At 48.1% G+C, this 63,935-nt stretch overlaps 1 protein-coding gene across 5 annotated transcripts; it reads right to left on the minus strand.

Annotated features, from left to right (window-relative positions):
* Nucleotides 1–24,269: 24,269 nt before the first annotated feature.
* Nucleotides 24,270–57,468, minus strand: LOC132209009 (utrophin-like). Of its 5 annotated transcripts, none has more exons than XR_009445077.1 (4): nucleotides 50,651–51,020; nucleotides 40,210–40,346; nucleotides 31,631–31,899; nucleotides 29,388–31,392 (listed from the first exon to the last, which is right to left on the minus strand). XR_009445077.1 is itself a non-coding variant. In XM_059644246.1 (4 exons), the coding sequence occupies exons 2-4, from the start codon at nucleotides 40,280–40,282 to the stop codon at nucleotides 31,387–31,389; spliced, it is 348 nt and encodes a 115-aa protein (XP_059500229.1). In that variant the 5' UTR covers nucleotides 40,283–40,346; nucleotides 50,631–51,020; the 3' UTR covers nucleotides 29,388–31,386. The 5 variants fall into 5 exon arrangements, 2 of the variants coding, with proteins under 2 accessions (XP_059500228.1, XP_059500229.1); XM_059644246.1 differs by having other exon boundaries at nucleotides 50,631–51,020; XR_009445078.1 differs by lacking the exons at nucleotides 29,388–31,392; nucleotides 40,210–40,346; nucleotides 50,651–51,020 and adding exons at nucleotides 24,270–27,521; nucleotides 57,371–57,468.
* Between the last annotated feature and the right edge of the window lie 6,467 nt (nucleotides 57,469–63,935).

Here is a 63,935-nt window from a genome sequence, read left to right on the forward strand (position 1 = left end):
TTTATTTTATCAGAGTCCAAATGTAAATTTATTCACGTTAAAATTATTTGTATGTTGAAGCCATTCATCTAAGTTCTTACGACACTTACAAAACATGATGTAGCAAAGACACCCAATGTGCTGTCTCTATGATAACACGGGGTCGAGCTGAATGAGCACAGCAGGCCGAGCAGCATCAGAGGAGTCAGAAAGCTGACGTTTTTGGTCTAGATCTTTCGTCAGAAAATGGACGCTAAAGAATCTGAGATAACAGCTGTCGAGCTGGATGATGCTGCTTTGCTTGTTGTGTTCATCCAGCTCGACACTTTGTTATCTCAGATTCCCCAACATCAGCCGTTCCCGCTATCGATGTGGGCCTCCTCCTATGTGGGCGCTCCAGTTTCCTCCCACAGTCCAAAGATGCGCAGGCTAGGTGGATTGGCCGTGCTAAATTGCCCGTAGTGTTCAGGGGTGTGTGGGTTCGAGGGGGATGGGTCTGGCTGGGATGCTTCAACAGGCGGTGTGGACTTACTGGGCTGAAGGGCCTGTTTCCACACTGTAGGAAATCTCATCTCTGATCATGCGCCTCTGTCTCAGTTCTATCACGATTGCATTGAGACTTACCCTTCGTATTGGCCCTCTAATAATGGGGCACTTCCTCAAGACTGACTGCACAGAATTGAGTCGCTGCCTCAGCATTGACCACTTGACAACGAGCCACTGGTTCTGAATAGAGCTGCAATACCTCAGTACTGACCCTCCATTCATGGGGCATGCCTTGAATTCTGGCACCTGCATAATGAGGCACTGCCTCTGACAGCAATGCACTCCCTCAGTTCTGACCCACTCAGCACTGAAGATCTAACAGTGCTTCAATATATCAGTGTTGATCCTATGAGAATGAGGCAAGCAGTCAGTGCTGAGCCTCTGATAGAGCTGCATTAAGCTCATTCCTGATGAGTTAAACATGTGCATACCCTCAATTCTGACACTACTACACCGAGGCACTGCCTCAGAATGGACCATCTGGCAATGATGCAATACCTCAGTTCTGACCCTCTCACAGTTCTGCAACACCTCAATCCGCACCCTTCAATCAGGAGGCACACCCTCAATTATGAGCCCTTTGTGGGTTCATTCTGTAGCAATACCTCATTGCTGCAGTGTCAGTGCTGAGAGCGGGCCTTTTTATTCACTCATCAGTACCTAAGGCACTGGCTAATTGTCAGCAGCTCAGTTCTGAGGCAACGTCTCTTTGACAGCGTGTCAGCACCAAGGCAGACCCTCACTGTAATGGTGTCAGAATTAAAAGATTGTCATTTAGAGGGTCTAAGAAGTGGTGTTTCAGATCAGTCAGAGGGTCTATACTGAGGCATTTCAGATCAGTCAGAGGGTGCCTCATTTTAATGCAGTAAGACTTGACAGAATGCCTCATTGTCAGAGGGTCAGAACCAAGTCAGTGCCTCATTATCAGACACAGTCCAAAGAGACGGCCTTGATGTCAGTAGCTCTGTTATAAGGTGATACCTCATTGAAGGATCATTCTTGAGTGTGTGCCGCATTGTTCGTGGGTCAGTACGGAAGGAGTGCCTCAAAACTGGGGAGAGCTGCGTAATTAGAGATTTGGTGCTGAGGTCAGTGCCTCATTGTTACAGGGTTAGTTCTGAGGCAGGCTCACATTGCTAGAGGGTTAGTTCTGAGTGAGTATATTAGTTGCACACAGTAAATACTGAGTCAGTACCTCAATGCATTGGGTTCAGAGTTGATGGAGTACAGCATGATCAGAAGTTCAGTCCTGAACGATTGCAGCTCTGTCAGAGGGTCAGAACTGAGGGGGCAGTGCTTTACTGTCAGCGGATCAGTTCTGACACAGTACCTCATTGCTGGAGGGTCAGATCTGAATGAGTACCACATTGTCAGAAGGTCAGTACTCAGTCAGTGCCTCAAACAGAGAGTACCCATGCAAATAAACAGTAAATTAAATCTTAAAACACAGAGGATCCTGCAAACAAACCCTAAAACAGAGAGCCTCCTGGAAATAAACTCAAAAACACAGATGGCACGGTAAATAAGACACAGAGCTCATTGTTTAAAAAAAACCCTGAAACAAAGATCCAACTGAAATAAAACCATGAAATGAAGATCCTCCTGTAAATAAATGCTAAAACCCAGAGCTCACTGGAAATAAATCCGAAACTACACTGCTCACTGTAAATAAACCCTAAAGCAGAGAGCCTTCTGTAAATAAACCTTAGAATACAGCCTTTCTATGTAAACCTTAAATCACAGAGCTCTTTGTAAATAACCCTAAAACACAGGCCTCATTGTAAATCAACTCTAAAACAGAGACCCCCCACCCCGCCAGTGTAGAAGCACTGCAACACAGAGCCCCCTGCAAATAAGCCAGAAAGCACAGATCTACCCTGTAAATTAAGTCAAAAACATACAGGACACTGAAAAACACAGAGCCCCCTACAATTGTACACTCAAATACTCAGACCCCTTTAAAAAGAACTCTAACACACATCCTCCAGGAAGGAGAGAGGAAAAGACAGGGCTGAATAAAGCCGAAAACAGAGCGCACCTCTTCATGCACCCGAATACTGAGCCGAACTGCAAACTATCTGTAAGGCAGGGGCCTTCACAAATAAACCCTAAAAGACAGGGCTCGCGATAAATAAAGAGCGCCCTGTAAATAAACCCTAAAACACTGAGTAAAAACCCAAAAAAACTGCGGATGTTGCAAATCAGAAAACAAATACAAATTTGCTGCAAAAGCTCAGCAGGTCTGGCAGCATTTGGCAGTTGAACAACAGAGCTAACCGGTTCCGGTTCGGTGACCCTTCCACAGAACCTCTCTCAGTTCTGCTGGGCTTTTCCAGAAACTTTGTTTTTGTTCCTGATTTGCAGCATCCGTAGTTATTTCAGTTTTCAATTCACCAGGCAGTCAGTAACATCAAATGGTTGTGTATCACATATTTACCAGTCAGACTCAAACACGCCAAACTCGTTCGCTCACGTGGTCTGAGAGAACAAGGTGTTGAGCCGGATGAACACAGCAGGCCCAGCAGCAGGAAGGCTGACGGTTCGGGCCTAGACCCTTCTTCAGAAAAGTGGTCACTTGTTAATCTTGTAACCTTTGCCCCTGAATATCCTGTGGTCTGCCCTGTTTACTCATATCGGTTAGCACTTAACAAGGCTTCCGGAGGCTGGCTGGTGTGTCTTTAGTGATACAGGGCCAATCGCCTTCAAATATCCTTTTGTGTGGTTTTTCTGTGACATTATATCATAAGCCTCTTTACTGTTGCACTGAAGGTCCTCTTTACCGAAGTACCCACAGCGCTCCATGTGACCACTATCGCGCTCTCATTCATTCATAACTTTACTGACCACTCACTCGGGTCCTCTGTTTACTGTTACGCATTTCATTCATTCATTCATAAAATTGCGATCTTGCCATACTTTTCACTAATAAAGGGAGACTATAAATTAAAATGTTCCTTCCACGCATTACTGCCTTTTCACAGTTTGAACTCGTGTTGCTGACAGTGTCCAAACCTGTGTCTACATCAGAGTCAATCCCTGACTATGTTAATTTTCTAATCTATTCAGAACAATATCTTCCCATCCATCGTGTCACCCGAAACTATGAATAGTTATAATATTAATCAGCCCTCAACAAACGTCTCCCAGGACTTGAATAGCTGGCGGGACATCAAACAAGTTTCTGCTTTACCACGTCTCTGTGAGATACATATTGACTAGGGCCCGCGAACACTTTCAGAAAGTTCCCACTCTCTCGCAAAACAGCTCTTCCGTGAAATTGAGCGAGAAGAATGAGAAGGTCGGCAATAGTGAAATCTCAAGTCCCGGCCGCGGTAATCAGGCCACTGACCTTTCTGCTGTCATCAACTGATTGTCAGCCCAATCAAATCACATCGGGTTGATAATCTTTCTGGTGTCGTCTAATTTTAAAAAAATAAAAAAGGATCCACACCAGTCATTGCCCTATTTCAAATACCTCAGTCCTGTCCCTGTAATAGCCCTCAGTCCTGACCCGATTGGCAGTCAGACAACACTGCTGCACGTCTACGGTACTGACCCTCTGACCATGAGGTACTCTCACAATGAGATGTTATTGTATAACATCCCATTGATTTCTATACTTCTACAAATTAAAGTCTTTTATCTGCCTACGCACAGGGATGCAGACACTGTCTTAAGCTTCCTGACTGAATACAATTAGAATTAAACTGTGTCAAATAGGGTTCGGTGGGGAACATTTGTCAAGGTGTGAAACTTCTAAAGCATGCAATTTCTGTCGCTGACAAAGGGGCCAGGGCACTGAGTTTGTGATTTCAAGTTGCCAGTGTGTCTGGCTAGAACAATCTGTCCGGATAACAACTTGAAATCGCCTCATGCCATCAGCAGCCACTTCAAGAGCAATCGATACTATATCCTGTGAAAATGGGAACTGCAGATGCTGGAGAATCCAAGATAATAAAATGCGAGGCTGGACGAACACAGCAAGTCCAGCAGCATCCTGAGATGTGCTGTGTTCATCCAGCCTCACATTTTATTATCTTCGGGACTATATCCTGGTCTTTTATGTTCTTGATATAATAATTGTTTGGTATCCTGTCTTTGTCTGTTGTAGTAATTATTTTATGTATCATGTCATTGTAAAATGTGTAATTATTTTATGTACCATGTATTTGGTAAAGTATGAAGAGCGGGGACTGTCCGCTGCTCGGGGAGAATTACCTGCGAGACTCTGCGCTCTGGGCCGGGTTAAGTACCGTGATTCTCCACAGCTTGTACTTGCTTGGTAATAAAAGGATTCGTGTTTTTCTAAACAGGTCAGTGTCTTGTTATTGCAACAAATCCGTGAGGGTCTCCGAAAACGAACATGACAACAGTACTGATTCTCTGACAGTGAGGTACTCCATCAGTACTGACCCTCTGACAGTGAGGTACTCCCTCAGTACTGACCCTCTGACAGTAAGGTACTCCCTCAGTACTGACCCTCTGACAGTGAGGTACTCCCTCAGTACTGACCCTCTGACAGTGAGGTACTCCCTCAGTACTGATTGTCTGACAGTGAGGAACTCCCTCAATACTGACCCTCTGACAGTGAGGTACTCCCACAGTACTGACCCTCTGACAGTGAGATACTCCCACAGGACTGATTCTCTGACAGTGAGGTACTCCATCAGTACTGACCCTCTGACAATGAAGTGCTCCCTCAGTACTGACCCTCTGACAGTGAGGTTCTCCCTCAGTACTGACCCTCTGACAGTGAGGTACTCCCTCAGTACTGACCCTCTGACAGTGAGGTTCTCCCTCAATGCTGACCCTCTGACAGTGAGGTTCTCCCTCAGTAGTGACCCTCTGACAGTGAGGTTGTCCCTCAGTACTGATTCTCTGACAGTGAGGCACTGCCTCGGTACTGACCCTCTGACAGTGAGGTACTCCCTCAGTACTGATTGTCTGACAGTGAGGAACTCCCTCAATGCTGACCCTCTGACAGTGAGGTACTCCCACAGTACTGATTCTCTGACAGTGAGGTACTCCCTCAGTAGTGACCCTCTGACAGTGAGATACTCCCACAGTACTGATTCTCTGACAGTGAGGTACTGCCTCGGTACTGACCCTCTGACAGTGAGGTACTCCCTCAGTACTGATTGTCTGACAGTGAGGAACTCCCTCAATGCTGACCCTCTGACAGTGAGGTACTCCCACAGTACTGATTCTCTGACAGTGAGGTACTCCCTCAGTACTGACCCTCTGACAGTGAGGTACTCCCACAGTACTGATTCTCTGACAGTGAGGTGCTCCCTCAGTAGTGACCCTCTGACAGTGAGGTACTCCCTCGGTACTGACCCTCTGACAGTGAGGTACTCCCACAGTACTGATTCTCTGACAGTGAGGTACTCCCTCAGTAGTGACCCTCTGACAGTGAGGTACTCCCACAGGACTGATTCTCTGACAGTGAGGTTCTCGCTCAGTACTGACCCTCTGACAGTGAGGTACTCCCTCAGTACTGATTCTCTGACAGTGAGGTACTCCCTCAGTACTGACCATCTGACAGTGAGGTACTCCCTCAGTACTGATTCTCTGACAGTGAGGTACCCCCTCAGTACTGACCCTCTGACAGTGAGGTGCTCTCTCACTCCAGTACTCTCACAGTGCTGCAATAACCATCATCCAATGGTACTCCCTCAAATCTGACTCTTTGACAAAGAGGCCCTGCCTCAGAACTGACTTGCTGACTGAGGTACTAACTCAATCCGACTAATTCGCAGTGCTGCAGTGGGAGCTGTGTTTTTTCATGTTGATTTACAGTGGGCCTTCTGTTTTAGGCTTTATTAACTGGAGGTCCTGTGTTTTGGGGTTTGTTTACAGTCGCCTCTGCAAGTTTATTTGCAGGAGGCTTAGTTTAAGGGAGGATTTGCAGGGGGCACTGTGTTTCAGGATTTATTTACTTGGAGCTCTATGTTTTACACTTTATTCACAGGGACTCTGGCTTTTATGGTTTCTTTTACATTTTATTTCCTGAATGACCCTTCTTAGGATTTATTTAAAGGGGTGTCTGTGCTTGAGAGCATATTTACAGGGTTAACAAGGTGTAGAGCTGGATAAACACAGCAGGCCAAGCAGCAGCAAATGAGCAGGAAGTCTGGCGTTTTGGGCGAGACCCTTCTTCAGAAATGGTAGGGGGAGGGGGATCTGAAATAAATAGGGAGGGAGGGAGGCAGACAGAAAATGGATAGAGGAGAAGATCGGTGGAGAGGAGACAGACAAGCCAAAGAGGCAGGGATGGAGCCAGTAAAGGTGAATGTAGGTGGGAGTTAGGGAGGAGATAGGTCAGTCCAGGGAGGATGGACAGGCCAAGGGGGCAGGATGAGGTTAGTAGGTAGGAGATGGGGCTGGGTTTTGAGGTGGGAGGAATGACAGGTTAGGGACCCTGTACCCCAATGGTGTCAATGTGGACTTGACAAACTTCAAAATCTCCCCTCCCCTGACCGCATTCCAAAACCAGCCCAGCTGGTCCCTGCCTCCCTCACCTGTCCTTCCTCCCACCTATCCCGTCCTCCCACTTAATTTCTCCTCTATCCGTCTTCTATCGGCCTCTCCTCTCTCCCTATTTATTTCACAACCCCCTTCCCCTCCCCCATTTCTGAAGAAGGGTCTCGGCCCGAAACGTCAGCTTTCCTGCTCCTCTGGTGCTGCTTTTCCTGCTGCGTTCATCCATCTCTTCACCTTGTGACCACAGTCACAATGATCTTTAATTGTAAACTAATCTGTAATATTATGTGATCTGTTAAGGTTACAATGGTTCCCGTGCCTCCTATCGAATACACAGATGCTCTCCCTCAGCTCTGTCTCTGGGAATGCAAAGCTGCTTTCTTCCACGCTACCCTCAGAGATAACACCAGCTTTCAACCTAAGCCTAGCCTCAGCCCTAATGTTCACACTTGCATAAACATGAAACCTAGCCTCAGCCCTAAATCTTATTTACTGGGGGCTCTGCGTTTATGGTTATGTACTTTATGTACTTGAGCTCTGTGCTTTAGGTTTCATCTAATGTGGGTTCTGTGTTTAATAAGAACCAAAAGAACTGTGGATGCTGTAAATCAGGAACAAAAACAAAGTTGCAGGAAAAGCTCAGCAGGTCTGGCAGCATCTGTGGAGGAGAAAAACGAGTTAACTTTTCAGGTCCAGCAACCCTTCCTCAGAATGGAAGGGGACCCAGGCTCGAAAAGTTAACTCATTTTTCTCCTCCACAGATGCTGTCAGACCTGCTGAGCTTTTCCAGCAACTTTGTTTCTGTGCTTAATAGTTTATTTACAGAAGGTTCTGTGTTCTAGGTTTTATTTACAGGAGGTTCTGTGTTTTCAGGCTTTTTACAAGGGACTCTGTGTTTTAGGAAAATTTACGAGCGGCTCTTTGTTCTGAGTTTCTTTTTGACAGTGATCTCCGTGTTTTAGGGAATATTTACAGTGAGCTCTGATTTAGAGCTTGTTTACAGAGGGCACTGTGTTTTAGGGTTTATTTACAGCTAGCTTTGTGTTAGGGTTTATTTACAGGGAGCTCTCTGATTGAGGGTTTGTCGGTTGTGAGATCTGTGTTTAGGGTTTATTTACAGTGAGATCTGTGTTTTTAGAGTTTATTCACAGGGTTTTCTGTATTTCATGGTTTATTTACAGAGTTTTCTGTGTCTTTGGGTTTGTTTACAGTGATCTGTGTTTTAGGGTTTATTTAGAGTGAACTCAGCATGACAGGGCTTATCTTCAGGGCCCTCTCTTTTTTGGGCTGATTTACACGGTGCTCTGTGATTTAGGGCATATTTACCGGAAACTCTGTGTTTTAGGGTGTACATAGATATTAGAGGGCCAGTATGGAGGGAGTGCCAGGCATCAGCCCTCACCCTAACCTCAGCCCAAACCCTAACCTTCGCCATCGGCCTAACCCTAACCAGAACAGGAAAGAGCCTAAGGGACCAAATTGTGGGTACGCACCCTTAAATGGAAGGAGAGGGGCACCTTCTTCCCCCTCTCCCCCAACCCGACCTACACCCCCACTCCCACAACCACACCCTATCCCATCCCCCATCCCAAAACCCTATTCACACTCCCCCTCTACTTTTTATTCTAAACAGGAATCCAAAATTAGCGGTGTGCACCCATAATCCCTATTTCTGGGGGCGCGGGGGTGCTAGATAACCCCCAGATTAAGGTTGCGCCAAAATAAATGCAGACTCTGGCACCCTCTCGCCGTGCACCCCCCCCCCACCCCGCAACCTGACCTTTATGATAGGTGGGTGGGTGCCTTCCGCCTTTAAAGGGTTGGTTTGTAGGGAGGGCGGGGATAGGGAACTGATGCTGCCTTTCGGGGACCGAGCCGGCAGATCGCAGCAAAGATGAGCACCACCACGGGCGGGCCGCCAGGGGGCTGCAGTCACAAGAAACATCGCATGGGCCCAAGCTATGCCTGCCTTTTTGTAGGTTGCATGGAACAGTCCCTCTTCCGTAGTTACACTGGCCCGAAACCCACCTCTTCCTCAATAACATTAACGACTGTATCGGCGCCGCCTCGTGCTCCCACCAGGAGCTTGAACAGTTCATCCACTTCACCAACACCTTCCACTCCAACCATAAGTTCACCTGGACTATTTCTGATACCTGTTCACCTGGACTATTTCTAATACCTGTCTCACCTTCCTGGACCTCTCTGTTTCCATCTCCGGCAACCACCTAGAAACTGATATCTATTTCACCGACTCCCACAGCTACCTAGAATACATCTCCTCCCACCCACCTTCCTGCAAAAAAAAATCCCCTGTTCTCAATTCCTTCACCTCCGCCACACCTGCTCCCAGGATGAGGCATTCCACTCCAATACATCTCAGGTTTCCTCATATTTCAAGGACCGCAAATCCTCCCCCCGACCCCCACAGTGGTCGAGAACGCCCTTGACCACGTCTCCCACATTTCCCGTAATTCGTGCCCCCTCTCCGCAATAACAACCAAAACACAATCCACCTCATCCTCACGTACCACGCCACCAACCTCTGGATCTAATGTATCATCCTCCAACCATCATCTGCAATCCGACTCCACCAAAGACATATCTCCCTCCCCACCCTTATCTGCTTTCTGTCGGGACCACTGTCTCTGTGACTGCCTTGTCTGCTCCGCACTCCCTTCCAGCCCCAATACACCTGGCACATTTTTCCCTGCAACTGCAAGAAGTGTTACACCTGCCCCTACACCACTCCCCTCACTCCCCATCCCAGGCCCTAAGAACACTTTCCACCTCAAGCAGATGTTCACTTGCACATCTGCCAATGTGGTATACTGCATCCACTGCTCGCATTGTGGCATCCTCTACATTGGAGAAACCAAGTGGAGGCTTGGGGACCGCTTTGCAGAATACCTACACTTTCTTCGCACTGAACAACTGCGCCTCCCAGTCGCGAACTGTTTCAACACCCCCTCCCATTCCTCAGACGACATGTCCATCTTGAGCCTCCTGCAGTGCCACAATGATGTCACCCGAAGGTTGCAGGAACAGCATCTCATATTCCGCTTGGGAAACCTGTGGCCCAATGGTGTCAATGTGGGCTTCATAAGCTTCAAAATCTCTCCTCCCCCACCGCATCCCAAAACCAGCCCAGCTCGCCCTTGCCTCCCTACCCTTGTCCTTCCTCCTCCCTCAAGCCCCAACCTCCGTCTCCTACCTACTAACCTCATTCCGCTCCCTTGACCTGTCCATCCTCCCTGGACTGACCCAGCTCCTTCCTACATCCCCATCTACACTCACCTTTACTGGCTCCATCCCCACCTCTTTGACCTGTCTGTCTCCTCTCCACCTACCTTCTCCTCTGTGTATCTTCTATCCGTCTCCCCCTCTCTCTCTCGTTATCTCAGAACCTCCTTCCCCTTCCCAATTTCTGAAGAAGCATCTAGGCCTGAAACATCAATCTTCCTGCTCCTCTGATGCTTGATCTGCTGTGTTCATCCACCTCTACACCTTGTTATCTCAGATTCTCCAGCATCTGCTGTTCCTACTATCTCTGCTAATGCAGAAAACTTGTTTGATATCCTGCAAGCTATTCAAGTCCTGGGAGACGGTTGCTGAGGGCTGATTAATATTATGCTTCTTCAAACGATGACACGATGGTATTGTTCTGAATAGGTTAGAAAATTAACATGTACTCAGGGATAGACACTGATGTAGACACACGTTTTGCAGCTGTCAGCAAAATAAAGCCGTGAGGATTAAAACTGTGAAAGGGCTGTAAATGGGGTGGAAGGAGCATTTTAATTCAGTCTCCCTTTCATAGTGAAAGGTATGACTAGCTGGCAATTTTTTGAATGAAATGCGGTAATATTAAACAAGCTATGCCAGTAAGAGGTCAGTAAAGTTATGAATGAATGAGAGCGCTAATATGTAGTGCTTGTGGGTACATTGGTAAAGAGGACCTTTAGTACAACAGTATAGTAAAGAGGCTTGCACCAGTAATTATTTACCAAAATTCACTGGAATCTGGGCTGGTTCCCGCAGATTGTAAACTTCCTTTTTAAACACTGGTGTCACATTGGCTGTTTTCCAAAAAGCACATAACTATCGGCCAGTTGGCTTAATTTCGGTTGTTGGGAGAATGCGTGAATCCATCATTAAGGAAAATAATAGCAAGACAACTGGATATAAATTGTCTCATTGGGAACAGCCAGCATGGGTTCATGAAGGGGAGGTCATGTTTAATTAATTTGGTGGAATTCTTTGAGGACATACTTGCATGGTGGACAATGGGGAACCTGTGGATATCATGTATCTGGATTTCAAGAAGGCATTTGACTAGATGCCAAGGCTGCGACATGAGATAAAGTTGCATGACATGACAGGTCATGTATTGGCATGGACAGAGGATTGATTGACTAGCAGAAAACAAAGAGTAGGGGTAAATGGGTGTTTATCTGGTTGGCAGTCAGTGGCTCGTAGTGTGTCTCAGGGATCAGTGTTGGGACTGCAATTGTTTACAATTGATACAGATGATTTATAGTCGGGGATGAAGTGTGGTGTGTCAACATTGGCAGAAGACACTCAGATGAGCGGTAGAGCAAAGTGTGCAGAAGAACTGAAGGCCTGCAGATGGTTATACAGTCTAAGTGAGTGGGCAATGGTCTGGCAGATGGAGTTCAATGTCAATAAATGTGAGGTCATCCATTTTGATAGGAATAACAACAAAGTAGGCTATGGTTCAAATGGTAGAAAAATTGCAGCATGTTACTGTGCAAAGTGACTTGGGTGTCGTTGTGCAGGAATCGCTAAAAGTAACATTGCAGCAGGTAATTATAAAGGCAAATAGAATTTTGTCTGTCATTGCTCGAAGGATGGAGTTTAAAAACAGGGAGGCTATGCTGCAGCTGTATAGGGTCCTGATGAAGCTCCACCTGGACTACTGTGTGCAGTTTTGGTCTCCTGAATTGAGAAGGGATATACTCTCACTGGAGGGGGCACAGAGGAGACTGACTTGGTTGATTCTAGACTTGAGAGGGTTGGAATATGAGGAGAGACTGAGTTGGCTGGGATGATACTCATTGGAATTCAGAAGAATGAGGGGAGAGTTTGTAGAAACATACAAGATTATGAAGGGAATAGATAAGGTGGAGACAGGGAGGTTGTTTCCACTGGCAGGTGAAACGAGGAGGAGGCGGGTATAGCTCAAAATAAAAGGAAGCAGATGTCAGACTGAGGACAGGAGGAACTTCTTCACCCAAAGGGTTGTGAATCTGTGGAATACCCTGCCCAGTGAAGCAGTTGAAACTACCTCGCTGAATGTGTTTAAGGCAAGACCAGATCACGTTATGAACATGAAAAGAATTTAGGTTTATGGTGAGCGAGTGGGTGAGCGGAGCTGAGTCTCAAAAAGATCAGCCAGGATCTTATTGAACAGCGGGGCAGTCTCGAGGGGCCGGATGGCCTACTCCTGCTTAGTTCTGATGTTTTTCTATTATAATGTTATAGAGCCTCACAGAAAAAGGATATTTTGAAGCAATTGACCCTGCATGACTGAAGACGCGCCAGCCAGAGGTTCAGAGGAAGGATCACCTGACCCAAAACGTTAACTCTTTCTTTTCCCTCACAGATGCTGTCAGACTTGCTGAGCTTTTCCAGCAACTTTGGATATTTTCCCTGATTTGCAGCATCCGCAGTTCTTCCGGTTTTTACTGTGTGTTTTGGTATTTATTTACAAGGGGCTCTTTACTTACAGCCAGCTCTGTCTTTTTGGGTTTATTTGTAAGGGGCCCTGTTTTATGGATAATATACAGGCCGGCTCGATGTTGGGGTGTATTGACAGGTGCTCTGTGCCTTCGGCTTTGTTTAGAAGGAGCCCGGTATTTCACCTTTTACTTCCTGGGGGATATGTGTTCGTGTTCGTTTAAAGGGGTCTCTGTATTTAAGCGTATAATTACAGGGGGTGAAGTTGATATTGTGGAAGTTTGTTTAAACAGGACTCTGTGTTTTAGGGGTTATTTACAGTGAAGCCCGCTTTTTACGGATGATAGACAGGTGTTTGAGGGCCTCTGTGCAGGCGGCTCCGTGTGTGAGGGCGAGGAGTGCGGCTGAAGCTTGGTTTAGTTTGGGCCCGAGGCTGTGGTGAGTGTCGGATTGGGCTAGCGTGAGGGCTGAGCTTTTCCAGCAATTTTGTTTTTGTTCCTGATTTTACTGTATCCACAGTTCCTTTTAGTTTTTCCTTTTTTTTAGTGTTTATCTACAGGGGGCTCTGAATGTCAGGGTTTATACACTGGGGTTCCTGTGTTTTGGGCTTTATTTCACGGGTGCTGTTTGTTTCAGGAGGCTCTATTCTTGAGTGTTCATTTACAGGGCCATCTGTGTTTGGGGTTAATTCACTGTGAGCTTCGTGTTTTAGGGGTAATTTCGTGGGTTCTGTGTGTTCGGACTTAGATACGGGGGCTCTGTTTTCGGGTTTAGTTAAAGGGGCCTTTTTTTTCAGGAGTTATTTACAGGGCGCTCTATGTTTTAGGATTGGACATCAGCGACCATCTCACAATGATCACTCCCACAGATCTGACCCGCCGACAGTCCTACAATCTGTTAGTCCTGAGCATCTAATCATGTAGCACTCCCATCAATTCTGACCCTCTGATAAAGAGGCACTTTCTCAGACCAACACAGTGACAATGCCACAATTCCTCACGACTGACAAAGTACTAACTTCTGACAGAGGTAATTCCTCAGTATTGAGCCTCCAATAGAAATGCAATACTTCCGTACTGACCTTCTGAATGTGTTGCTCACCATTAATTCTGAACCCGTTCCAATGAAGCTCCTCCTCTGTGTTCAGTCTCTCATAATAATGCACTCTGGCTGTTCTGATCCTCTGACAATGCTGCAATTATGTATGAATTATTATCTTGTATTATCAGTACAGGACTCCCTCAATGCTTCCTCCATTACACTGAGGTCTATCGTTTACATAGGCTCCAACAAACCTGCTCTTATTTAACGGGCCAGGCATTGCTTCACTTGAACAGATTTTGTCAAGTCCTGCTGATGTTTCTGGCAGGACTTTTTCTGACACCTCAGAATTGACCCCTGACAATGTTGCACTCCCCCCTCACTTATGACCGCACCTGAGCTGCAATACCTCGGGGCTAACCTCCTAATTATGTAGCACCCATGAATTCTAAGCCCCTAAAATGAGATACTGCCTCAGTATTGACCCTCTGTTACTAATGCACTAAGTCAGAACAACCCTCCAGCAATGTGACCCTGCCTCAGAACTGACACTGAGAATGAGGCACTCCTTCAGCACTGCATCTTTAATCATACATTACATTGAGACATTCCTTGTGTACTGACCCTTTGAACAATCAGGCATTCCCTCAGTACTGACAGTCTGACGATTGTGCACTCCCTCGGTACTGGACCTCTGATAATGAGGCACTCCCGTAGTACTGACCTCTCATAGACCTGGAACACCTCAGCCCTTATGCTCTGACAGTGTTTCAATACCTCAGTGCTGATCTCCTGACAATGAGGAGCTCCATCAGATTTGACCACCTGACAGAACTGCAATACCTTAGTATTGCCCCTGTAATCAAGTGGCACTCCCTCAATTCTGACCCGATCACAATGAGGCTCTGCCTCTACGCAGTGCCTGAAAATGATGAAATCGCTCAGTGCGGACCCTGTGACAATCAGGCCCTCTCTCATTCTGACCATCTCACAATGCTGCAATACATCATTACTGATTGTGTAATGTGTGGGTCTCTCGCAATTCTAACCCATTTTTCATGAGGCACTGCGTCAGTTTTGACGCTGTGACAATAAAACAGCCCCACAGTTCTGATACGCTGACAGTGATTCAATACCTCCGTACTGACCCTCTGACAACGAGTCAGTGCCTCAGAACTGCCCCCCTGACAATAAGGGAAACCGTCATACTGACCCACTGCTTCTGAGGCCCTCCCTCCACACTGACCTCCCAGTGCAAAACTATTTCAGTACTGGCCCTTGAAATGTGAGCAACTTCCTTAATTCTGTCCCCCTTAAATGGCAGCACTCCCTCAGCATTGACCCTTTGACAATAACGCACTCCCACATTTCTGACCCTGAGACAATGAGGCACTCCCTCACCCCTGATGCTCAGACAGCGCTTCAATACCTCAGTACTGATACTCTGGCAATGAGGCACTCTGTCAGGACTGACCCCAGGATAGAACTGTAATATGTCACAACTGACTTGATAATTGTTTAGCAGCCTCTCAGTCTGTCCCCACTACAATGAGGCACTGGATCAGTATGGATCGCCTCTGACAAATGCGCTCCATCAGAACGAAACCTCTCACAAAGAGGGACTGCCTCAAGACAATGCTGTGATTGAGTCAATCTCTTAGCCCTGAATCTCTGATCATGTGGCTCTGTCTCAGTTCTGTCACCATTACCTTGAGACTTACCCTCCGTAATGTTCCTCTAACAATGAGGCACTTCCTCAACACTGACCATCCAGCATGGAGTCACTGCCTCAGCACTGACCACTTGACAACGAGACACTGGTTAAGAACTGACCTGCTCACAGAGCTGCAATACCTCAGTACTGACCCTCTCATCGAGGGACACTATCTGAATTCTGACATCTGCATAATGAGGCACTGCCTCAGCGTTCACCCTCTGACAAACTCCTGAGGACCCCCTGTAAAGACTGACAGTCTCCCTGGACGTCCTATAAATACTGACAGTCTGTCCTGGACCCACAATGAACACTGACACACTCCCCAGGGAATCTTTGTAAATACCCACAAACACACACACACAGGGACACCCTGTAAATATTGACACACACACACACAACCTGTGACACCCTGTAAATATTGACACACGACCTGGTAATCCCCTGTCAAGACCAACAGAGTCCCCGGGGACACACTGTGAATATTGACACATCTGTGTGACCCCCTGGAAATACTGACAAAGCCCCTGAAATCACCTGTAAAACTGACACACTCCGTGGGACCCCCTGGAAATATTGACACAGTCCCAGCAAATCCTGAAAATACTGACAGTCCCTGGGACCCTCTGCAAAGACTGACGCATTTCCCGCGGCCCCCTTTAAATACTGAAAAATTCCCGCGATCTACAGGGGTTCAGGGACTGTGTCAGTATTGACAGGGGCTCTTGACACCAAGAGTGTCAGTATTTACAGGGTGTTCCGGGGAATTTGTAATTATTTACAGGTGCTCCCGGGAGTGTGTCAGTAGTTGCAGGCGGTCCCATGGAGGGTCAGTATTTACAGGGCGTCTCAGGGATTGTGTCAGGATTGACAGGGAGACTTGGGGAGAGCGTCAGTAGTTACAGGGGGGCCCGTGGACTTTGTTTTTTCAGCGGGTGTTAGGGAGAGCTACAGTATTTCAAGGTGGTCCCAGGGAGTGTGCCAGTGTTTACAGGGATTCCAGGGGAGTGTGTCAGTATGCACCGAGCCCCTATAAATTCTGACACGCTCCGCAGGACTCCCTGTAAATACTGACATAGTACCTGAGAATCCCTGAAAATGCCACCACACTCCCAGCGACCCTCTGTAAACGCTGACACATTTCCCAGGGCCCGCTTTATACACTGAAAAATTCCCTCGGCCTCCTCTGTATACTGACACACATCCCCGGACCTTTGTACGTACAGACACACTCTACACAACTAACCACAAATACTGGGATATCCCGTAAATACCGACACACACCTCACGACACACTGTAACTACTGTCACATTCCCTGGAATCCGCCGAAAATACTGAGAAACTCCCTGGGGCTGCATGTAAATACGGACACATTTCCCAGGGACCCCTCTAAACACGAACACATTCCCTGGGACTTCACCTAAACACTGACACATTCCACCGAACCCCCGTAAACACTGATAAACTCCCAGGACCCCCTGGAAATAATTACACATTCCCCATTCCCCCTGTAAATACCGATACACAGCCCGGAACTCCCGTAAACACTGACACACTCGACCCCCGGATACCGATACTCTCCCTGGGACACCCTGCAAATACTGATGCAATCACCGGGACCCCTGTAAATTCTGTCACACTCCTCGAGAAGCCCTCTAAATACTGACATATTCCCTAGACACCCTTTAAATACTGGCAAAGTCCCAGAGAACCCCTGAAAATACTGCCACACTCCCCAGGACCCTTTGTAAATACTGATATATTCCCCGGGACCAGCTGCAAATATTGACACATTCCCTGTCCCCGCTTTTAGTACTGAGAAACTCCCTGGGACTCCCTGTATATAATGACACATTTCCCAGGGTCCCCTCTAAACACTGACACATTCCCCAGGAGCTCCTCGAAATACGGACACACAGCCCCAGATCCCTGTACAGACAAACTCCCTGCGACCCACTGTAAATCTTGACATACTCCCTGAGACCCCCAGGAAATACCGACACACCACCCCTCCCGGGACCCCCTGGAAATACCAAAACACTGTAGGGATTCTCTGATTCTATTCTATGATGCCCTTGTCCTGTGAATGAATGAATAAATAAAGAAACCTGGTGAAGCCGCCAAACAGCATAGCCAGCAAGTGATAGACACAGCAAAGTGACCCCACCATCAATGGAGCAAATCTGAGCTCTGCAGTCCTGCCACATCTTGTCATTTACTGTGGTGCACAATTAAACAACTGATTGGACGTGAAGACTCTACACATATCCCCATCCTCAATGATGGAAGAGCCCAGCACATCAGTGCAAAAGATAAGGCTGAAGTATTCATAGCAATCTTCAGCCAGAAGGGCCAAGTGGATGATTCATCTCGGACTCCGCCAGCATCACAGATACCGGTCTTCAGTAAATTCAATTCACCCCACGTGATGTCAGGAAACACTTGGCGACACTGCATACTGCAAAGGTCACAGGCCCTGACAATATTCTGGCAAAAATACTGAAGACTTGTGCTCCAGAACGTGCCGCTCCCCGTGCCAAGCTGTTGCAGTGCAGTTTCAACACTGGTATCTACCCGACAATGTGGAAAATTGCCCAAGTATGTGCTGTATTGCAAACATAGGACAAATCCAACCTGGCCATATACTGCCCCATCAGGCTGTACTCAATCATCAGGAAAGTGATAGAAGGTGTCAGTAACATTGTTATCAGGCAGCACCTGCTCAGCGACGGCCAGTTTGGGTTACGTCAGGGCAGCTCAGCTCCTGACCTCATTGCAGCCTTGGTTCAAACATGGACAATACAGCTGCATTCCAGAGGGGAAGTGAGAGCTCCAGCCCTTTACAACAAGACTACATTTGACCAAGTGTGGCATCAAGAAGCCCGAGCAAAACTGGACTCAATGGGTATAAGGGGACAAATTCTCCACTTGCTGGAGTCATACCTGGCACGCAGGAAAATGAATGATCTTATTGGAGGTCAGATATCTTAGCTCCAGGGGATCCCTGCAGGAGTTTCTCGTGGCAGTGTCCGAGATATAACCATCTTCAGCTGCTTCATCAATGAACTTGCGTTCATCATAAGGCCAGAAGTTGGGATGTTCCTGATGATTGCACAATGTTCAGCATCATTCATGATTCCTCAGATCCTAAAGCAGTCCTTGTCCAAATGCAACTAGATCTGGGCAATACCCAGGCTTGGTCAGACAAGTGGAAGTTACATTCACACCACAGAAATACCAGGCAATAACCGTCACCAACAAGAGACAACCACCCCTTGACAAACAATTTTGTTACATTCACTGCGTCCCACACTGTCACCGTCATGGGGGTGAGCTTTGAACAAAAACTGAACCAGACGCACCACATAAACACAGTGACTACAAGAGCAGGTCAGAGGTGAGGAATGCTGCGGCGACTAACCCACCTCCTGATTCCGCAGAACGTGTCCACTGTCGACAAGGCATAAGTCAGGACTGTGATGGAACGCTCCCCATTTACCAGGATGGCTGCATCTGGAACAACATGCAAGAAGCTTGACTCCATCCAGGACAAAGCAGCCCGGTTCATTGACACGATATCGACAATCATCCACTCCCTCCACCACCAATGATGAGTGGCCTCAGCAGCACTGTGTACGATCTACAAGATGCACGGCAGAAATTCGCCAAAGCTCCTCATGCAGTACCTTCCAAACCCATGACAGCTTCCATTTCGAAGGACAAGGGCATCAAGGAACACCTCCTTCAATCCCACTCCAAGCCACTCGTGATTCTGATTTAGAAATATATCCGGAATCCTTCACTGCGACTGTTCAAAAGATGGGAATTCCCTCCCTCATGGCACTGTGGGGGCAACCCACAGCAGGCGAACTGCAGCGGTTCGAGAAGGCAGCTCACCACCAACATCTCCAGGGCAATTCGGGATGGAAAATAAATGCTGGACCAGTCAGTGACACACACATCCAACAAATAATTGAAGAAACAAACTCTTATTAATTAGTGATTTTTCACAGTCTCACAGCCAGCCATGTCTCATATACACACATATTAGTGACAATGTGGTGACCGTAACCAGACCCACAGTGAGCCTGGGCTCATCCACACTCCTCCCAGTCACATTTCTGATTTGAAAAATACACCTTTTTCACAAGAAATCTCTTTTGTATATGTGCAATGTCACAACTGCAGTTGCGTTCTGTCCAGATGCATATCAAATAAACAAATAAAGCATTGGACTTTGGCTCCACCCAATGAACCAAAGACCTCTCATAGACATACAACAACAATATTTACATACATGTGAGACACGGGGAGGGTCCGATAACTGAATGGACCCTCATTTACCTTCAGCAGGAAAACCTCAGACAGTGGTCCTTCCCGACTGTGCCTCGGCAGCAGCAACCCCATCGTCCCAGTTATGCCCCAAGCTTTTAGTGCATCCCAGTTATGCCTCGTGGACACACCACCTGGTTACTGACAGGGAGCCTGGCAGCATCTACACGCTTCCGCGTCATGATGCGGTGACTGTAAATGGTCTCACAGTGGCCCTGGCCTCATTCGCACAACTCACAGGAAGTCCTACTTGACTGTAAACGGTCTGACAATTGCCCTCACCTCACTGACACACCTCCAGTAATTATACAGGGACACAAAACAGTCTCACACCAAGCATGGCCTTATTTACACTCCTCCCAGAAACTAAACAGTGATTGTAAACAGTATCACAGTGGGCCTGGCCTCATCTCCATGCTTCCGACTTACTATACGGTGACTGTGAACAGTCTCACAGCAAGTCTGTCCTCATCCGTGCACCTCCCAATAACTATATGCTGAAGGTAAACATTGAGCCTGGCCTCATCCACACACTCCCTGTAGCTATACGGTAACTGTAAAAGGTCTCACACTGAGCCGAGAGAGAGTAGGAACTGCTCATGCTGGAGTCTGCGATAACTAGGTGTGGGCTGGATGAACACAGCACGACAGGCAGCATCAGAGCAGCAGGAAAGCTGATGTTTCGGGTTTCACCCACAGCCACTTCCAGGGCAGTGTACTGTGGCACAGGCCAACAAGGTGCACATAAACAATCTGACAGGATTCTCACCACCCGCCAATCTATGTTTTGTTGTTTGTTGGAAAGTTCTGATGATGACACATTGTACCAAATGACTTTGTCAGTCTGCTCTGGGAACTACACGACAGGATCCAGCCTCTCCTTTTCCCACAGGGTCTCGAGCACGCTGCGTGCTGACCACGACCTGATGGACTGGCGGTCAGAGGTTTGGTTCTTTGCAAATTTCACAACAAAGGACATATGTTATAGAACGGTCCAAATACTTGGAGCTTTCCGTGGCAGAGAGGCCAGTCCCTTCGTTCGCAACACTGGGATCAGGTCGTACCTCAGTACAAAGTGTCACTTGGTCTTTGCGTACTGAGAGTCTACACACAGCTTAATGCACAACAAGGTGGACATCAGGATGAGGGTGACATTGGGTCCGTTCTTCCCCCACTTAGTCAGAGCTTAGTACATGGAGTTGTTGCAGACACGGTCTATCTTAGGCTTCCAGAAGGAATGGAAGATGGCTCGGATGAGGGAAACAGTGCAGTGTGGGTGATGGGCCAGAACTGTGCATTGCACAACAACAGAGAGAGTGCCTCACACCTGATGACCAGGATTTTACCCACAATGTGCACCTCCCAAGGCTTTCTGCACGCCCCAGGCTCTCTGAACTGTGTGCCCAGCACTTTTGGGTAATCTGCCCTGACGGTGAAGGGAATGAAGGATCATTCAGGCCAGATCCCAAAGAACATGGCCTCACTCTTGTCTCGATTTACCGTGGCTCCCGAGGCCAGTTTGAAAGGGTCACAGCTGCTCATGAACCTGCGCACTGACACTGGGGCTGAGCAGAGATTGGTGACATCGTTATCGTACAGGGACGCTTTGACCTGCAGGCCCGCTCTACCTGGAATAATCACACTTCTCAGGCTCACATCCTTCCTGATGGACTCAGCAAAGGGCTCGATAGAGTGGGCAGCCCTGCCAGACCCTGGATCTGATGGGTAAGCTCTGTGTTTCTCATACGCAGATTGAGACTGCGCTAATGATGTCGGTGTCGATCTGTCGGGCCCAATTGCAGATTCTCTCCCCAAAGCCCATTTTATAAAGCACATCCCACATGTTGGTCTGCAATATCCTGCCAAAGGCCTTCTCTTGGTCCAGGCTGATGAGGCAGGTATCCACCCCTCTGTTCTGCCTGCTAGTGATCGTATCCCTAGGAGCACAAGGCTCTCAGAGATCGTCCTGTCCCCTGCAGCACAGGTTTGGTCAGGGTCAATCACGAATCGCAGAGCAGACCTGACCCAGTTACAAATGACTGAGACAGAATTTTGTAGGCTACATTCGCCAATTATATTGGTCGTTGCTTTCTCACTTCCTCCCTCACTCCCTTCCACTTGCAGGTCAGGGTGATGATACCATTCCTCATGGATTTGCGCATAGCACCTGACAGAAGCATACTGTCGTACAGCTCCAGCAGCCTGAAGGATGAATAGAGCTCGATACGTTTGTCTCAATCTGACATCCTGACAACACCAAGCTCCAGCAGGCCCTGGCCACTCAACTCCCAAAGAGCTGAATACAACTCGGCTGGCAAGGCATCACCTCCCAGAGTTTTTATTCTTTTCTTAGGACTCCAAGGCCTTCACCAGCTCATCCAGAGATAATGGTCGGTCCAGGCTCTCCTGCGTGGTGTTGTCGAAGACCCCCAGGATCGAGGACAGGAATGACTGGGAGTCACGGCACTGTCTGTGGGCATAGTGTCATAGGGACTGACTTAAAAGGATTTGCTGAGCTTCAGGATGTCAGATTGAGACAAACTTATCGAGCTATGTTCATCCTTGAGGCTGCGGAGCACCTAGCTCTCCTTTAGCATCTTCAAGAAGGAACGTGAACACATCTCATCAGGTCACATGCAGCTTTCAAGGACACTGATTAGGCCTCCATTGGAGTACTGTATCTAATTCCAGTCTCCGTGCTGTCGGAAAGATGTTGTGAAACCGGAAAGGTTTCAGATAAGATTCACAAGGATGGTGACTGGGTTGGAGGGTTAAAGCTAAAGTATGAGGGTGAACAGACTGGGGCTATTTTCCCTGGAGCATCAAAGGCTGAGGGATGACCTGATAGAAATTAGGAACAGCGTGAGAGGCATGGATAGGATTTATAGACATTGCCTTTGCCCTGGGGTGGGAGAGGCCATAACTGAAGGGCATAGGTTTAAACTGAGAGAGGCAAGATCTGAAAGGGATTTAAGGTACATTATTTTCATGCAGAGGGTGGTGTATGTATGAAATGAGCTGCAAGAGAGGGGCCTGGAAGCTGGTACAATTTCAACATTGAAAAGCCATCTGAATGGGAAAATGAATAGGAAGAGTTTGGAGGGATATGGGCCACATGCTGGCAAATGGGACTACATTTATTTAGGATATCGAGTCAGCATGAACAAGTTGGACCAAACGGTCTGTTTCAGTGCTGTCTGTCTCTGACTGTTATTCTCTCTTGGTCCACAATGCAGACCCTGAACCGCAAGATTATCTTGGAGGCCTCCAAGGCAGAGAGTGAGGCTTGCTGCCTCGACACCTCCTGGGGCTCCTCCGTGACAGTGACCCAATTGTCTGTAGTAAGAGTAGGTTTTGCATGGGTTTCTGGAGTTTGAACAGTTTTGCCCAACTCTCTCTCACCTTCTGAACACTTTTCAGGACAAAGAGCTTCTTGGTATTCCCTTTGACTGCCTCCCACCGAGTGCAAAAAGTGTGTTCATCGTTCTCCAACCTGTGTGCTCTCTTTTGAGCTTCTTCCTGATTTATCTGGGGTCAACAGTTTCACATTCAGCTTCCATGTCCCCTTGCCAGCCCGCTGGCCATCCTGTAGGTGACAGTCAGCCAGCAGGAGGCAGTAGTCAGAGAAGAACACCGGCTTGACTTCAATGTATATGATCGAGGACGTGTGGGCGCAAACAGGAAATCTATCCAATGGGTGGAAAGACCCGTCTGGCTATGACGAGGCGTTTCTACTCTATGCTCAGGCTGCAGGGGTGCTGAAGATGTTATGCAGCTTCGCAACTTTAACCGTTTCCCTCAGAAATCTGGACGTCGAGTCCAGTTCACTGTCATACCCTCCATATTGTTCATTCGTGCGGATGATGCAGCTCAAGTCTCTGGCCAGAATGACTGGCCTGGACATCACCAGCAGCAGTGGAAGCAGGACGGCCAACCCCTCACTCTTTCCCAGTGGGGTCTCCATGTTAATTACTCCGGGAAGCGTTTCTGTACGAGCCTGGCCTGATCTACACATCTCCCAGGAACTATATGGTAACTGTAAACAGTCTTAAAGTGAGCCCGAATGATTCACCCTCCTATCAGTAACTTGCCAATGATTATTACCTGTTTCACAATCAGTCCAGTCTGATCTTCTCTTCCTCTGAGTGAATCCTTTCTGTCCTCTTCCATTCAGCCTTTGAGAATACAGCCAGATTCCCCTTCCCGCTGCATTTCATTCTCCTCACTGTGTCGGTGCTGCCACAGACATCACCTGTCTCTCCATTTCCCTCTGCAATAGTTCTTGTGAAACCCATCCCCCTCCCCGCCCCACCTTCCAGCTGCAATGTTGGAAGATCACCACATTGGGCATTGCCATGAGTGCTCCAGCTCATTCATATTTCTTCACAAAACCGAAACACAACTCATCAACAAGAATAAGTGGCAGGCAAATGAGATACATCGTACATCTAAAAGCAGTTTGTTGTTCAAAAGTGGAACTAACTTGAATTTGTATGCGTATAATAGAATCAGGAAGAATAATACATATACAGCATGCAGCTCATTTCACTGAACGCATTTGTGCAAATAAATGATATCTCTGCAGTTCAACCAATTCCAACAGCATAACATTAGAGACAGAACCTTTGGAAATGATACAGAAATTTCAGATACGAATGATTTAGAGGAGTACAGATGAAGATCGGGGAAACTGAACATGGTGTACACACAAAAATCCATTTCGCAAATGGAATTCCTGATTCAGGCAATTACATCTCTCTCCCTCAGTCTCAAACGGTCTTCTTCCCATTCGATTTTCTTCCACTCTCTGGGCCACCCCCAATCAGCAGTTCCCTTTCCCTCCCCAGTTTGGCCTCATGCCTTCCTTTACAGGGGGATGTAATGTTACCCTTCTCGTACATGTTTGATTTTCGATGAACACACTGCGCTGGTTTGTGACCAGGTCGGCCAGTTTGACCTCAAAGAATATGAGTTGCCTGATTGGTCCATATTAACAGCCCAAATCAGGGAGCCCTGGCTGACAGATAAGAAGTGTGAGGGTCAGAGATGCTGACACCCTGGTAACTATCTCTGCATGAGACAGTGCTAAAGTTGAAGACAGTTCATTTGTAAATAAAAGTTGAATTGGAGATCGACACTGGCCTCAGTGTATTTAAAATACTCATTTAAAATACATCTCCAGCACTGGGTTTGAATAGTCTTGTTATCCTTTTGTTATCAAACATCTCTGTGTGCAGTGATCAGCAGGGTTATAACATGGAGATGTGGGAACAGGATTGTTTAGATTCCCTACAGTGTGGAAACAGGCCCTTTGGCCCAACAAGTGCACACCAAACCTTGGAGCATCCCACTCAGACCCACGCCCCTGAACACTATGGGCAATTTAGCATGGCCAATCCACCTACAGTGCACATCTTTGGACGGTGGGAGGAGACCGGAGCACCTGGAGGAAACCCACACAGACACAGGGACAAGGTGCAAATTCCACACAGACAGTTGCCTGAGGCTGGAATTGAACCTGTGCCCCCAGTGCTGTGAGGCTGTAGGTGTTTGTTGCGAACCGAGCGGAGGTGTTCTGCAAAGCGGTCCCCAAGCCTCTGCTTCGTTTCCTCAATGGACAGCAGGTCAGGAGTGAGGGGGCAAGTCGCTGTGAGCGGGTCAGGAGTGAGGGGGCAAGCCACTGTGAGCGGGTCAGCACGGAGGGGCAAGTCGCAATGAGCGGGTCAGGACTGCAGAGAGAAGTCGCTGTGAGCAAGTCAGGACTGCAGGGGCTAGTCACTGTGAGCGGGTGAGGATGGAGGGGGGAATTCGCTGTGAGCGGGTCAGGACGGAGGGGGCAAGTCACTGTGACGAGGTCAGAACTGGAGGGGGAATTCGCTGTGAGCATTTCACTGAGGCACTGTATCTCATTTCCCTCTGTCAGTGCATCCCATTTGTCTCAGTCACTGCATCCCCATTTCCCTCCGTCACTGCATCCCATTTCCCTCCGTCACTGCTTCCCATTTCACTCAGTCACTGCTTCCCATTTCACTCAGTCACTGCTTCCCATTTCACTCAGTCACTGCTTCCCATTTCACTCAGTCACTGCATCCATGCTGCATAGTCCATGCTATGTATAAATGTGGTATAAAATCCTTACTTGGATGTTCATTTCCTCTTGTAATAACATGTGGCATCCATGAGCATCCTTAATCACTTGCAGTTAATTGGGAAGCCTGGTACAAACACCAGATAGCATGACAGTCCTAACAGAATGCTTTTTCCAATGCTTTAAACAGAAAGTCATGTGTGTCTCAGTGAATAAAAATCCTCCTCATTTTACCCCAATTAAATCTCATAATAAAGGGAGTATGTCTGAAAGTCGTCTCATCCGAAGGAAAACAGACTTGCTCCGGGAAAGCTGCTAAAATATATCAAGAAAAATATATATGAAATGATTCTAGAAATTTCTGCAACACAAAGATCAAAGGAAACAATAGTTTGATGAACACACTGTTAAGTGTTGCACTTACACATCACATTTTGGAAAACAAACCACACTGATTTTCTACTTTATAAAAAATATGTTCCAAGTCTTCATTATGCAGCACTGCAGTGAACTGAAAAGGTGTAGACTTTTAGCCTGCATAGAAAGCATGTGCAGAAGTTAAAACAAACAAAAAAAGCCACTTCTGTCCTAAACAGACAATATTCTATTACAAAAAGGCAGGGAAGTTGAAGAATACAGCATCATGCTACCTGCAGAGATAGAGTTTTGTCTGTGTCGTAAAAAACAAAAGAACTGTGGGCACTGTAAATCAGCAACAAAAGCAGAAGTTGCTCGAAAAGCTCAGCAGGTCTGGCAGCATCAGTGAAGAGTGAGATCTGAGTAAGGGTCACAGGACGCGAAACATGAACTCTGACATTGTCTACGTCATAGTGAGTTATGTCTATTGCTTCAGCAAAATCGAACCAACTCTGAATGAAAAGCAATGCTTAAGAAATATCCAAAACATCCGCTGTCCCCGTTGTGGCTTTCTCTACATTGGGGAAACGATGCAGCGGCTTGGGGACCGCTTTTCAGAACACCGACACTCAGTTTGCAATAAACAACTGCACCTCCCAGTCACGAACCATTTCAACTCCCCCTCCCATTCCTGAGAGGACACGTCCAACCTGGGCCTCCTGCAGTGCCATAATGACGCCACCCCAAGGTTGCAGGAACAGCAACTCATATTCTGCTTGGGAACCCTGCAGCCCAATGGTATCAGTGTGGATTTCACAAGCTTCCAAATCTCCTGTCCTCCCACTGCATCCCAAAACCAGCCCAGCTCGTCCCTGCCTCCCTAACCTGTTCTTCCTCTCACCCATCCCCCCTCCCACCTCATGCCGCACCCCTATTTCCCCTCATCCCGCTCCCTTGACCTGTCCGGCCTCCCCAGACTGACCTATCCCCTCCCTGCCTCCCTACCCATACTCTCCTCTCCACCTATCTTCTCCTCCATCCATCTTCCATCTCTCCCTACTTATTCCAGAACCCGCACCCCCTCCCCATTTTCTGAAGAAGGTTCTCGGCCCGAAACGTCAGCTTTTGTGCTCCTAAGATGCTGCTTGGCCTGCTGTCTTCATCCAGTTCCACACGGTGTTATCTCGCATTCTCCAGCATCTGCAGTTCCCATTATCTCTCCAAAACAAAGGCTGCTGTCTTTCAAAACCCAATCTCAGATTTTGCAGATAGTCCTTACCCTGAAAAAATACCAAATATGTATAAACAGGAAAACTGGAGGTGAAACCATTCAAAAAATTTTCATTGGCACAACAAATGTTCCAACTGGAAAAGCAGGTTAAGCACCTGTATATAAGGAAACTTTAAACAGACACTTAACAGCCAACAAATGTGAGAAATATCCATTTCTTGCTGGATTACCAATTTTGCTGTTGGGAAAATAGGCCTAGGCTTAGCAATGTAAATTCAAACAAGATAGCCCCCTCTCAGAACTCAACACTCACAGTCGTAGAGTTCTGTTTTCACAGGTTGGCGTATAATAGCATCAAGCACAATACACCAAATCTTCTTTGGTACCTTTTCCTTCCATAAAACTGCTTTTAGTAGATGCGCACAGAATTCATTTTATACACGTTGAACAGTTGGTAAGTTCAAGAGGCCAGTTCCAGCACTTTGACTTGCATCTGCTTCATCATCCAAACAGAACAAAATAAAGACCCACTCTTTGTAAGTCAAGTTTTCCATTTTTAGTGACAAGGTGAAGTGCGAGAACTGCTCACTTGATGTTAAAAACTCCTAAGTATGTACCTATATATTTCAATTCTGTGAAATATGTGGAATGAGTTCGAGAGAAGGATTAATTTTCTTGTGCTGGGAGAGAGCTGGGACAGATAAAATAGGTTGAATGGCCTCCTCCCATGCTAAAAATGTCCATAACTGTTCTTGGCCCTGCGAAATTGAAGTGGCCATCCTTTCATTATGACTGTGAGACGCAGCATGTTACGATAGATGGCACAATGAAGAAATCCTTTGTTATTAATGAATTTTTCAGTACTAGGCATTCTTCCGAAGTCAAATGTTCGATATGTACCTGTTGCACTGACTTGGTTCCAAACAGTTATAATGTGGAGGTGCTGGTGTTGGACTAGGATAGACAAAGTCAGAGCTCACATGACATCAGGTTGTAATCTGACAGGTTTATTTGAAATCACACAAGCTTTGGGAGTGCAGTCCCTTCATCAGGTGCGGTCAGGGAGGTAAACACACAGACACACAATTGATAAGCAGACAGATCAAAACATCATACAACTGGTGTGAGTGGAGTGTCAGATAATAAGTCTTCATCCAGGATGTTTGTTTGTTTGCAGATATTTTGTTGAAGAAACACACAACTTGTAGTTACAGTCAGTGTGGTATCTTATAAATTCTTGCTTTTGAAATAAAGGTTAAAACTCTCAGACAGATTCTGAACACAAGCCTCTAAGCTACAAGTCAGAGTCTGACCTGAGATGCCACCTTTTGTACATTCCTGTTGCGCTGCCTGATTATCATGACAACACAGCACTGACATTGGCTTTATAAACGCTTTACTTGCCTCTAACACTCTTGGTCACCTGTACAGAGTTATTATCTGACACTCCACTCACGCTAATTCTATGATCTTTTGATCTCTCTGCTGATAAGCTGTGTCTCTCTGTGGTCACCTCACGAACTGCACCTGATGAAGGGGCTGCACTCCAAAAGTCTTTGAGATTTCAAATGAACCTGTTGGACTACAAGCTGGTGTCATGTGACTTCTGACTTCAAACACTTGTACAATGTGTTTTCAATCCTACCGTGACTTGACAATAAGTCAACTTCTTAAAATTTATAAAATGAGAATGTCAAGTGAAGTATGTCGAACCTTGAGCGTTTAAAAAAGGAAATATTACAACCACAGTCCAGTCAGACAGTAAAGACAGAAGGAATGATTGAATCGACTGTGTCTGACACCACACAATTAATCCCCCTTATGGAAGAATGGTTGGCTGCGTTCTCTTTCTTCAGGAACATCCAGCTAATACCACCTTACCACTGCTTGTTTTATTCATCTGGTCCTCCATCTAATTCCTTGCAGTCTTGGTCAAACCTTGATGTAATTTATTCAAATTTTCAATGAAATAAATTTAACTTTATATTCCACAATTTTAACATTTCCTTTTAAGGTTTGAACAGTTCAGTTCGTACAGTGCACATGTTGTGTTAATAATTGGAGAACATGGTGGAAAAATCAAGATATATTGACAAGTAAACAAATGGCTAACTTCTGTTTCCTTGTCAGTAATGCCTTTTGAACAGAACATTAAGTTGCGCAACTATGTAGAGATAACAATTTCAAACTGGGAAGACCACTTTGTGGTCCCCACACCAATCTCTATTCACTACCTACTGATTGCATTACTCCGCCTTGGCAACAATGTAATATTACGCTTGTCTCAGCACAACCTTGGCATCTTGTTTATCCCATGATGAACGTCCGACCACACATTCATGCAATCCCTGAAGCTGTCTCTTTACATCTTTTCAATCCTGCCTACCTGTCTCTTGTCTTGGCTCATTAGCAGTGAAACCTTCATCTGGAACTACTTCACTTCTGGACCTGACAATTCCAATGCATTCCCTGTTGGAGTCCCACATTTGCCCATTGAAAACTTGACGTCGTCTAAAACTCCACTGCCCGAGTCTCACCTTGAACCAAATCCTCTTCTCTGTACTTTCTACCTGACTGATACTATTAACAGTAATTTTATTAAATTCTCATTTTTGTTTACAAATCGTTCCTTGGCTACGCCTATCGCTATTTTCGTAATCTCCACCAGTCCAACTATACTTCAGGATATCTGCACTCGTCTAATTATGTCCTCTTGCCCACTCTTGATTTTAAAGGGCCCACTACTAGTTGCCAAACATTTAATTGTGTCGGCTTCAAACCCAAGAAGAGACTTCCTACACCTTCAGCGAGCAAACTCACATCCCGACCCTCAACCCGAGCAACAAATCTTCTCAAAACTCGCTAACTTCCTACACCTCTTAGCCTCTGGACGTTTCCTCTTCTAAGGCACTTTTTAAAACAATCCTCTTTCATCAAGCTCTTGATCGTCAGAACTAACAACTTAATAAGGCTCAGTTGTATTCTGGGATCGTGAATACTCCTTTCAGACGCCTTCAAAGTTTCCCTCCATTAAAGAGATTTTATAAGTGGTTCAAGTCATTGCCAAGCAGAGGGGGACGAATTGGGGAGTTACTTCAAAGAGCTATGATATGCCAAACGACCTCCTTCCACACTGGCCAACTCTGATTCTACAAAAACAAAAATGATTTTCAGACTTGGGAAGATCCCTCAAAAATGTCACAAGTAACCAGCTTATGGGCAGAGTCGAGCTGCTGAGATGATAGACCAGGATTTAGGGGTACCAGGAGTGATAATATGCTGAACACAATCAAATTTTGAGGTTGTAGAATGATATGGTCTTCATCATTATTGACACTTGGACCATTTTCCTTCCTTTCCACAGAACAAGTCAAATAGCGGCAGCACAATGTTGCATGGCCGCTCAAGCCTGCTCCACCGTCGATGATGATTGTGGCTGGTCTTCCACATCAATTAAACTTTGGCTCATATCTCATCCTCTTCTCAAAACATCGATCTATTCACGTGTAGTATCCCTCTCGCTAACTTAATGAGAATTCATTCCAATCACTGAACTCCTAACGCTGACCCACCCCAGGTGAAAAAATTCAGCTGAGATCAGGAACTGATCTCGCCTGTATGGCTGAGCTGGCTTTTAAAATGTTTGCCAGTGAGAGAGTCCCAGTGAGAAACATTCATTAAAAAAAATAATTGCATGGATTGCTCTCCAATCCTAAACTCTATTCAAATTCAGTTGGTTTGTGATGCAGAGTGATGCCCTGCAGAGAGGGCTCAATTGCCATACCAGTGAGCTTACCACAAAGGGTCTTCGCCTCAACCGCTCTACTTGACTGAGGCATGGTGATCTTCAGGTTAAATCATAACCAGTTGTCTCTCTCTAAGGAGTCGCCAAATGGCGTGCTCAGACTTTACCTTTAACCCTGATAACATGGCAACAAGCAGATAATTTAGCTGATGTCACTGACTAATAGAATCCTCAATTATACTGATATTCATGTTGTGATATCATCAGAAGGCATGCTCAACTAAGTTTTAATTTGCAAATTAAGTTAACAACCATTCAATCAATATTACTGAAGTACTCATATTACTGATCGTCTCGATACAACATTCTGGTTACATCTGTTCATAAGTGAAGTGTAATGTAATTGCACTTACTGTGGTTTTATCAATGTGATCCTGCAATGAGTCAATAAGCAGGTCACCCACAGGTTGCCAATCAGTGTGGACCCCCTCAGCTGTTATCACATGAGCCTCAAGATCATCCAGCGCTTTCTGCAGTTCTTGAAGTTTCTCCAACGCCTTTTCCACCTGTTTCTGCCAGTTGCTCGCACGGGTTTTCAATTGCTCCCAATTTTCCTTCACTTCTGTTGACTGTTTGCGGACAGCTTTGGCAATTCTCTGGGCTCTCTCTTCCGGGGTAGGTTCTGGAAATATGAAGTGCAAATAATTTATCAACTGTTCATGATTTTGATCGATAGATTTTCTTTCCAAACCCCTTTCCTTTCAAAGGTCTCTCTGGACTTTCTCCTGAAATTGGGATATATAAGACTGAAGCACATCAATGATAAATTCTGTAATTAGCCAGGAGGTCGTGGAGCCATGAACAGAGAATCACAGAGAACCAATACAAAGCCAAATAAAATTCCGCAGATATTTGAAATTTGTCACTACCAAGGAAGCTTTAAAAAAGGAAAAGGATTACGGACTAAATGGGTACAATTCTCAACAAAAGATTTGAAAAATCCTTTCATGATATCTTTCATAGCTATGAGACAAACATCCAACAGAAACCAACTTTCATCTTTCAGGACTGGCAAGTTAGAATGATAAACCCAAAGTCTACCCTGCATAGTTCTCTCTCGAACTCACTTAATGAGGTTGTTAAGAGATGTAGAGATAACAAAGTGTGCAGCTGGATGAACACAGCAGGCCAAGCAGCATCTGAGGAGCACAAAAGCTGACATGTTGGGCCGAGACCTTTCATCAGAAAAGGGGGAGGGGGAGAGAGTTCTGAAATAAATAGTGAGAGAGGGGGAGGCGGATCAAAGATGGATAGAGGAGAAGATAGGTGGAGAGGAGACAGACAAGTTCAAGAGGTGGGGATGGAGCCAGCAGAGGTGAGTGTAGGTGGGGAGGTAGGGAGGGGAGAGGTCAGTCCGGGGAGGACGAACAGGTCTCCGGGGCGGGAAGAGGTTAGGAGGCAGGAAATGGGGGTGGGGTTTGAGGTGGCAGGATGGGATAGGTGGGCTGGTTTTGGGATGCGGGAGGGGGAGGGGTGATTTTGAAGCTTGTCAAGTCCACATTGATACCATGGAGTGCAGGGTTCCCAAGCGCAATATGAGGTGCTGCTCCTGCAACCTTCAGGTGGCATCGTTGTGGCACTGCAGGAGGCCCAGGATGGACATGTTACCTGAGGATTGGTCAGGAGAGTCGAAACAGTTCACGACTGGGAGGTGCAGTTCTTTAGTGCAAACTGAGCACAGGTGAAGCGGTCCCCAAACCTCTGTTTGGTTTCCCCGATGTAGAGGGGGCCACAATGGCAACAGTGGATACAGTCTACGACATTAGCAGATGTGCAGGTAAACATCTGTTTGATGAGGAAATTCTTCCTGGGGCCTGGGATGGGGGGGAGGTATCGGGACCAGTGAATTTTCAACGTTGTGATGACAACATTTATGGATATGCAGGGAAAAGTGCTGGGTGTCGGGAGTGCTAGAGGGGAGTGTGGAGCGGATAAGGGGGTCACCTAAGGGTGGTGGGAAAAATGTCTTTGGTGGTGGGGTCGGATTGCGGATGGCAGAAGGGTCGGAGGACGACGCATTGAATCCGGATGTTGGTGGGGTGGTACGTGACGGCGACGAGGACACTGTTTTGGTAGTTATTATGGGGTGCGGGTGTGAGGGATGAGTTGTGGGAAACGCGGGTGACACGGTCGAGGGTGTTTTTGACCACTGAGGAGGGGCAAGTTCCGGTCCTTGAACAACCCTCAACAGTTTCTCTTTCAATTCCTCCCACTTCCGACAGACAAAGAGGGTGGCCAGGGTAGCCAAATGGGCCCAAGCTATGCCTGCCTCTTTGTAGGTTACATGGAACGCTCCCTCTTCCGTACCCACACTGGCCCTCAACCCCACCTCTTCCTCCGTTACATTGATGACTGTATCGGCACCGCCTCGTGTTCCCACAAGGGGCTCTAACAGATAATCCACTTCACCAACACCTTCCTCCCGAACTTGAAGTTAACCTGGACAATATCTGATACCTCTCTCTCCTACCTGGACCACTCTATGTCCAACCACTGAGAAACAAATATCCATTTCAACTCCACCAATTCCCACAGCTACCAAGATTACACCTCCTCCCACCATATTCCTGCAACAATTCATCTCCTATTCCCCATTCCTTTGCCTCTGCATCTGCACTCCCAGGATGAGGTATTCTATTCCCGTATATCTCAGATGTCCTCATTTTTCAAGGACCACAACTTGCCCCGCTCTGTGGTTGATAACGCCCTCGACCGTGTCTCCAGCATTTCCTGCAACAAATCCCTCTCACCCCACCCCGCGACAACAACCAAAACAAAGTCTCCCTCGTCCTAACGTACCACCCCACCAACCTCCGGATACAACGCATCATCCTTCGAAACTTGCAGATTCTCTGGGAGGCTACGGAACAGGCGGCGGAGCCTTTGGCCTTGATCTTCGAATCCTCAGTGTCTACAGGTTTAGTACCAGAAGGCTGGAGGGTTGCAAATGTTGTGCCCTTGTTCAAAGAGGGCAGTAGAGATGACCCAGGTAATTATAAACCCAGTGAGCCTTCCGTCTGTTGCAGGAAAAGTTTTGGAAAGGATTGTAAGAGATCGGATTTATAATCATCGAGCAAGCACCAATTTGATGGGAGATAGTCAACACGGATTTGTCAAGGGCAGGTCGTGTCTCACAAGCCTCATTGAGTAATTTTGGAAGGTGGCCAAGCACGTGGATGAGGGTCGGGCAGTTGACGTGGTGGACATGGACTTCAGTAAAGCCTTCGATAAGGTTCCACATGGTAGGCTATTGGAGAAAACATGGAGACATGGGATTGGGGGAGATTTAGCAGGTCGGATTAGAAACTGGCTTTGGCGAAGGAGGCAACCAGTGGTGGTTGATAGAAAATATTCAGCCTGGAGTCTGGTTACTACTGGTTTGTCTCAAGGATCTGTTTTGGGACCACTGCTGTTTGTCATTTTTATAAATGACTTGGACGGAGGCATTGGTAGATCGGTTAGTAAGTTTGCAGATGACACTCAGGTCGGTGGAGTGGTGGACAATGTGGAAGAATGTTGCACGTGACAGGTAGACTTGGATGAACTGCAGAATTGGGCGGAAAGGTGGCAGATGGAGTTCAATGCGGATAAATGTGAGGTGATTCACTTTGGGATGAATAATAGGAAGGCAGAATATTGGGTCAATGGAAAGATTCTTGGTAGTGTTGCTGTGCAGAGGGTGTCCATCTGTGTCGATCCCTGAAAATTGCCATCCAGGTTGATCGTGCTGTGAAGGCGGCTTACGGTGTTTTAGGTTTTATTGGTAGTGGGATTGAGATGCAGAGCAACTGTCCAAAAAACTGGTGCGGTCTCATTTGGAATATTGCGTACAGTTCTGGTCGCCCCATTACAGGAAGGATGTGGAAGCATTGGAAAAGGTGCAGAGGAGATGTTGCCTGGTCCGGAGCGAAGGTCTTCTGAAGAAAGGCTGAGGGACTTGGGTCTGTACTCATTGGAGAGAAGGTGGTTCAGAGGGGATTTAATAGAGACATACAAGATGATCAGTGGATGAGACAGGGTGGACAGTGTGGGTCTTTTTCCGAGGATGATGACGTCAGCTTGTATGAGGGGGCACAGCTAAACAGTGAGGGATAATAGATTTGAGATAGATATCAGAGGCAGGTTCTTTACTCAGAGAGTGGTAAGGATGTGGAACCCCCTGCCTGCCAATGCAGTTAGCTCAGCCACATTAGGGGCATTTCAACAGTCCTTGGAGAAGCATATGGATGATAATGGGATCGTGTAGGGGGATGGGCTGAGATTAGTTCACTGGTCCATCCACATCATCGCAATGAGCCAAAAAGCACACCGTTGTCTCTACTTCCTAGGAGGCTAAGGCAATTGTGTGTGCCCACAAGGGCAACTTTCATTGATGTACCACAGAAAGCATCCTATCTGGATGCATATCACAGCACGGTTCCTCTAGCAAAACAATCCCAAATTATTATGGCTCCTGCCTTTCTTCTTCCAGGCAGAATTGGTTCTGCTTTGTCATAACTAATTTGGGAGAAAATCCACGCTCAGTCTAAGTTAATTCTTCCAACAATTCAGATACCATGGAATACTGAGCAATGAGTTGGTGTGTGAGAAAAAGAGAGAGAGAGAGAGAGGGAGAGAGAGAGAGAGAGAGAGAGAAAGCCAGAGAGGTTGGGGGAGTGGGGGAGGGAGAGAGAGCGCACGAGAGAGAGAGCGCGCGAGAGAGAGAGCGCGCGAGAGAGAGAGCGCGAGAGAGAGCGAGAGAGCGCGAGACAGAGAGATGGGCGATGAGGGAGAGAGGGAGAGACAGACAGACAGAATAGGTGACAGAATGTGAGTGTGTGAGCGCCTGCATCAGACACAGAGAGATGTTGCTGAGGTGGAGATAGTTGAGAGTGTCGATCACCAACAATCTCTCCTGGTCCACCCAGATCGTCGCAATGGGCAAAAAAGCACACCAAATGTCTCTATTTCCCCAGCAGGCTAAGGTAATTTGGAGTGTCCGCAAGGTCAACTTTCATTCATGTACCAGAGAAAGCATCCTATCTGGATGCATGTCACAGCATGGTTTGGCAACAGCTCTTCCGAAGACCACAAGAAACTGCAGAGTCATGAACACAGCATAGTCCATCATGCAAACCAGCCTTCCATTCGTTGATTCCACCTCTACTTCCCGCTGCCTCGGGAAAGAAACTGACATAATCAAAGGCCCTTCTCACCCCACAATTACACTCTCTTCTCCCTTTTTCTGAAGGGAAGATGTAAAAAAAGTTTGTCTACATGCGTGAAAAGATTCAAGAACAGCTTCTTCACCGCTGTTATTGGACATCTGAATAGGACACTGAAAAGCTTCAATCTAATTTTGATCTTGCTCTCTGTGCATCTTCTCTGTAGCTGTCACTATGTTCCGTTTCACTCATGCGCCTTGTTTGATATACCTGTCTATACTGCATGCAGAAGAAAACTTTTCACTGTACCTGGGCACATGTGACAATTATGACTCAAATCAAGATAATAAAATGTGAGGCTGGATGAACACAGCAGGCCAAGCAGCATCTCAGGAGCACAAAAGCTGACGTTTCGGGCCAAGACCCTTCATCAGAGATGCTGCTTGGCCTGCTGTGTTCATCCAGCCTCACATTTTATTATCTTGGATTCTCCAGCATCTGCAGCTCCCATTATCTCTGACTCAAATCAAATTGACTGTGTGCAAGAGAGAGGTGAGCATATGATTGTGCTCAAGAGTGCAAAGACAGTGCATGAAAGTGTGTGTGTGCGCACGACAGAATGTGTGTGCCAGTGACTGTGCTTGAGAGTGTGTGAAAGGGAGTTAGCACAAGAAGGGAGTGTTACAGCATGCATGAGGGAGTGAGTGTGTCTCTAAGTGTGAGTGAGCTTGACAGCAAGTGAATGTGCAAACCTAAGTGTGTGAGGGAGAGATTTGTGGTAGTGTGTGTGTACTTGAGAGTCAGAGCATTGGCAAAAGATCCTGCGACAGTGCATGCAAGTGTGCCACAGAATGTGTGCAAGACCGTGTACGACTGTGTGACGGTATGGAGTATGAACGAGTGAGAATGTGACAGAGTGTGTTCGTGAGAGACTGTGTTCCTGACTTTTTTTTTGTGTGTGTGTAGTGTGTTTGTGCATGAGGGACAGAATATGCATGTGTAACATAGTGTGACTGTGAACCTCTGTTGGTGCCTGTGAGTGAAGTGATGGGGGAGAACAGGGAGAGGAGAGATAAAGACTGAGAGAGAGAGAGACAGAGAGAGAGAGAGAGAGAGAGAGAGAGAGAGAGACAGAGAGAGAGAGAGAGAGAGAGAGAGAGCGCATGAGAGAGAGATGAGATGAGGAATTAGAAATAATAGGTGGTCAATACCTGGAGGAAAAAAAGAACAGTGTGTGAGTGTTAAGAGAAGCCGCTGGAAGTGATATGGAGGCTATTGTTTTTTTGATTGTACTAAATGAAAAGCAAGTGGCACCTCTCAGTGTGAGGGGACAGGAGATGTGCATTAGAGAAGGAGATATCGTCAGCCTTGTCAGAGACAGCAGGCAAGTTGCAAATGCATAGAAACTGACATTAAAGCTTTCTTGTCAATGTGTAAAGAGGTGAGACGAATATGACGAGTCAATATTGGACCTTTGCACTCAGTAAAGTCATGGAATCATGAATCAGAGAATCCATACTGTGTGGAAACAGGTCGGTCAGCCCAACCTGTCCACAGTGCCCCTCACAGCATCCCACCCAGACCCATCCACCTATAACTCACCGAACCCACACATCACTGAACACCTTGGGAAATTTAGCATGGCCAATCCACCGACCTTGCACATCTTTTGACTGTGGGAGCAAACTCGAGCACCCGGAGAAAACCCATGCAGGCACATGGAGAATGTGCAAACTCCACACAGAAAGTCACCAAAGGGTGGAATTGAGACAGTGGTGTTAACCAGAGCCACTGTGCTCTATATTATGCGAATTCAGCTGCAAGCATTTTTTTTTAAAGAAGGGAAACTTACCATCGTCACAGGATTAGAGTGGTTTCAATCTTCTATCAGCATTGAGAACCTTATCCATATCTGCCTTCACAAGGGCAAGGTGACGGTAATGGTGTGAGACCGGTTAGTTTGCAGCAGCTCGCCGTGCAAAACATTAACGGCACTTTCATTGCTTTTTTCCTAGGGGCATAACAGAAGGACAAGAACATGAAAAAATCGTGAAATCTTTCTCCAATTTCAATCTCAAAGGGACCTTCCGTTCCTCAAAAGTCATAACCAAACTGAACATGGGCCTCCTGCAGTGCCACAAATGATGCCACTCCAAAGTTGCAGGAACAGCAACTCATATTCCGCTTGGGAACCCTGCAGCACAATGGACATGGCTGACAGCTCTGTCAACCACGAATGCAAGGAATGCTCAGTTGAGGAAGAATGCAGACATTTCGGAATCCCTCCAGTGGAAGATGATATCATTAGAACAAATGGATCTGTCTGGACAGTCCTGTTTGTAGATTTTGGGAAGTAAGACTCTATTGTTTGTCATCAAGGATATGGTTGAGTGATCATATTCAGACTGAAGAGACCAAGAATGTGAGGCTGGAGAACGGGTGCAGAACCATGCCTCTCGGAATTCCTGTGCATGTCTATGCTTGGCTTGGGCTACTACGGTTACCTTGTCGCAGTGTCCTCTGAGAGGCGTGATTCTCCACCCATAATGCAACCAACAAACAGATACAATTGGACCCCCACACACAAACCCATACAGATCAAAACCGGAAATGACAGTACTCATGGTAACAGACTGGGCAGTGTCAATTCCAGACAGAGTAGAATAACATCGTTTCATTGGAGGCTGTACTGATGATGTCACCGATTATGGTGACGAAACGTCTCAATGAGAAGAAGCCAGCTCGGCGAGCAAGTCAACAACCTCAATCAGAGAACTGGCTGTTTTGAACTACCTTGTTCAAGAGTTTCAGTTTTGATTTTGAATGTTAAATCTCGCTCCCACATAGGGATGGAGGATTACTGTTAACAGCTGCATTCTAACTAATTCATATCGAATCATTATTGTTTTGACCAGTCTTCGGGTCAGGCTCCCTCGGTGACTGAGTCTCCCAAATTGTTAAGTTCCCTCGTGAAAGACTCCCCTTCTTTACACACCCAATTAGATCCACCTCAGTTGGTACGAATTAAGCTGATTGAAAAGGATCTTGGTCTTGTGGATACCTTCCTATGTTTCAGAAGGAGTCAAGGTAACTCAGGGTGACACGGTGACTCAGTAGTTAGTCCTGCTACCTCACAGCACCAGGGACCTGAGTTCCATTCCAGCCTTGGATGACTGTCTGCGTGGAGTTTGCACATTCTCCCCTTGTCTGTGTGGGTTTCTGCTGGGTGCTCTGGTTTCCTCCCACAGTCCAGAGATGTGCAGGTTAGGTGGATTAGCAATGCTGAATTACCCACAGTGCCCACGGATGTGTAGGTTAGGTACATTAGCCATGGGAAATGCAGGCTGACAGGGATAGAGTAGGGGAATGGGGATGGGTCTAGGTGGGATGCTCTTTGGAGGGTTGCTGTGGGCTTGTTGAACTGAGTGGCCTGTTTCCACACTGGGGATTCTATAAAACTGGCTTCTCCTGAACTCGTGAGAGAGTGAGTTTATCAATTGCTAAATGCAACAAGTCATAAGGCACCACAAATATGCACAAGTTAGAAAAAAGAAATTAGCTCAAAAACCATAAAAGTTAAGAGGGATACGGATACTTCAGCCTTTGGATTGTTTGTGAAGAATAGAAAGTGGGATGTTGTGGCCACTAAGTTGGGCGATCCCCGTAATGTTGATATGAATTCAGCAGTTAATTTTGAGATTCTTGTTGAAATTCTTTTCACCTTGTTTCCCTTTTGACATTGCCCAGGTTTGCAGAGCTCAGAGCAAGAGATTTTCTTTTCTTCTTACCTGCAGCATAGGGCGATGAAACGGCTGTCCCAGAGCCGTGACCTCCGCAACTCCTGAGACCACACGAGCACATTCGCCCAGGAATACACACGGACTAAGACGAAAGAACTATCGGGATAACAATACTCAGCGTGGTACTGGAAAAGGCAGCATGTACAAACAGAAAACAGCTGTAAATAGTGTTAAGAGGTGAAATCAAGTGATAAAGCTAAATTCATGGCTCTTTGCTTGCGTGCTCATTGTATTCAGAACAAAATCAACAAATTAATAGCACATTTCTAGGTTGACGGGCATGATTTTATAGCTATTACAAAGACATGGGTACAAGGAGATCAACACTGGAGCTAAGTGCGCAGGGCTATACGACATTCCAAAAAGACAGGCAGGAGGGAAAGTGACTGTAAGCGAAGAAATTAGTATGAGAGCAAGAAACGATCTTGGATCGGAAGATGTAGAATCCAATTTTATTTATTTGTTAATGGGAGGAGGACATCCCTAGCTACGCAGTGTTTGTTGTCCATCCCTAATTTCCTCGGGGACAGTTCAAAGTCAATCATATTGCTGTGGGTCTGCAGTCACATGTAGGCCAGATCATGTAAGGGTGGCAGTTTCCTTCCCTAAAGCACATCAGTGAACCAGGTGAGTTTTTCTGACATTTGGCAATGAATTCATGGTCATCATTATATTCTTAATTCATGATTTTCTTTTATATTGAATTCAAATTCCACCATCTGCTGTGCTGGAATTTAAACACAGGTCCCCAGAATGTTATCTCAGTCTCTGAATTAACAGTCCAGCAATAATACCACTAGGCCATTTCCTCCCCCATCGTGGAACAAGAAAGCCTGTAGCTGATTCCCACTTGGGAAAAACAGCGAACCAGGAGCTTCTTAAATGGGCGATCGCATCTCCTTACATTTTAAGACAGCCATGGATAATCAGGACCTTGTGGGAAGGGACGAAATTGGGGGAGGGAAAATTACATCAGTGTTAGGTAGGAGCTGAGCAGTATTAATTGGGAGGAGCTTTTATTGAACAAGTCAACATTTGATACGTGGGAGTTATTGAAAGACCTACTCTTCAGTTCAGAACTGGCCGATTCCAGGGAAGGAGGAATGACAAGGATGGCAATCTAAGGACATACGGACATAAGAAATAAAACAGGAGTAGGCCATCTGTCTCTTCCAGCTCGTTCCGCTGATCTTTTTTGCGGACTCAGCTCCACTTACCCTCCCATTCACCATAACCCTCAATTCCTTTCCTGTTCAAAGATCTATCTGTTTTGGCTTTCAAAACATTCAACAAGGGAACCTCAACTGTTTCAGTGGGCAGAGAATTCCACAGATTCACAACCCTTTGGATGAAGAAGCTCATCCTCAACTCAGTTTTATATCTGTTCACACTTATTTTGAGGCTGTGCCCCCGAGTTGGAATTTCGCCCATCAGTGGAAACAATTTCCGATCCATTTGTTTCATAATTTTAAAAGTTTCTATTAGATCACCCCTCATTCTTCTAAATTCCAGTGACTGCAATCCTAGTCTACTCAATCTCTCCCCATACAGCAACATTTTTAATTCTGGAATCAACCTCGTGAACCTCCTTTGCACCCCCTCCAGTGCAAGTACATCCTTTCTCAAGTGAGGAGACTAAAACTGTACAAACTACTCCACACCAAGCCTCACCAGCACCCTATACAACTGTAGCATACCCTCCCGATTTTTAAACTGCATCACTCTCGCAATGAAGGACACTATTCCATTTGCTGACTCAATTACCAGCCGCATCTGCAAACTACCTGATTCAGACACAAGGCTGCCCAGCTCACTCTGCGGAGCAGCATGCTACAATCTTTCACCATTTAAGCAAGACTCCATTTTTCCATAATTGCTACCAAAATGGATACCCTCACATCTACCATCATTGGACTCCATCTGCTGGACCCTTGTCCATTCACTTAAACTTTCTGCATCCTTCCGCAGATTTTCATTGTCCTCTTCAGACTTTCCTCTCTCACTCATTTTAGTGTCATCTGTGAACATAGAAAAATACAGTGCAGAACAGGTCCTTCGGCCCTCCATGTTGCGCCAACCTGTGAACTAATCTAAGCCCGTTCCCTCACACTATCCCATCATCATCTTTCTGCTTATCCAAGGACTGTTCAAATGCCCTGAATGTGGCTGAGTTAACTGCATTGGCAGGCAGGGCATTCCACGCCCTTACCACTCTCTGGGTAAAGAACCTGCCTCTGACATCTGTCTTCAATCCATCACCCCTCAATTTGTAGCTGAGCCCCCTCGTACAAGCCAACATCATCATCCTAGGAAAAGGACTCTCACCGTCCACCCTGACTCATTTTTCTCTGATCGTCTTGTATGTTTCTATTAAAGGCCCTCTTAGCCTTCTTCTCTCCAATGAGGACAGACTCGAGTCGCTCAGCCTTCTCTCATAAGACCTTAACTCCAGACCAGGCAACATCCTGGTAAATCTCCTCTGCTCCTTTTCCAATGCTTCCGAATTCGTCCCGCAATGGAGCGACCAGAACAGGTCGCACGAGCGTTTTGTGCAGTTGCAGCATGACATCACGGCTCTGGAACTCAATCCCTCTACCAATAAAGTCTAACACACCGTATGCCTTCTTCACAGCACTATCAACATGAGTGGCAACTTTCAGAGATCTATGTACATGGACGCCAAGGTCCCTCTGCACATCCGCACTACCAAGAATCTTTCCATTGGCCCAGTATTGTACCTTCCTATTATTCCTCCCAAAGCGAATCACCTCACATTGAACTCCATTTGCCACCTTTCCGCCCAATTTTGCACTTTATCCAAGTCTCCCTGCAACATGCGACATTCTTCCACATTGTCCACCACTCCACCGACTTTAGTGTCATTTGCAAACTTACTAACCCATCCACCTATGCCTGCGTCCAAGTCATTTATAAAAATGACAAACAGCAGTGGGCCAAAAACAGATCCTTGAGGCACACCACTAGTAACCGGACTCCAGGCTGAATATTTTCCATCAAACACCACTGGTTGCCTTTTTACCGAAAGCCAGTTTCTAATCCAAACTGCTAAATCTCCCTCAATCACATGGCTCCGTATTTTCTCCAATAGCCTACCATGTGGAACCTTATCAAAGGCTTTACTGAAGTCCACGTACACTACGTCAACTGGCCTTCTCTCATCCACATGCTTGGTCACCTCCTCAAAATCTTCATGAGGTTTGTGAGACACGACCTGCCCTTGACAAATCCATGTTGACTATCTCCAATCAAATTGTTGCTTCCGAGATGATTATAAACCCTATCTCTTATAACCCTTTCCAAAACTTTTCCTGCAACAGACGTAAGGCTCACTGGCTGTAATTGCCTGGCTCATCTCTACTGCCCTTCTTGAACAAGGGCACAACATTTGCAATCCTCAGTCCTCTGGTGTTAAACCTGCAGACAATGAGGACTCAAAGATCAAAGCCAAGGGCTCCGCCACCTCCTCCCGAGCTTTCCAGAGAATTCTCGGAAAAATCCTCTCAGGCCCAGGGGATTTATCGAGCTTCACACCTTCTAGAATTGATAACATCTCCTCCTTACTAACCTGAATCCTTTCAAGTCTAATAGCACGTATCTCAGTCGTCTCCTCGATGATATTCTCCTCTTCCTCAGTGAAAACAGATGAGAAATATTCATTTAGCACCTCTCCGATCTCTACCCGGTCCACACACAACTTCCCACTTCTGTCTTTGATTGGCCCTATTCCTACCCCAGTCATCCTTATATTCCTCACATACCTTGAGAAAACTTTACAGATCTCCTTTATTCTACCTGCGAATGACTGCTCAGGACCCCTCCTTGCTCTTCTTAACTCTCTCTTTAAATCCTTCCTTGCTCATCTGTAACTCTCCATCGCATCAATTGATCCATCTCATCTCACCGTCACATAAACCTCGCTCTTCTGCTTAACGCGAGATATAATTTCTTTAGTAAACCAGGGTTCCCCTACCTTATCACTGACCCCTGCCTGACAGGGACGTACCTATCAAGGACACGCAATATCTGTTACTTAAACCAGCTCCCCATTTCGATTGTCCCCATCCCCTGCATTTTGCTACCCCATTCTTTGCCTCCTAAGTCTTGCCCAATTATAATTGCCTTCCCCCAACCTGTAAGTCTTGCCCTGTGGCATGTTCCTCTCCCACTCCATCGCTAAACTAAACGTAACCGAATTATGGTCACTCTCTCCAAAGTGCTCATCTACCACTAAATCAAACACCTGGCCTGGTTCACTGTCAAGTACCAGATCCAGCGTGGCCTCCCCTCTTGTCGGCCCTTCGACGTACCATGTCGGGAAACGCTCCTGCGTGCATTGGACGAAAACTCATCCATCCGACGTACGAGAGTTACAGCATTTCCAGTCAATGTTTAGGAAGTTAAAATCTCCAAATAATGACCACCCTGTTCCTTTCACTCCTGCCCAGAATCGTTTTGCCAATCCTCTCCTTCAGATCCCTGGAACTTTGCAGAGGCCTATTAAAAAACTCCCAGCAGCGTGGCGTCTCCTCTCCTGTTTCTGACATCAGCCCATACCACCTCAGCAGACCAGTCCTCCTCAAAAGTTTTTTCAGCCTCGTTATACTGTCCTCGACAAACAAAGCCACACCTCCCCCTCTTTTCCCACCTTACCTGATCTTACTCAAAGATCTGAACCCTGGAACCTGCAACATCCATTCCTGACCCTGCTCTATCCATGTCTCCGTAATGGCCACAACATCGAAGCCCCAGGTACCTATCCATGCTGCAAGCTCACCTCGCTTATTCCGGATACTCCTGGCAGTCAAGTAGACACACTTCAATTCAGCTTGCTGTTTGCCAGCACACTCCTGTGACACTGAGATCCTGCCCATGTCCTCTCTATTCTCTTTCTCCTGTGTACTGAAACTACACCACAGTTTCCCATCCCCTTGCTAAGCTAGTTTAAACCCACCCGAACAGCACTAGCAAATTTCCCGCCCAGGATATTAGTGCCCCTCTGGTTCAAGTGGAGACCGTCCTGTTTGTACAGGTACCACCTTCCCCAGAATGAGCCCCAATTGTCCATGTACCTGAAGCCCTCCCACCTGCAGCATCCCTGCAGCCACGTGTTCAGCTGAAATCTCTCCCTGTTCTTTGCCTCGCTATCACTTGGCACGGGTAACAAACCAGAGATAACCACTCTGTTTGTTTGAGCTCTCGGCTTCCAGCGGAGCTCCCTGAAATCCTGCCTGACGTCCCTATCCCTCTTTCTACCTATGTCGTTGGTACCTATGTGGACCATGGCTTGGGGCTGGTCACCCTCTCCCTTCAGGACCCCAAAGACACTATCCGAGACAACACGGACCCTAGCACCTGGAGGCAACGCACCAATCGTGAGTCTCTTCGGTTTCAAACAAGCCTTCTATCTGTCCCTCTAACTATTCAGTCCCCAATGACTAACACTCTCCTCCTATACCCCCTTCCCTTCGTTGCAAGAGCGACAGACTCTGTGCCAGAGACCTGCACCCCAGTCAGTATTGAGGTAATGCCTCATCGTAAGGAGGTCAGAATTGACGGAGTGGCAGATATTTAGAGGGTCAGTACTGAGGCAGTGCACAACCGTCAGAGGGTCAGTACTTAAGGAGAACCCCATTATCAGAAGGTCAACACGAATGGAGAGTCACATCGTCAATGGTTCAATCCTGAGGAACACTTCATTATCATAGGGTCAGTCCTGAGGCAGTGCTTCATTGTCAGAGGGTCAGTATTAAGGTTTAGAATTGAGGGAGTGCTATCTGATTATGTCACTCTGGCAATGAGGCACTGCCTCAGGAATGAGCCTCTGACAATGAGGCACTTTCTCACTTCTGAATCTCTGACAAGGAAGCATTCCCTCAGTGCAAACCCTCTGTATGGACCCGATGTCAATGAGGCACTCGCTGAGTACTGACCCTCTGACAAAGTTCCAATAGCTTACTACTGACCTTCTAATCATGTGCCCCCTACCCCATTTCTAAATTTGTTACATTGAGGGCACTGCCTCAGAACTGACACACTGGCTATAAGGCAGTCCGTAAAGACTGACCCGCTGATCATGAGGCTGTCCCTCAGTTAATGACCCTCTAAATATGAGGCACTCCAGTAATTCTGACCGTCAGGAGCTACCTCAATGTTGACTCACTGATATAGAGGCACTGCCTCAGAATTGACATGCTGACGATGGGGCACTTGCTCAGGACAGACCCTCTGGTAGAGCTGCAGGTTTGATATTAGAGCAGTGATGCACCGCGAGCAGGTCAGTATTAAGGGAGTGCCACACAGTCAGTGGACCAATATTAGGGGAGTGCCACACTGTCAGAGGATCACTCTTAATGGAGTGCTGCACTTGTGGTGAGTGAGGACTGAGGCAGTGCGGCACTGCAAAGGGTCAGTAATGAGAGAAAGCTCCATTTTCTGAGGGTTAGCACAGAGGAAGTGCTTAATCAGAGAGTTATTTCAGAGAGAGTGCTGTATTGTCAGAGTTTCGCACTGAGGGAGTATCACACAATCAGAGGTCCAATATTAAGGAAACACTGCACTGTTGGAGGGTTGATATAAAGGGAGGGCTGCACTGTCAGAGGGTTAATGATGTGGGAGTGCTGAAATATCACAGAATCAGTCCTGAGAAGTGCTGCACATTCAGAGAGTTAGTGCTGAGGGAGTGGTCTAATGTGAAAAGATTGATATCAAGGGGCACTGCCGAAGGATCAGTAGTGCAATACTGTCAGAGAAACAATATTGAGGGAGTTCTGCTGTGTCAGTGGGTCAATATTACAGGATTGCGACACGATCCACGTATCAATGTCAGACGGTCAGTCCTGAGGGAGTGCTGCACTGTTGGAGGGCCAATATTGAGTGTGTGCGACACTCAAGAGGATCATTTTGTTGGACTTGTGCACTGTCAGAAGTTCAATTGTAAGCAAGTGCCACACTGGTAGCGGGTTAATATTATGGGAGTGCTGCACTGTCAGACGGTTAAAGATGAGGGAAAGCTCATCATCTGACAGGGCATCACTTCCTTCAGACGAACCCTCAGGCGGTGCAGCACTCCAACAAGTTAGTTTCAGAGGCATGTTGTCCCATCAAATTGACCCTCTGAGACAGGAGCATGCACGAAATATCGACCCTCTCACAATGCTGCACTGCCTTAATATAGGCCCTCTGGCAGGGCGGCTCCCTTTCAGTACACACCTTCCAACAGCACAGCACTCTCCCATCATTGACCCTCTGACAGTGCAGTACTCTCTTAATACTGAATGTGTCACACTGCACAGCTCCATTAAAATTGACCCAAGCAATCCATGAATATTTGCCCACTGACAGTGCAACTCTTCCTCAGTTCTGACTCTCTGACAGTGCAGCACTCCCCGAAATACTGTCAGAGGGTCAATACTGAGAGAATGCTGCACTGTCAGAGTCAGCTCCCTGCAGTCCTATCAGATGTTCAGTATTAAAGGTATGCCGCATTGGGAGTGCGTGAGCGTCAGCGAATTCTGCACTGCAAGAGGGTCAACAATGAGGAAGAACTGCAATGTCAATGTAACAGGGTCAGAACCGAGTGCCTCACAATCAGAGGGTCAGGATTGAGGTCAGAATTGAGACAGTTATGCAGGACTAGAGTGTCAGTGCTGTGGTCGAGTAGCACTCAGAGGGTCAGTACCGAGGGAAAGCTTCATTGTCAATGGATCACTTCTGAGGGTGAGCTACTTCGTCAGAGGGCCATATGAATGCGGTGCCTCATTGTAATGGGATAAGAATTGAGGGAATCGCACAATCGGAGGATCAGTACTGAGGTCCTGCAGCACTATCAGCAGAGGGTCACGACTGATGGAGTGCCTTATTGTTAGAGGGTCAGTGCTGAGGGAGTGCATCGTTGTCAAAGGATCAAATTGAGATGATGCCTCATTTTAATATGGTCAGTTTGAGGTAGTGCAACACTGTCAGGGGGCCAGGAGTACTGAGGAAGTGCTGAAAAGCCCCATGATTAAGGGAAGACCCTCATGTTTAAAATGTCAAAACAGAGAGAGGGCATAATGGCCAGAGGGTCAGTTCTGAGGGAGTGCAGCACAGTGTGGGGTCAGCACTGCGGGAGTGCTGTTCTGAGGGGGATCAGGACTGAAGGGGGTCAGCACTGAAGCAGGTCAGCGTTGAGGGAGTGCTGCACTGAGGGGTTCAGAATAAAGGGTATGCTACACTGAATGGGTCAGAAATGAGAGGGGGGTCAGCACTGAGGGAGAGCGGCACTTGAAGATGTTCAATATTACTGTGTCCTGCACTGTGAAAGGGTCAGTATGAAGGCAGCACTGCAATATCACAGAGGCAATGATGAGTGTGTGCTGCACTGCTGAAGGGTTAAATTTGAAGTGGTGTCCCACGGCCAGAGTGTCAATGGTAAGGGAGCATGGCATTCTCAGAGTGTTATTGCTGAGAGAACACCAGTATGACGGAGGGTTAATACTGTGGCAGAGATGCACCGTCAGAGAATCAGTCATCAGAGAGTACGCAGTGTTGGAGGGTCAGTACTGAGGGAGTGTTTCACAATCAGAGCGTCAGTTGTCTGGCAGTGCTGGAAAAGCTCAGCAGGTCTGGCAGCATCTGTGGAGGCAAAAACAGAGCTAACATTTCGGGTCCAGTGACCCTTCCTCTGAACTGTTCTGAGGAAGATCCCCAGTTCTGAGGAAGGGTCAATGGACTCGAAACGTTGAATCTGTTTTCTCCTGCACAGATGCTGCCAGGCCTGCTGAGATTTTCCGCCAACTTTCTTTTTGTTGCCGACTTACAGCATCCGCAGTTCTTTTGTTTTTTATGTCTGGCAGTGCTTGTTTGCTTGTGACCTTCTGAAAGCACAGCACACCCATAATCTTGGCCCTGTGACAGGCCAGCACTCCCTCAGTACTGATCCTCCAACAATGGAGCATTCCTTCAATACCGACCACCAGCGCAGCACTTTATTTCTGAGAGTAGTCTGAAAGAAACTACCTTTGCTTACCCAGAGACACAGGGAGAGCAAGTGCGTATTCTGTAGGTGACTCAGGATGTATTGTAACCTTAACAAGTCAAACAGTATTTCACATTAGTTTATAATTGAAGATTATTCCAACTGTCTTCCTCGAAAAGTACAGTCCCGACAACATGGGGCTGATACTAATACACTCACTCAGAAGTGACCCTCCAGCAAAGCAGCCCTGCCTCAGAACTGACCCTGTGACAATGAGCTACTCCATCAGCAGTGAATCTGTAATCACGTGGCACTCCCTCAATTCTGAAAACATTACACTGAGGCACTCCTACAAAGGCCTCTGCGTTTTAGGGGTTATTTACAGTGATCCCTGTGTTTTACAGGTTATTGAAAGGGGTCACTGTTTTCAGGTTTATTTTCACCCTCCAATCTTGCAGCACTCCCTCAATTCAGGCGTGTAGCAGTAATGTCTCCAGACTGAATCTCGAAAAGTGTTGCAAACCCTCAATTCTGATCTGCTCAAAATGAGCCACAGACTGAGTATTGGCCTTCTGACAAAAAGTCACTTATTCAGAACTGGCCTTCTGACAATGTGACACTCGTCCACATCTGACCCTCCAGCAGTGAGGTACTGCCGCAGAACTGATCCGCTGACAGTAAAGCACTGCCCGCTCAGTTCTGACCCTCTGACAGAGCTGCAATACTTCAGGACTGAACTTCTAATCATCTTGTACTCCATCAACTCTGAATCCAATGCACTGAGCTACTGACTCAGTATTTACAGTCTGCTCCTCATACACCCTCAGAATTGACCCTAAGGCAATGTGACCCTGCCTCAGAACTAACTCTGTGACAATGAGGCACTTACTCAGTGCTGAATCTCTAATTGTGTAGCACTCCCTCAGTTTTTAGGCACTCCTTCCAGACTGGCACACTCTCAAGGCTGATCCTGCAGCAATGAGGAATTGCCTTACAACACAGCCACGAACAACAAGGCCCTCTTTAGGACAGTGTCTGATAACGAGGCACTCACTTGGTTCTGAGCCTCTGACAATGAAGCACTTGCTCAAGTCTGACCACATTAAAATGAGGCACCCTCAAACTGATCTGAAACACCTCAGTTTCGACCTTCTGATGGCTCTGAAATGCCTCAGTTTATATCCTCTGACCGGTCTTTTAATTCTGACACAATTACAGTGAAGGTCAAGCCTCCGTGCTGACACTCAGAGTACATCACTCCCTCTGACAGTGTTGCACACCCTGAGCATCACTGACAGTTTCAGCGTTCCCTTAATATGGACCAACTCACAATGCAGCACTCCCCTAACATTATTATTTATATTGACGATCTGACAGTACAGCCCACCCCAGTGCTGACCCTCCGACAGCGCAGCATTCCCTCATTACTCACCCTTTGATACTGTAGTCCACCTTTGGTAATGACACTCTGACAGTGTCACACTCCCTTACTATCGGCCCTTCAACAGTGCAGCACTCCCTCAACGATGACACCGTAACGATGCAGGATTCCCTCAGTCCTGGCTCTGCAACAGTCAAGCATTCAATCAACACTGACCCTCTGTTAGTGCAGCACACCCCTAATATTGATCCTGTGACAGTGCAGCACTCCCTTAATATTGGCCTTCCGACAGAGTGGCACTTTCTTGACGAAGACACTCTGACAATACAGTTTTCCCTCATTGCTGATCCTCTGGCAGTGCAGCATTCTGTCATCATTGGCACCTTGCCAGTGGAGCTACATGCTTCTTATTGACCCTCCACAGTGCAGCACTGCCTCTCTACTGACTCCACAACATTAATATTGATCCCCGAACGGGAGGTTCTCTTTCATACCCACCCCAACAAAGAGAAGCCCTCCCTCATCTTTAACCCTCTGACAGTGCAGCACTCCCTTAATATTAACCCGCTGCCAGTGTGGCACTACGTTACAGTGCAGAACTCCAACAAAGTGATCATCTGAGTGTCGCGCACACACTCAATATTGACCCTCCAACAGCGTAGCCCTCCCTCAGAACTGACCGTCTGACATCCAGACACTGATAGTGTCGCAATTCTGTAATATCGACCCCCACCGACGCAGCAGAACTCTCTCAATATTGGCCTTCGGACAGGACTGCGCAACTGATCCTTCGGCGGTGCCCCTTGATATCAATCCTCTGACATTATAGCACTCCCTCAGTACTAACTCTCTGAACGTGCAGCACTCTCTCAGGTCTGATTCTGCGCTATTTCAGCACTCCCACGTCATTAACCCTCTGACAGTGCAGCACTCCCTTTATATTATATTATATTTATCAACTCTCCAACAGTGCACTATTTCCTTAATATTGGACCTCTGATTGGACAAGCTGACAGCATCTCATGTTCTTTATCGACAGAGAGTCAGTTCTGTGGTAGTACCTCATTGGAATGGGTCAGAGTGGGTCTAATCAGTCCAACCCCAAACCTAACCGCGGCTTCAGGCCTAAGCCTAGCCTCAGGCCTAACACTCACCCTCAACCTAAGCAGAAGCCTCAGCCCCAAACCTAAATGTGGTCTGAGCTCTAACCCTAACCATAGACTCAGCCCTAAGCCTAACCTCAGCCTTAACCCAAAACCTCTCCCGAGCCCTACCCCGAACTCCAAACTTAACCTCATTAGTAACCCTAACACAAGTCTCATCCCTCGCCCTCACTCTACCCTCATCCAAAACCTAGTCCAATCCTCACACCTAACCCCTAGCCTTGGTCCTAACCCAAACCCTAACCCTCGCCACCCTCTCACGCTAACCCTCATTGAATTAGTGAGTACTGAGGTATAGCAGCACTGTCAGAGCATCAGAATAGTGGGAGTGAACTGTTGTCAGACTGTCGATACTGAGGTAGTGTCTCATTATAGAAGGGTCAGAATTGAAGCAGTGCCACACTAACAGAGACTCAGTACTGAGGTACTGCAACAGCGTCATAGAATCTGAACTGTGGGCGTGCATTATTGTCAGAGGGTCATGATCTGAGGCAGTGTCTCCTTGTGAGAGGGTCAATACTGACAGAGAGCCTTCCTTGCCTGACGGTCAGTACTGAGGCACTGCTTCTTTGTCAGGGGGTCTGGAGGGACAGTGTCTCATTGTTGGTCAGTCCAGTGTGAGGCAGTAGCTCATTGGTGGAGGGTCAGTCCTCAGGGTGGGCGGATGATGTGGAGGTGCTGGTGTTGGACTTGGGCGGACAAGGCTGAGTATTGACACTCTGCTACAAATGCACTCCCTAGTTCTGACCTTCTGATAAAGGCAAACTCCCTAATTACTGACACTCTGCCAAGTAGGCACTGGCTCAAACAGACCCTCTGACAATAGGCCACTGACCCTCTGATAGAGCTGCAGTACCTCAGTGAGGCAGTGGCACTCCTTGAATTCTGATCCCATTACAATCAGGCACTGCGTCAGTACTGACTCTCGGCCGAAGAGGTACTGCCTGAAAACTGATCCAATGACAATGAGGCACTCCATCAGGACTTACCTCTGACAGTGCTAGATTACCTCTGTACTGACCTTCTAAAATGGGTGGCACTCCTTCAATTCTGACCCCCTTACAACATAGCCCTGCTGCAGTGCCGACCCTCTGACAACAAGGCATTCTCTGAAGCCTGATCCCCTCAAGATGAGGTCATACTTCAGTATTAACACTGACAGAGAGTCACTTCCTCTATATTGACCCTCTCATCGTGCGGCACACCCTCAGTTCTGATCTTACGACAATGGGGCACTTTTGACCAGCTGACAATGATGCTCTCCCTCAGTTCTGACACCTCCACAGTTCTGCACTACCTCTGTACTGACTCTCAGTACTGACCCTATTCTGATCCATTGCAATGAGGCGCTGCCTCACTTGTGGCTGTATAACAATGATGCACTCCATCGATTCTGCGCCGCACACAGTGCTGTAATACTTCCGTACTGCCCTCTAATTGTGAGGCACTCACTTAATTTTGACCCCCTTACACTGAGGCTGTGCCTCAGTATTCACCTCTGAAAATAATGCACTCCTACACATCTGGCCCTCTGATGCTACTGCAATAACTTAGTCACGTGGTTAGCTTCAATGCTGATGCCATTACACGCAGGCAGTTTCTCAGAACTGACCTTCTAACAATGGCACTCCCTTCGGACGGTCAGATACAGCCACACTACCTCCGTTTTGACCCTCTCATCACGTGGCAGTCCCTCAATTCTGAACTCCTCAGAATGAGGCGCTAACTCAGTATTGACCCTCTGACAAAGAGGCACTCCCTTAGGGCTGACCTTGCACCAATCAGATACTGCCTCACACCAAACCCTCTCGAATAATGAGGCACTGCTTCAGTACAGACCCTCTGACAAAGACGCACTGCCTCAGAACTGACTCTCCAGCTATGGCGACCGGCCACAAAACGGACCTGCTGACAATGAGGTACTTCCTACCATCTCGAATCATGTGGCATATCTCTAATCCTGTGGCTCTCTCTCAGTTCTGTCGCCATTGCATTGAGGTATTCCCTCTTCGTTGATCCTCTGAACTCCCTCAAGACTGACCATCCACCGTTGATGCACTACCTCAGATCTGACCCACTGACAGTCCTACAATCTGTCACTATTCCATGTAGCATTCCAGCAATTCTGACCCCATTTCAATGAGACGCTGTTTCAGATGGTCACTCTGAAAACGAAGCGCATTCTCAGGACTAAATCTCTGAAACTAAAGCACTTCATCAGTACTAACTCTCTGGCAGGCAAGTATTGGGGGTTAGGTTAGGGCTGAGGTTAGACTTGGAGCTTAGGCGAGGGTTGGGGTTGAGGCTAAGCGTTAATTGGGGCTGTGTGTTACGGTTCATTTTAGGGCTGAGGCCATAGCTAGTGGTAGGGCTGAGGCTCACTTTAGGGCTGAGACTAGATGTTTGGTCTGAGGATCAGCATTAGGGCTGAGGGTAGGGAGGGTTTACGCTGAGGATAGGGTTAGGGTTAGGGTTAATGCTGAGGTGAGGGTTAGCCTGAGGCGAGCGTTTGTATGGGTTTAGGGCTGAGGCTGGGTTTAGAGTCAGGGTTCGGGCAAAGAAACGCTGCCTCAGAACTGACCTGCTGACAATTAGCCAGTGCATTAGGTACTGATGAGCTAATAAAAAGGCCCGCTCTCAGCACTGACACTGCAGCAATGAAGTCTTGCCTCACAACTAACTCACAAAGGGCTCATAATTGAGGAAGTGCCAAATGATGAAAGGGTGCGGACTGAGGTGTTGTATAACTGTCAGAGGGTCAGAACTGAGGTATTGCGTCATTATCAGATGGTCAATTCTGCAGCAGTGGCCCACTGTAATAGGGTCAGAAAGGTCATACTGAGGTCTTGCAAGATAGGGTCAGAACTGTTGGAGTGATTCATTATCAGAGGGTAGGCACTGAGGCATTGAAGCATTGACAGAGGGTCAACACACTGTCTGTATTGAACATGTGGCAATAATGTTCTGACTGCATAACATCAAGGCACTGCCTCAAAACTGACCCTTAATCCTGACCCTCGCACAGTGCTGCATTGCCTCAGTCGTGATGCTGCATTCGTGTGGTACTAGCAGTTCCAACCCCATGAATAGGATGGGCTGAAGGGTAACATTTCTTGATATTTGAGAAATGGTTGACTTTGAATGAGTCCTGTCAGCATTCCTGTTTTACAGTTAATTTTATTTCTGTAACTGGTTTTTTTCTTTGCCAAGTCGTTTGTTACACCGGAGCAGAGGGAGCATTTTGTTCCTCGGCACTGGACGTCATCTCGGAATGAGACCGCGAACGGTGCCAGGAACAACCTCAGCCTCCAGGCCAGCCGTTGATCGAGGGGTCCCTCACGGCCACAAGAACATGAGGCTTATTCTTTTTTACTCTCTACTTGTTATTCTTTTTAATTACTCTTTCTCCATCTTATATTTCCTCAATAAATGTTCATCTTTCAGAAAATTGGCAAGCATTCCTTTAACTGCACTTGATAGAATCACAAAAGAACCACCTCGATGCACGCTGTCATCAAAAACACACCATTATTCTGAGGCACTGCCTCAGCATTGATCCTCTGACAATATCGCACTCCCACAGATTTGACCCTTTGACAACGAAGCAAGGCCTCAGTATTGAAGCTCTGACAATGCTTCAATCCCTCAGTTCTGACCATCTGACAAGGAGGCAGCTTTATTTCTGACCCTCTCACAGTAGCAATATCTCAGGACTGACCTTCTATTTGTATGGCATTGCCTCACCTTAGAATGAGGTGTTGCCTCAGTCTTGACCTTCTGACAATAATGCACTCCCACAGTTCGGACCCTCTCATATTGCTGCATTTCCTCAATACTGACACTAAAAATATGTGGCAGATCTTTCGTGCTGATCCTTTTACAAGGAAGCATTGTCTCAGTATTGACCATCTGACAATGATGAACTCTCACAGGGGTCAGGACTGAACCCGTCAATGAGGCACTTCTTCAGTGCCCGCACTCATTATTCGCCTTCTGACAAAGCTTCAAAACCTCAGTACTGACCCTCTCACAGGGCCGACCTTCTGTCAAATCTAGAGAATTAATACAGAGGAGGTGTCTCTTATTAGAGGGTCTGCCTGAACTCTTGGTTGAAGTGTTCAATAAATTGCTACAACCTGAAAGAAGTAATTCTTCCCTGAATTAATAGGCAACCAATTTGAAAATGTGGCCTCTGGTCGTAAAATCTTTCACAAATGGGAGTAATCTCTACGGATATACACTATCAAGCCTCTTTAGAATCTTACATGTTGAAAAAATAAGATTTTTTTCAATCTTATAAACTCCAATGAATGTCGCCCAACTTTCCTAAGCATAGCAATCCCCTCCGCCATTTCCGAAATCAACCCAGTCAACATGAGGTGTCCGGCCTCCGCAGCACTCGCTCTGTGGCTGTACATGACTTGTAAGTTACCATCCTGCTGCTACGACTCTACTTCTATTTACGATGCAGTCCTCCGTCCATCCGAACATACTACCCTTGAACACACGGGCTCTTTTCTTTTGAGACACCTTATGAGCTGTACCTTATCAAATGCTTTGTTGAAATCTCAATGTACTACATCAACTGGTGGTCCTTCGTCAGTAATGTTTGTTTCCTTCTCAAAGCACTGTAGCAAGTTTGTCAAGTATTATTTCCCCTTTATGAAAGGATGTTAACCCTGTAGGATGTTATAGCACACTCAGTACCTTGTTATTTCATCTTTCATTGCCGGCATGAACATCTACCCAGGTTGACCTAAATTGGCAATACTTGCTTACTATTTTGTCCAAGTATCTTTGGAATAATGGTGTTATGTTCACAATCTTTCAACCCTCTGAGAATTTTCCACAATCTAAGGATTCTTGGAAGATTATCATCAGTGCCTCCATTGTATCTGCAGCTGCGTTCTTCAACATGAGAGGATACAACTCATCACACCCCTTGGATATTTTCTGTACTGATTGGAGTTATGTTTGGAATGCTGTGCAGTGACATTCACTTTTAACAGTTTGCTAAATACTACCAGGAACAGAAATTGTCATCCAGCTGCAACTAAACTAAAGCTTTCAGCACAGAAGGAAGTCTTTCAATTCATTATGAACCTATTAACTCCTGAAAAGGGCAATACGATTTGCCTCAGTCCATAAATGTTCTTTCTCCAACATCCTGAGATGCATTATCCGTATTTCTTCAAATTTACCACAGAATCTGTTTCACTCACCCTTTCAGCAAGACGCATGACAACAAATCGGCATTTTTAGTCCCCCGATAGCCTCCGTTGCACACGTGCATTGTTAGATGATTATTTATTTGTGTGCCTGCTTTTTTGCTCGAATGGAGAAAGGTAAATTTCTGTTCTTTTGTCATCAGAACTATTGCCTCCTCACTCTCATCTTCCTTGTTTTATCCTGTGCTGGAATATTTAATTTGTTGACATATCTGAAATATGTTGTTGAATGGATCGGGTTTTGTAACATTGCATTCCCCATAGACCATCTACCGATGCTGTTGCTTGTTCTAACAGTTATTATCTCGCAGAGTGGAAAATGCAGTTTGAAAGCAATGGAACATTATCGATGAAGAAGTTGATGCATAAATTGCTGCGATCTTCTAAACTACAAACTCACCTTCAATTCTTTCTCGGTCAGAGCATTATGCCAGCACAAATGAATCGTGTTCTCAATGGGACATGCAAAACCATGGAATTGAATTTGCACATTGATTCTTCTTCCCTCTTCAGAAATGCAAAGTAGTATCGTGATGAAGCTTCCAAGGCGATGACTGTGTCCTTCAATGAACGGAAAAGTGACTCTTAGATTCATGGAAATATTTCACTACTTCTATAGACATGAAAGGCAAACATTCTCCCTGCAAATGACCCAGTCTCATTTTATCGTATCTTTCTGATTTTACACGCCATGGGATAATCATTGCAGTGTAACAGAAATGTTGATCATGGAAATTTATCACTGTTTTCATAAAGAATGGCAAATTTTCAACATCTTGCAATTGTATGAAGGCTCAGTCTCATCACACCTCGCCTGCTGCACAAAGACATTCTTACACTGCTTTGAATGTAAGGGCTCAAACAAAACACAAACATGACACAAATGCATCAACACACTACTTGCAATAGGATCTGATATCCTTGCCAGGCACTGGAGGGGTTGCAGAGACTGGTGAGTGGACAAAGTCGTTCCTCTGTTCAAGCAGGAAAACAGGGACTTTCCAGGAAACTACAGACTGGTGAGTGTCTCATGTCTCAAAAGTATGGGCTAATAAGGGACAGCCAGCATGGCATTATGCGGGGCAGGTTATGTCTTACCAAGTCAGTTGAAGTTTTCACGGAGGTGACAAGGGTGATCAATTCGGGTAGAACAGTTGATAACATATACATGGATTTTACGAACGTTTTAACAAGGTTCCTCATGGTATGCTCATCCAGAAGATTAGGATCCATGAGATCCATGGTGACTTGTCCTGCCCATATAAGGCAGACGGTAGCGGTGGAAGGCTAACAAAGATAACACAGTATCGGGCTGGAGGAACACAGCAGGCCAGGCAGCATCAACAATGTCAGCTTTCCTGTTCCTCTGATGCTGCCTGACCTGCTGCGTTCCTCCAGCTCCACACTTGGCTAACTCTGATTCCAGCATCTACAGTTCTTGCCGTCTCAGTGGTGGAAAGCTGTTTTTCTGGCTGCAGCTCAGTGACGAGTGGTGTTCCGCATCGATGTGACTTCTGCTGTTTGTGATATATGTAAATGACTTGGTGGCAAATGTAGACGGGGGATTAGTAAGTTTGCAGATGATATAAGGACCAATGGACTTGTGGGCAGCATGGAAGGTTGTCAAAGGACACAGCAAGATACAGACCAATTGTCAACTCGAGCGGAGAAATGGCCGATGGAGTTTAATCTGGGCAGGCATGAGGTGTTGCATTTTAGGAGACCAAGTGTTAAGGAAAGGGATACACAGTTAATGGCAGGACCCCAAACAGCAGTGAAGTCCAGAGGGATCTTGGGGTCCTAGACCATAACTCCCTGACAGTAGCCACACAAGTAGACAGGGTGGTCAAGAAGGCATATCGCACGCTTGCCTTTATGCTGAGGGAAACTCAGTGCAAGAGTCAGGATGTCACATTGCAGCTTTACAAGACTTTGTTGAGACCACACAGAGTATTGCATTCAATTCTGGCCGCCACATTACACTAAGGATGTGCAGGCTTTGGACAGGGTGCAGAAGAGATTTACCAGCATGCTGACTGGAATAGAGGGTGTGAACGAGGAGGAGGAGCTGGAAAAACTCTTGGTTTTCTCTGGGGCAGGAGAAGCTGAGGGCAGGCTTGATAGAAGTCTATAAAATTAGGAGATACATAAATACAGCTAACGGTCAGAAAATTTCTCCCCCGGAGTTGAAGTGTCCACTATTAGGGGGCATGCATTTAAGCTGAGAGGGGGGCAAGTTCAAAAGAGATGTGAGGGGCAAATATTTCACACTGAGCATGTTAAAAGTGTGGAATACATTGCCCGGGGTGGTCATGGATGCAAATACGATGAAAGCATTTAAAAAGGGTCTTTCAGTTAAGTGCACGAATATGCAAGGAATGGAGAACGATGGATCAAGGACAGGCAGAAAGGATTATTTCATTTGTTGTCATGTTTGGCCCAACACGGTGGGCCAAAGGGCACATTCCTGTTGCTGTCGTGTTCCAAGTTTTATGCTCACTTGTATCATGATTACAAAAAGTAGGATTGGGAAGAATTTTTGAGAAGCGTTTGAGAACATTATTTCATGTAAGGACAAACGGGAAAAGGATTAGGTGACACAGCACAAACAGATTTTGGAGCCCATGATGAATCATACGGACCTCACAAGCACCAATGATCAGAGGGATCTCAGGATCTTGATGTGTATGCCTGTTGATCCCCCAATGTAATGGACGAGGTCGTTGAAGTGGTTTGGAAGGCACATTGGATACTTGTCTTTATTAGACTTAATATTAAGTGATAGAGTTTCAGAATAGGCAGGGTATGTACAAAATGTTGGTTAGACCCAACAGTGAAGTCAACGATGAGAAAATACAGTGAGACTTGGACAACGATCAGGCTTGGCCTGATAAAGGATAAGTTACATTTGCACCATAGAAGTGCGAAGCAGCAATCAGCTCCAACAAGAGAGAATATGACCATATCAAAAAAATTCCATGTCCTTACACTCACTTCATCCTTACATTTATTTTTTTTTAAATGTGCAAGAGCTATGCAAGCCATGCAAGGCTACGGGCCAGGTGTTGGAAATCAGGTTAGAACAATTCAGTGCTTGTCCTTGACTGTCACAGAATCCGTGAGCTTAAGAATGTATTTCTCCTGTATTGTAGGCTACTGAGGTGCTCGGCTATCCACTAAACCAAGGTTAACACTGATCTAAAACTAAACTGGGTCAGTTATAGAACCAGCAGTAGCCAGGTCCATGGTACAAACCACCCTGCTGTGGGACAGGGTCAGGTAAATCCAAGTGAGCGAGCGTGGTTGGAGACTCATTCATTGGGGGCATAGATTCTGTCGCCACATTTGAGACACCAGGGCTGTGTGTTGCTTCCCTGGTGCCAAGGTCAAGGACATCTCTGAGTGGTTGCAACAAATTCTTAAGGTGGAGGGTGAGCAGCCAAAGGCCACCGTGCACGTTGGTACCAATGACATAGGCAGAAAGAGGGAAGACATCCTGCGGACTATGGACAAGGAGTTAGCAAACAGGCTGAAAGGCAGGACCCAGAGGGTAATAATTTATGGGTTGCCACGAGTGCCACATGTAGGAGAGTTGTCATAGAAAGACAGGTGAGATGAATGCATGGTTAAGGAGCTGGCACAGGGGGCAGGCTTTCCGGCTCATGGATAATTGGGACTGTTTCTGAGCAAGGGGTGACCTGTGCAAGAGGGATGGGAAGCAAGACGCTGCGAGCGGGACAGGACAGAGGGGACAAGTTGTTGTGAGCGGGTTACGACAGAGGGGACAAGTGCCTGTGAGCAGATCAGGAAGGAGGGGCAAGTCGCTGTCAGCGGGACTGGGCTGCGGGGAGCCAGCCGCTGCGAGCGGGTCAGGGCTGCGGGGGCCAAGTAGCCGTGAGCGCGACAGGACTGCAGGGGGCCGGTCGCCGCGAGCGGGTCAGGGCTGCGGGGGCCAAGTCGCCGCGAGCGCGACAGGACTGCAGGGGGCCGGTGGCCGCGAGCGGGTCAGGGCTGCGGGGGCCAAGTTGCCGCGAGCGCGACAGGACTGCAGGGGGCCGGTCGCCGCGAGCGGGTCAGGGCTGCGGGGGCCAAGTCGCCGCGAGCGGGTCAGGGCTGCGGGGGCCAAGTCGCCGCGAGCGGGTCAGGGCTGCGGGGGCCGGTCGCCGCGAGCGGGTCAGGGCTGCGGGGGCCAAGTCGCCGCGAGCGGGTCAGGGCTGCGGGGGCCAAGTCGCCGTGAGCGCGACAGGACTGCAGGGGGCCGGTCGCTGCGAGCGGGTCAGGGCTGCGGGGGCCAAGTCGCCGCGAGCGGGTCAGGGCTGCGGGGGCCGGTCGCCGCGAGCGAGTCAGGGCTGCGGGGGCCAAGTCGCCGTGAGCGCGACAGGACTGCAGGGGGCCGGTCGCCGCGAGCGGGTCAGGGCTGCGGGGGCCAAGTCGCCGTGAGCGCGACAGGACTGCAGGGGGCCGGTCGCTGCGAGCGGGTCAGGGCTGCGGGGGCCAAGTCGCCGCGAGCGGGTCAGGGCTGCGGGGGCCGGTCGCCGCGAGCGGGTCAGGGCTGCGGGGGCCGGTCGCCGCGAGCGAGTCAGGGCTGCGGGGGCCAAGTCGCCGTGAGCGCGACAGGACCGCAGGGGGCCGGTGGCCGCGAGCGGGTCAGGGCTGCGGGGGCCAAGTCGCCGCGAGCGCGACAGGACTGCAGGGGGCCGGTCGCCGCGAGTGGGTCAGGGCTCCAGGGGCCAAGTCGCCGCGAGCGGGTCAGGGCTGCGGGGGCCAAGTCGCCGTGAGCGCGACAGGACTGCAGGGGGCCGGTCGCCGCGAGCGGGTCAGGGCTGCGGGGGCCAAGTCGCCGCGAGCGGGTCAGGGCTGCGGGGGCCGGTCGCCGCGAGCGGGTCAGGGCTGCGGGGGCCGGTCGCCGCGAGTGGGTCATGGCTGCGGGGGCCGGTCGCCGCGAGCGGGTCAGGGCGGCGGGGGCCTGTCCCTGTGAGCGGGTCAGGGCTGCGGGGGCCAAGTCGCCGTGAGCGCGACAGGACTGCAGGGGGCCGGTCGCTGCGAGCGGGTCAGGGCTGCGGGGGCCAAGTCGCCGCGAGCGGGTCAGGGCTGCGGGGGCCGGTCGCCGCGAGCGGGTCAGGGCTGCGGGGGCCGGTCGCCGCGAGCGGGTCAGGGCTGCGGGGGCCAAGTCGCCGTGAGCGCGACAGGACCGCAGGGGGCCGGTGGCCGCGAGCGGGTCAGGGCTGCGGGGGCCAAGTCGCGGCGAGAGCGACAGGACTGCAGAGGGCCGGTCGCCGCGAGTGGGTCAGGGCTGCGGGGGCCGGTCCCTGTGAGCGGGATAGGGCTGCGGGGGACAGTCCCTGTGAGCGGGTCAGGGCTGCGGGGGCCAACCCCTGTGAGCGGGACAGGACTGCTGGGGGCAAAAAACTGTGAGCGGGTCATGGCTGCCGGGGCCAGTCCCTGTGAGTGGGTCAGGGCTGCGGGGGGCAGTCCCTGCGAGCGGGATAGGGCTGCGAGGGCCAGTCCCTGTGAGCGGGTCAGGGCTGCGGGGGACCGTCGCTGCGAGCGAATGAGGGCTGAGGGGGCCAGACCCTGTGAGCAGGTCAGGGCTGCGGGGGCCAGTCCCTGCGAGCGGGATAGGGCTGCGAGGGCCAGTCCCTGTGAGCGGGTCAGGGCTGCGGGGGACAGTCCCTGTGAGCGGGTCAGGGCTGCGGGGGCCAGTCCCTGTGAGCGGGTCAGGGCTGCGGGGACCAGTCCCTGTGAGCGGGTCAGGGCTGCGGGGGACAGTCCCTGTGAGCGGGTGGGGGCGGCGGGGCCAGTCCCTGCCATCGGGTCAGGGCGGCGGGGGCCAGTCCTTGTGAGCGGGACAGGGCTGCGGGGGACAGGCCCTGTGAGCGGGTCACGGCTGCAGGGGCCAGTCACTGCGAGCGGGTGAGGGCTGAGGGGGCCGGTACCTGTGAGCAGGTCACGGCTGCGGGCGATAGTCGCTGAGAGCGGACACGGCTGCGGGGGGCAGTACGCTGTGAGCGGGACAGGGCTGCGGGGCCCAGTCCCTGTGAGCGGGATAGGGCTGCTGGGGCCAGTCCGCTGTGAGCGGGAAACGGCGGCGGGGGGCAGAATGCTGTGGGTGGGACAGGGCCGCGGGGGGCAGTACGCTGCCAGCGGGACAGGGCTGTGGGGCCCAGTCCCTGTGAGCGGGACAGGGCTACGGGGAACCCTCCCTGTCAGCAGGTCCGGGCTGCGGGTGCCAGTCCCTGTGAGCGGGTCAGGGCTGCGGGGGCAACTGGCTCGGAGTGCGTCTGGAGAGAGGGCGCAAGTCGCCGTGAGCGAGTCAGGACGGAAAGGGAAAGTCGCCGTGGATGGGTGAAGACTGCAGGGGCAAGAGGCTGTGAGGGGGTCAGGACAGCAGTTGCAAGAGGCTGGGGACGGGTAATGACAGAGGAGGCAAGTCGCTGTCGTTGCTAAGTACTGCAGGGGCAAGTGGCTGTGTGCGGGCGAGGATGGAGGGGGCAAGTGGCTGTGAGGAGGAGGGGGTGGCAGAGGGTGGGGGGAATAGGAGGTTGAGCAGGAGGGTGGGGGAAACGAGGAGTAGGAGGAAGGGTATGGTCAAAGGAGGGGGTGGTGGGGCGGGAAGAAGGAGCAAGAGGGTGGGGGGGAATGAGGGGGTGGAAGAGGGTGGGGGTGAGAGGGGAGGATGGTGGGGGGAGGAGGAGGAGGGGGGTGGGGGGAGGAGGGTGGGGGAGGAGGCGGAGGAGGAGGGTGGGTGGAGTGGAGGAGGAGGAGGGTGGGGGGAGGAGGCGGAGGAGGAGGGTGGGTGGAGTGGAGGAGGAGGAGGAGGGTGGGGGGAGGAGGCGGAGGAGGAGGGTGGGTGGAGTGGAGGAGGAGGTGGAGGATGGGGGAGTGGAGGAGGAGGGTGGGGGGAGTGGAGGAGGAGGAGGAGGGGTGGGGGGAGTGGAGGAGGAGGATGGGTGGGGGGAGTGGAG

The sequence above is a fragment of the Stegostoma tigrinum genome, unplaced genomic scaffold (assembly GCF_030684315.1).
Source record: "Stegostoma tigrinum isolate sSteTig4 unplaced genomic scaffold, sSteTig4.hap1 scaffold_61, whole genome shotgun sequence".
Taxonomy (NCBI): Eukaryota; Metazoa; Chordata; class Chondrichthyes; order Orectolobiformes; family Stegostomatidae; genus Stegostoma; species Stegostoma tigrinum.

Bases quoted from the DNA above. Each gene is read 5' to 3' on its own strand.
- LOC132209009 (XM_059644245.1), bottom strand. From the start codon at position 40,282: ATGTGCTCGTGTGGTCTCAGGAGTTGCGGAGGTCACGGCTCTGGGACA. The intron at 31,900-40,209 runs GTAAGAAGAAAA...TCATATTTCCAG, and splicing joins TTCATCGCCCTATGCTGCAG to AACCTACCCCGGAAGAGAGA. The intron at 27,522-31,630 runs GTAAGTGCAATT...GTATTTTTTCAG, and splicing joins ATCACATTGATAAAACCACA to GGTAAGGACTATCTGCAAAA.